This window comes from Centropristis striata, chromosome 16, assembly GCF_030273125.1.
Source record: "Centropristis striata isolate RG_2023a ecotype Rhode Island chromosome 16, C.striata_1.0, whole genome shotgun sequence".
Classification (NCBI taxonomy): domain Eukaryota; kingdom Metazoa; phylum Chordata; class Actinopteri; order Perciformes; family Serranidae; genus Centropristis; species Centropristis striata.
The window spans coordinates 1040909-1112997 of record NC_081532.1 but is presented as its reverse complement, the minus strand read 5'-3'; the positions used below and the strand labels follow the sequence as shown (position 1 = coordinate 1112997).

General features: G+C 38.0%; 1 protein-coding gene across 1 annotated transcript; it reads right to left on the bottom strand.

Annotated features, from left to right (window-relative positions):
- Positions 1 to 27169: 27169 nt before the first annotated feature.
- Positions 27170 to 47793, bottom strand: LOC131988337 (G-protein coupled receptor 4-like). The gene is made up of 4 exons (XM_059353456.1): positions 47584 to 47793; positions 46214 to 46425; positions 44852 to 45362; positions 27170 to 27454 (listed from the first exon to the last, which is right to left on the bottom strand). The coding sequence occupies exons 1-4, from the start codon at positions 47791 to 47793 to the stop codon at positions 27170 to 27172; spliced, it is 1218 nt and encodes a 405-aa protein (XP_059209439.1).
- Positions 47794 to 72089: the final 24296 nt, after the last annotated feature.

Here is a 72089-nt window from a genome sequence, read left to right as displayed (position 1 = left end):
GGGACAAAATGTACAGTTTCTATCTGGTCTGCCCTCAGCGTCTCATCAGTGGTGTTCCTGTTCCTTTATACAGAAAATAATCCTCCTCCAGGTGAAGCAGCAGGTTCATCAGGCCTCATCTGTGTCCAGGTGTGTTTCACTTAATGCCTCGTTGACTTTTCTCTCCCTTTCCCTTCTGTTCTGCATTGAGGAAACCTTTAAAATTAATACCTTAATTAATTAATCAGACTACAACACAAAATCCTCACTTATTTCTCTGCGCAGATCGTTTGATGGGGAATCATGAGCAGGAGACGTCCCAGTTCTCAGTTTAACCCTTAACAGGACCCATTAAAATACTTGCAAATTCCAAATTTCAACCCTAGAGAATATTGGAGGATATTACATACTGCCAGAATGTGTAAAAAAAAACAAAAACATACGGACCCAGGGAGGGGCGTAATAATTTGAGAAAAAAGTTTACGAGATTAAAGTGTCAAATCTACGAGAAAAAAATATGCAGATTGATGAGATTTAAAATGATGAATCTGCAAGAAAAAAGTTTGTTTTCCCCACTTTTTTCTCGTAAATCTGCAATTTTTTTCAAGAAGATTTGCCACTTTACATCTCTTAAATCTGCAACTTTTTTTTCTTGTAGATTTGTCACTTAAATCTAGTAAATTTGCAACTTTTTTCTCGAAATGTTACTCCTGTGTTGTTGTTACCGCAAGAAGTGGAAATGTTATGTCATGTCTTTTTTTGGCAATTCTGTGTCTTTTTTAAATAATTTTTTGGTTGGGTTTTTTTTTTGTAATTTTGTGTCTTTTCAGTAATTTTGTGTCTTTTTAAAGTAATTTAGTTTTTTTTCAGTCATTTCTTTTTTGGTCATTTTGTGTTTGTCTTTTTTAAGTAATTTGTTTTTTTCTGTCATTTTGTGTCTTTTTTTTTTTTTTAAATAGTAATTTTGTGGCCCCCAGGTAATTTGAGTTTAGCAGTAGTTTTGATTTAGCACATCATGTCCATGACCTGACCTGTTAACAAAACTTTCAAAACACAAACTCCTGCCTTGATATAAACAACCTGCAGAGATATTATTGGAGACACAGATTTTGCAACAAAACAATAAAACATAAAATATATATTTTTGTGATGGTAGAATCTCACTCTAAATAGGGCAGAGGAAGTTTAAGCAGATGCAGTAAATGTATTTAGTTTAATCATAGTTTAAAAACAATATTAGCACATGATCATTGTAGCAAACATCCTGCATGATCAATCCACCAATGCACAGAGAACCACGTCCACTGAGACACATAACAGAGACAGAATGACAGATTATTCTAACACTTCACAATACTGAAGAGTGTTCAGGGCTGCAGGATGGAGGATGGAGGATGGAGGATGGAGGATGGATCTAACTCCACAGTGAGTGAGTCCTCTCCTCCAGCTGCTGACCAGCAGCTCATACTGTACTCATAGTTTCTTCTCTCTGAGCCTCGGGGACTTTCTGTTCCTGCAACACAACACACTTCAGTCCATGCAGCTCTGTCTGGAGTGAGGTGTAGATCTGGTTCCTCTGGCTTATGAATACTTATTGGACTCGTGCAATAGCCAAGAGAGCTGGAGACCTTTTTGCTGTGAATGGTGTCATCGAAAAAAGAGCCTAAAAATAGATATGTTGGAACTGGAAAAATAAATTGCGAGCTCAGTGTGTGGATAAAGATCTTCCACAGTTCACCCCTGGGTCCGCCTCGCTCCACAGCTGGTGGACTAGTTCACCACGAGGAAGTTGTGGCTCTGCAACAGGCCACCAGCCACCTTATTAAGCCACCTCAAGGCTCGGCTATTGTAACCTCATCGGGACTCCTGAGCCTGGGTTTACCCATGCTGCCTTGCATGCTCGATTTCATTTCGAACTGCGAAAGGGTCTGGCAACCAGGGCCGTTTCTTAGTCCTGTTTTAGGATCCAATCACAGAACGGGGAGGGACGGCAAGACGATGGCGCGTACTACTGGACAGATGGAAGCTTGTAGTTTTGTAGTTTTAAGGATCCAACATGGCTGCAGCAGACGCCAAGCTCTCTTTAGCTGTAGACGGCGTTTTAAATAGTTTCGAGCGAAAGTTGATGTTAAAAGAAGAACACCGTTTGACTTTAAACTCCTGTTTCACCACCAAAAAGGATGTTTTAGCCTTAATGCTTCCGACAGGATTTGGCCAAAGTCTAATCTACCAACTAGCCCCGCTACCGCTCGCTACCGTAACCATGGTGATCTGGCTACGAGCCCAGAGACCCCCAGCAGCTCGTCTAGTGACCATAAAATCAGTCGATGTGTGGCTGAATGACATGAGGGGGAATAAGGCGTAAAAATAAATTATCTTTTTTAAATAATTTTGTGTCTTTTTTGGTAATTCTGTGTCTTTTTTGTGTCATTTTGTGTCTTTTTAAAATAATTGTGTCTTTATTGGTAAGTATGTGTATTTTTTGTTCATTTTGTGTCTTTCTCTGGGAATTTTTGTGTCTTTTTTAAATAGTTGTCTTTTTTAGTAATTTTGTGTCTTTTTTGGTCATTTTGTGTCTTTTTTTAGTAATTTTGTGTCTTTTTTTAGTAATTTTGTGTCTTTTTTGGTAATTATGTGTCTTTCTTCTGTCATTTTGTGTCTTTTTTGTGTCATTTTGTGTCTTTTTAAAATAATTGTGTCTTTATTGGTAATTATGTGTATTTTTTGGTCATTTTGTGTCTTTTTTTAGTAATTTTGTGTCTTTTTTTGGTAATTTTGTGTCTTTTTTTGTAATTCTGTGTCTTTCTTCTGTCATTTTGTGTCTTTTTTGTGTCATTTTGTGTATTTCTTGTCATTTTGTGTCTTTTTTTGGTACTTTTGTGTCTTTTTTAGTAATTTTGTGTCTTTTGTGGTCATTTTGTGTCTTTTTTTAGTAATTTCGTGTCTTTATTTTGTTCATTTTGATACTGCCTCCAGCGGCCCCCAGGTTATTTGAGTTTGAGACCCCTGGACTAGACTGTGAAGCCCTTTGAGGCAAATCTGTGATTTGTGATTTTGGGCTATATAAAAAATTTGAATTGAATTGAATATTTCAGCTTTCTTTTTTGAGTTTAGGAATGTTTGGCAGACAGACTTGGGACCGGAGCCTTTAGAGAGTCACTAAGGACAGGACAAACTAGATAAACATCAACAGCGTCTGATATTATAATCAGAAAATATACTGTCGGCGCCAGTCTAACCTGACAGCAGGTAAAAATGATATAGTTTAATTTCATTTAGATTATAATTGTATTAATGTTATGGCTCCTTGATGCTTGCTTTCTTTTTTGTGGACTGGCTGGTTAACTTCTGTATTTCACTTCAGGCAACACAGTCTTTCCTTTATTTGAGGCCAGAGTTTTCCTGCAGCCTGAGGCCGTGGTGGGCGTTCAAGTGTTTTACTGGGTTTTTAAGCATGAAATAACCTCCAAAACAACTGGGAAAACTTTTGAGAAAGCCGAATGTCATGCTTTTTTAAAAGTATGTTTATTGTTTTGTTTTTCTCAAATTGATTTTTATCTTTTTCTTTGATGCCAGGGTTTGAAATTCATCTTTAAAAAAAAAAAAAACTATCTGTCAGTCTAAGAAACGAAGAAATTTAACTTTCATTTGTTCAGAAGAATCTCAGCTGAAAATAGTGTCATGGTACAATTTTAAACGAGGACTGAATTAGCTTTGATCCAGCAGCCATCGCTCACAAAAACAAGTCATAGCAGCATTTGTTATATTTATTTATTTATTTGATTTAAATGACTTTTGGAGCCTCGGATACTTTTAGCTTGTTGTGTTTAGAAAAGGTGTGAGAGATCTTCTACTGCCAATCAAGTCCACATAAGGCTACAGATAACAGTAACCATTGATCATTAAATTAAATTTAAAAAATGTTTCATACAGTAATAACTCTTTAAGAAATCATATGAATTATGTGTTCAATTTTGCTCAATTGTCCATTAAAAGGCATAATTATATGTAAAACTTTCCAATCATTTGTCAGGTTGGCTAAACACAGGACTAACATTCCCGTGCTTGTAACATCTTTTAATAAATATTTTTCAGCTTAACAGAGTTTTATAGGTTTCGCTGATGAACATTCACCGATTGGTTTGATGATTTTGTCGAGTAGCTACATGCTAACAGTTGCTAATAGTTCAGAAGTTGAACATATAACACATTTCTTCTGGCTGCGCCTGAGATAATAATATTGCCACCGGTCTTATGTCATAGTTTTAACAACCAAAGTATCGTTTTTTAGTATTCTAATAATTAGCATGCTAATAATCGTTAATAAGCATGCTAATAAAAAAATAATAACTAGCTTCCATGCTAGGCGAACGAAATCTCACCTCGTGTAAAATTGAAACCACTTTGTATTAAAGTAACGTTAGATGCTGAAACCTTAAAGAGCTTGACGAGCTCACACACAAAGAACAAGATTTAATGAAAGGTCTCAACAAATAATAATATAATATAATGACAGCAATGTGTGTAATCACAGACTCTTCATTTGTCAGGTTGGCTAATCCACCAACTATAGATCACATTTTATGTTGGACTTAAGGACTAAAAAAGACACAAAATGACACTAAATGTTAAAAAAGACACAACGAAAGACACAAAATTACCAAAAAAGACGCAAAATTACCAAAAAAGACGCAAAATTACAAAAAAAAGACACAAAATTACAAAAAAAGACACAAAATGACCAAAAAAGACACAAAATTACAAACAAAAGACAAAATGACCAAAAAAAAGACACAAAATGACCAAAAAAAGACACAAAATGACCAAAAAAGACACAAAATTACAAAAAAAAACAAAAAAAACCCAAATAACTAAAAAAAGACACAACAACATACACAAAATGACCAGAAAAGACACAAAAAGGCATGAAAAGGGTTAAAAAAATGAACAAAATAGCCCAAGACTCCATAGAGTTAAACAACTAGAAGTTCTGACCATTCAGTATTGTGTTCAGAGCTTCTGGCAGTGAGATGTGTTGTTAAGAGAGAGAGAGGAGGAAATCTTGACAGCTGTTCTTGGTCACATAAACTCCGACCAGCTCCGCTAACCTGTTAGCGACTCGGCTAACCTGATGTGTGTGTTCCTGCAGCCTCCTCAGTGTTCGCCATGTGTTTTGGGTTTTCTGTATGAAAGGCATCAGTGGTTTTTGTCTCTTCTCCCCCACCTCTTTTATCCCTGCCAGAAAGCGTTTGATTGTGTTCTACCGCTCCGTCTTTAATCTCCCAGTGATGAGATGGAAGACGGGGAAAGTGTGTTTTCCTGCTTAGACTCTGGAGGCAATCTGTCAACGCCAACCTGTGTGTGTGTGTGTGTGTGTGTGTGTGTTCCTACTCACCACGCCTGTCACCATTCAAGTGTGTGAGTCCACCCGTGGTGGTCTCCATCTCCTTTCACGCCTGGGTGGGTTTGTGAGGCTGCTGCAGCATCAGTCGGTACCGTGATAAGAGTCACTACATGAGGTTACAGCTACTATCAGCTGGTTGACAGACCAGGAGGCTCTGCAAAAACTGAACTCTAAGTCTGATTAAATATCTCAGATCAAGGGGATAGCTGCTTATTTTTCTTCCTGATCAGATAGTTCTTCTTAGTCAGCAGTTTTTATTTTAGACTGTTTGACTTGTTTGAAGTGTTTTGGTCCTTAATGATCTAAATCAGATATTACAGCTTGTTACTGAGATTTTATCACCTATACTGAGTAAATACATGCTGGAAACTAGAATATCAACAGTTGTTTCATTTTCCAACAACGGGATGCAAACACTGGTTTCCTGCTTCAAAGTGCTGTTTGTTCCATCCACCCCAACCCCAACCCATCCACCCCAACATATCCACCCTAACCCCAACCCATCCACCCTAACCCATCCACCCTAACCCCAACCCATCCACCCCAACATATCCACCCTAACCCCAACCTATCCACCCTAACCCATCCACCCTAACCCCAACCCATCCACCCCAACATATCCACCCTAACCCCAACCCATCCACCCCAACCCCAACCCATCCACCCTAACCCTAACATATCCACCCCAACCCCAACCCATCCACCCTAACCCTAACATATCCACCCCAACCCATCCACCCCAACCCATCCACCCTAACCCCAACCTATCCACCCTAACCCATCCACCCCAACCCAAACCCATCCACCCCAACCCCAACCCATCCACCCTAACCCTAACATATCCACCCTAACCCATCCACCCTAACCCTAACATATCCACCCTAACCCATCCACCCTAACCCTAACATATCCACCCTAACCCATCCACCCCAACCCATCCACCCCAACCCCAACATATCCACCCTAACCCCAACCCATCCACCCCAACCCCAACATATCCACCCCAACCCCAACCCATCCACCCCAACCCCAAAATATCCACCCCAACCCATCCACCCCAACCCCAACATATCCACCCTAACCCCAAACCTAACCCATCCACCCCAACATATCCACCCCAACCCATCCACCCCAACATATCAACCCCAACCCCAACATATCCACCTCAACCCATCCACCCTAACCCCAACATATCCACCCCAACCCATCCACCCCAACCCCAAAATATCCACCCCAACCCCAACCCATCCACCCCAACCCCAACATATCCACCCCAACCAATCCACCCCAACCCCAACATATCCACCCTAACCCCAACCCTAACCCATCCACCCCAACATATCCACCCCAACCCATCCACCCCAACATATCAACCCCAACATATCAACCCCAACCCTAACATATCCACCCCAACCCCAACATATCCACCTCAACCCATCCACCCTAACCCCAACATATCCACCTCAACCCATCCACCCTAACCCCAACATATCCACCCCAACCCATCCACCCCAACCCCAACATATCCACCCCAACCCATCCACCCCAACCCCAACATATCCACCCCAACCCATCCACCCCAACCCCAACACATCCACCCCAACATATCCACCCCAACCCATCCACCCTAACCCTAACCCATCCACCCCAACTTCTTGGCTAAGTAGTTAGCTATGTAATAATACAAAACTTTGTGATGGTACTCTTTCTAACCCTTGAGGCTTTTGATAGGTTAGATCATGTTACAAGTACTCTTGTTAGTCAAGAGGCTTTCATGTACTTGTTTGTGCTTCCTTGAGTGCAGTTTAAGGATCCACTGATTCTACATCCACATATACTGAATTTCATGCACAACCCAAACACTTCTCTGCATGGAAATGCCAGAAATGATCAAAGCCAGGGTGCTATGGAATAGAAATGGAGAAATTCTATCTAATGTTCTGGTGAGAGTATTTTTCATGAAGGTCAGTTGACCAAGAAGCCACATCTGTTTTTCCCCTGAGATGATCTGTATCTCAACTAACTGTTACTGAGTGTTGGCTTTAGAAGAAGCGATTTTATACGACGAGCTTTCAGCACATTCTGACTTCTACCTGAGAACATTTTACATAAAGCAGTTGCAATTTGATCCACATCAAAGTGTAGCTAACATTTGAGTGATTGAAAAGCTACTGGAGGCTGAAAAATCCAGCAGCAGGAGTTAGTCAGAGTGATGGTAACGGCTTCCTCTTTTACATCTTAACATTTCATGCTATAACAGCTTAAAGCAGGGTCTCAAACTCAAATTACCTGGGGGCCGCTGGAGGCAGTATCAAAATGACCAAAAAAACCCCACAAAATTACTAAAAAAAAGACTCAAAATGACTGAAAAAATACTAAATTACTTAAAAAAGACACAAAATGACAAAAAATACGCAAAAAGACAAAAAAAATACACAGAATTACCTTTTTTTTAAAAAATACAGAAAATGACCCAAAAAAGACAAAATGACAGAAGAAACGAAATTGCTAAAAAAAGAAAGAAAATGGCAGAAAAAAGACCATTACCAAAAAAAGACACAAAATGATTTAAAAAAGACACAAAATGACGAAAAAAGACAGAAAAAGACCAAAAAAAGACACAAAATGACAGAACAAAACTAAATTGCTTAAAAAAGAAAATGGCAGAAAAAAAGACAGAATTACCAAAAAAGACACAAAATCATTAAAAAAAGACACAGAATTATTAAAAAAGACAGTTAAAAAATACACAAAATTATTTTAAAAAATACACAAAATTACCAAAACAAGACTAAAAAAAAGACAAAATTATTTAAAATAGACATAAAATGATTAAAAAAGACACAACATTAAAAAAAAAAAGACACAATTATTAAAAAAAGACAAAATTAACAAAAAAGTAACTAAAGGGACCTTCCACACACAACACAGTAAAGTGCCATTCATATAAAACTCACATTAAACTTTCATATCAAGGTGGGGGCCACAAAATATCGTCACGAGGGCCACAACTGGCCCGCGGGCCGCCAGTTTGAGACTTGTCTTAAAGGGTCTGTTTAAAGAGCTGACAGCTTTGCAAATGAAATGTGAAATAACTACGTATCACTTACAACTATAAAGAGGTTTTTGGGTGAAGAAGCAGAAGGCGACAGTAATCATACCATCAATGAATATTTTCTCTATGATAAAGCAGAACAGCAGAACTTTGTGGATCTTCATGATGTGGTGCAGCAGGAGAACCTTCAACAGTCTGTTAGGAGGAGCGGGGGAAGACTGCAGCTCAGATAACATATTGTATAATTCATGTCGTGTCTGTGCCCTCTCACCCTGCACTGCTTAATAATACATACGCTTTTCCCACCATGAAAAAAAAATACAGTAGCAGAACCTCACAGCTGTCACGTCAAAAGAGATTTGCATACAAGTTGAATGTGAGAATGTGGCAGCAGAGCAGCTTTCTCTCATTCTGTGGTGAAGAGATGATGATCCATGCAACAGAAGAACTGAAAACCTTTAACTTAATCACTTTATATCAGGGAACACATATTCAACATTAATTAGCTGCTTATTAGCATGCAAATCAGTACCATATTGTCTCTTAATGAGTCATTATTCAGTAGTTATTAATGCCTTATTCTGCATGGCCTTATTATACAACCAGTAAGACATTAAGAGTTTTCCCTCAATAACCTCATATTTTGTGGCCCCCACCTTGATATGAAAGTTTAATGTGAGTTTTATATGAATGGCACTTTACTTTCTTTTTTTAGTAATTTGTCTCTTTTTTTTTGTAATTTTGTGTCTTTTTTTGGTCATTTTTAAGTAATTTGTTTTTTTTTTTCAGTCATTTTGTGTCTTTTTTTGGTCATTTTGTGTCTCTTTAAATAATTTTGTGTCTTTTTTTGGTCATTTTGTGTCATTCAAGTAATTTAGTTTTTTTTCTGTATTTGTGTCTTTTTTAGTCATTTTGTGTTTTTTTTTAGTCATTTTTAAGTAATTTAGGGGGTTTTTTTCAGTCATTTTGTGTCTTTTTGTAGTCATTTTGTGTGTTTTTTTAGTCATTTTTAAATAATTTAGGGTTTTTTTCAGTCATTTTGTGTCTTTTTTTGGTCATTTTGTTTCTTTTTTTAAAGTAATTTAGGTCATTTTGTGTCTTTCTTTAAATAATTTTGTGTCTTTTTTAGTCATTTTGTATCTTTTTTTGGTCATTTTGATCCTGCCTTCAGTCCTCCACTGATTATCACATCAAAATTCCTGCTAAACTAATGACACTGCTATGAGTCGAAGCTGTGCTCATCTGAAAATGTTAACAACTCTTAACTGAGATGGAAACATTTAAACATTTAACCATTTAACCATTTACTGCTGCTGACAGGTCGGTTGAGAAGCTCAGTGTGAAACCACAACAAGAGTTATTCATCAAACTGATTTAAGCTCAAGATAAAGATTAAACATTGTGACGTTATCTGAGAGAGGATAGATTATACAATGTAGAAGCTGAAGAATGACCTTGGTTCTCCCACACACAAAGCCTTCATCATCATCACGGCGTTTATTCATGATGCTGAAGGTCTATTACTCACATCTCACTCACATTCAGTCAGCAGGCAGAGACGAACATCTCTTCACCTGCTGCAGCTCACAGGAAGTCATATGATACGGCTGCAAACAGACAATTTAATGCAAAGGTAAAAAACACACCTCGACCAAGTGTAGAAACATGATTTTACTCTGTTTATGTGTGCGTTCAGCATTTATAATGCAATCTTTTGTGTGTGTTTTTGTAAAGTTTTGTGTTTTTTGTAATTTGTGTGTGTGTTTTTATGTTTTTGTGTGTGTTTTTTGTATTTTTTGTATGTTGTGTGTTTTGTGTAAAAAAATGTTCATGCGTTTTATAAAAAACACCTTGACCAAGTGTAGTACCATGGTTTTACTTTTTTTTGTGTGCATTCAATATTTTTAATGCAATCTTGTGTGTTTTTTGTAAAAAAATTTTTATGTTTTTATGTGTTTTTTGTATTTTTGTGTATGTTGTGTGTTTGTCATTTTTTGTGTTTATGTGTTTTATAAAACACCTCTAGCAAGTGTAGTTGCATGATTTTACTTTGTTTATGTGTGCATTCAGCATTTTTAATGCAATCTTTTGTGTCTGTTTTTGTAAATTTTTAGTGTGAGTTTTTTGTTTCAGTGTTTTTTGTTTGTTTTTTGTTTTTTGTTTTCAGTGTTTTTATGTTTTTATGTGTGTTTTTTTATATTTTGTGTGTTTTGTGTCGAAATGTAGTTACATGTTTTACTTTGTTAGCACAGATTTTTTCTAATTTAGCTTTGTGCATTTACCACTTTGTGTTAACTGTTTTTTTTGTAATTTCTTTGTTTTTTGTGCTTTTATGTGTGTTTTTTTTAAATAATTTTTGTGGGTTTTTTTGTATTTTTATTATGTTTTTGGTGTGTTTTGAGTGTGTCTGTATGTATGCATGTGTTTTTGTGTTCAAAATGTTGATCCAGTAAGTCAAAATGAGAATAATAATCAGGTCATATAGGTGAGGTTGTCTTGAAAACATTGATACCAACATGTCATGGTAACGATTTTTAACTGGTTTATACAGAATGAAAAGGAGCCCAAAACCAACAAAACGGCCCCAAACTCCAAAGGGTTAAAGGCTGTTTACTGAACACACATGCTTTTTTAAAACTGATATTTTGCACATTTCTATTTTGTACAACATCCATTCTTATCTTAAAGTTTAAAGCCAGTTAAATATGTAACTCTCAGATGTATCCAGCTGATAGAGAAGATAAAGAAGCTCTTACACTTGCTCTTAAGTGCTGCTTTGTGAAAGAAAAAAACACATTTAAAGAGAGGAAACATTACAGTTGCATACTAACAATACTACTGGATGTCTCCACCTTTTTTCTGATCAATACAGATCAAATATTTCCCATAAAAGAGGTTTTTTTCTAGTGAATTCCCGAAGGTGTTGTTATGATTCTCCGGCTGGTTGAGTTTAATGAGGTGGTGGTTCACCATGAAGACAGCTTCATCAGGTGTTTCCCTCTCATGGATACAGATATTTTCTTCATAAAACACTATTGACATATTCAATTATTTATAGATAACTACAGGCTATACCGAAGGATAAAAAAAGCTTAATTTTTAAAGATATCATATTCAGTGATTCAGTGTCTCTGTGAATTTGAAGACTGTATTTGTTATCTCATAAAAAAAATAGCCTCTAATAATGAGCAGTCCACTGTGGTAATTCTGTGTCTTTTTTTTTGGTAATTCTGTGGGTTTTTTCTGTCATTTTTTTGGTAATTTTGTCTCTTTTTTGCGGTAATTTTGTGTCTTTTTATAGTAATTTTGTGGGTTTTTTTGGTCATTTTGATACAGCCTCCAGCGGCCGCCAGATAATTTAAGTTTGAGACCCCTGATCTCAATTCTCTAGACCATTTTTAAATTGTGAATTTTCTTTCTACAATGAAAACTTACCATTTTTAATTTATATGCAAATAGACTGTTTTGTCGTTTTACTTTTTATTATTTTTTTCTGCTGTTTTTGTGTGTATAAATGGTTTAAAAAATGGTACATTTCCATAGAAACCTGTGTCTTTCGTTTGTATTTTTTGGTTCCTGGCAGCTTTATACTTTGTTAATCAAAATAAAATGTAAAATCTGACTGATAGCTAGTTTGTGTGGAGAAAAAGGAGCCATGCATGTGATGTAAGGACAGACTGAAAGATGCTGAACACAGACAGAAATTAATGCAGAGGAAGTTGACACATTTGAACCAAAATCTCCTGGACTTCAGAGGTTTAATAATGAGTAGTGGACTGTGTGAGTGATAGTAATGTGGTGTTCTGGCAGCAGTGAGGTGTTTGGGCTCCTGAGCTCTCAAGGTTTAATCTCCTGACTCTCCTGTACCGACTGATTTATGGTCACTGTGTAATCTCTGCAGTCTGAGACACCCGAGGAAGAACTTAAAGAAGCGTGTGATCTCCTCTGGATCGCCTTGACAATCCACTAATCCAGTGGGATGAATCCACAAACATGATGACAGCTGAGATTTTCTGTTGGAAGAAGAAGAAAAGGCCAGAAAAGGGAGAAGTTTGGCTGTCAGAAGAAGAGTAACTTTAAAGCTGCATTCAGAGTTTCTGCATTATTAGGGCCTCGGGGGAATCTCCCCAGCACTGGTCCCATACAGCAATATCTGTAGGGACCAGTGCTGCACTACTGTTATACTGTGGATTTCTTCTTCTTCCTCTTCCGGACGCAATTTCGTCCCGCTACTAGTCCTACAACTTGAAGAGTTGGAAGACAAATTAGAAAATGTCCTCTGGGTAAAGAGTGAAAGGGCCACGGGGGCTACTGCCGGTGTGTGTACACTATGATGAGATTCTTCGGAGATTTATAACAATTAATACTAGCAATGTTATAATACTACATAATATACAAGGAGCACACCTACAACAAGCATTCCTTTTCAAGTATTTATTTATACAGCAACCTATGACCTTTAACCTCAAAATGTGTGTGTTTTAAGCATGTGTATCTGGAGGAGTGTGCACGTATATCTGTAATCACAGCCACAATCAATTAATCCAATCAGAGCAGAGCAATCAACAGAATTGACTGCCACCAACTGCCAATGTTCCAGAACAGTGACAGCAGCCAGAGGTGGACAGACTGGAATTTCTGGCCTCGAACAGAAAGCGTGGAGACAGGTCCCCAAAACAGCTTGAGGGCAATGAATCAATCAGAAACAGATACTGATGGAAATGTCGGCAGTTGTCCAAAAGTGCTAAGCCATGGTTGAGAAGCAGTATGTGGACACAGATGTCCCAAAAACAGCTCATGAGCAACACACCAATCACAAATGTGGAGAGACCAATGTAAATGAAAGCAGTTGTCAAAACATAGTTGAGTAGCACTGGTGAAAAAAACAAAACAATAGTAAGATGTGGAGACAGAGGTCCCCAAAAGAGCAGAAGAGCAATGTACCAATTAGAAACAGAGACACTAATGAAAATATCGGCAGATGTCTAATGGTTGAGTAGCACTGGTGAAAAAAAAAAAATAGTATGTGGAGACAGAGGTCCCAGAAACCGGTTTAGCGCAATGCATCAATCAGAAACACTAAAAATGTTAGAAATAGAGTCAGCTGTCTAAAAATGCCAAGTCACGGTAAAGGAAAAGTAGTGATAAGTCAATAGTATGTAGATACAGAGCTCCCAAACAGCTAAAGAGCAAGCAGAAGCAGAGAGATGCTGATGTAAAGGTAGGCATTTGTCAAAAACCGTGTATCATGGTTGAGTAGCACTGGTGATAAAATATGATAGTAGCATGAAGAGACAGATGAGCAACTGATGAAAATGTAGGCAGTTGTCTAAAAGTACTGAGTCATGGTGAAGGAATACTGGGGATATTACAATAGTATGTGGAGACAGAGGTCCCAAAACAGCGTAAGCAATGCATAAATCAACAACAGAGCTGCTGATGGAAATGTAGGCAGTTGTTTAAAAGTGCTGAGTCATGGTTGAGAAATGTTGAAAAAACACATTATTATGTTGAGACAGATGTCCCAAAAACAGCGTAAAGAAATGCATCAATCAGAAACGGATGGAAATATAGGTGTTTGTAGAAAACCTTGCATCATGGTTGAGTACCACTGGTGATTGCATGAAGAGACAGATGAGCAACTGATGAAATGTAGGCAGTTGTCTTAAAGCACTGAGTCATGGTTAAGGAAAACTGGGGATATTACAATAGTATGTGGAGACAGAGGTCCCAAAAACAGCGTAAGCCGTGCATCAATCAGAAACTCATGGAAATAAAGGCATTTGTCGAAAAAACTGAAGATTGAGGCAATAAAACAATAGTATGTAGAGACAGAGGTCCCAAAAACAGCGTAAGCAATCCATCAATCAGAAACTGATGGAAATATAGGCATTTGTCAAAAACCTTGCGTCATGCTTGAATAGAACTTGTGACAAAACACAATAGCAAGATGTGGTATGTAGATAGTAGCATGTAGAGACAGATGTTCCCAGAATAGCTTGAGAGCAGTGCATCAGTCAGAAACAGATACTGATTTAAATGGTGACAGTGGTAAAAAAGTGCTGAGTCATGGTAGAGAACTGGCGATAAAGCACAATAGTAGTATGTGGAGACAGAGGTCCCCAAAGGAGATCGAGAGCAATGCATCAATCAGCAACAGATGCTGATAGAAATATAGCCATTTGTCGTAAAAACGGTGTGTGATGATTGAGGCGATAAAACACAGTAGTATATGTAGACAGAGGTCCCAAAAACAGCGTAAGCAATGCATCAATCAGAAACTGATGGAAATATAGACATTTGTCAAAAACCTTGTGTTGAGAACAATTTGTGATAAAACAATAGCAGTATGTTGAGACAGAGGTCCCAAAAACAGCGTAAGCTATGCGTCAATCAGAAACAGATGGAAATATAGACATTTGTCAAAAACAGTGTGTGATGATTGAGGCGATAAAACATAGTATGTAGATACAGAGGTCCCAAAAACAGCTTATGAGCAATACACCACTCAGAAATGTAGAGAAATGTAGAGCATGTGTATGAGGTAATATATTAGTTACTTACTATGAGATGCTTCACAGGAGAAGGTGAGGTCCTAGGATGGCTGTCCGAAATAGAAGGAGCTCCAGGATTGTATCCAATCAGTCAGAGGACATCAACTGGATCAAAAACTTGGCTTCATGAGTGACTTTCTTGTTCCTCTCCTTCTGGAATACAACAAAAAATTTGCTGCCAAATTTGGCAAAAACAGGTGTATGTTAACCAATTGTACAACATTTATATTAGCTGCTAATTTTATCCCAAACAAGTCTATGTTAACCAGTTGTACAATATTAATATTAGCTGCTAATTTGGCCAGAACAAGTCTATGTTAACCAGTTGTATAATATCAACATTAGCTGCTAACTGGCCCAAACAAGTCTATGTTAACAAGTTGTACAATATCAATATTAGCTGCTAATTTGACCCAAACAAGTCCATGTTAAACAGTTGTACAATAGTAATATTAGCTGCTAATTTGGCCAGAACAAGTATATGTTAACCAGTTGTATAATATCAACATTAGCTGCTAATTTGGCCCAAACAAGTCTATATTAACCAGTTGTACAACATTATAATTTGCTGTCAAGTTGTCCACCACCACCAGAAAAAGAACAAAACATCAGCAAGATTAGCTGCTAACTGCTGGCAACACAAAGGCTAAAATGGAGGGATAATGACTGTCAGCTGTAGTAGCTGCTAATGCTAATCTTCCAGGCCTTATGGCATGCTGGAGGATCCTGACCAGCACAAACAACTTTCCTCTTCAATTCAACACATAAGAGCACTGGAGAAGCTTAAAGTTTCCTATATTGAAGTAAAAGATTTAATCTTACCCATTTAGTTAAAGCAGGAATGAAGGAGTCAGTTCAACTTCAATTAATGATGGTGCAGTCAAAGAGGTGGCACAGGTAGGCAGCACAGGTAGCCACTCCCAGAAACACACCCTTCAGTCATGGTGTTGGAGGGTTTTTTTCATTTTTATTTCAAACTGGTAGTGGTGAACCATATCTGAAAGTATGGATCATAACATTCACTCTGATATATGAGAACTCTATTATATCTCCTTCCAGCAAAGAGTTATTAGGGAAAACTGTAGTACCCATGATGCTTTGCAGCCGCTGGAGCTTCCAATCCCACCAATTAGGAACGTTTTGGGAAATTTACCTGCATGAATCCCCCTTCCACTCTCTATCTATGTCACTACGAGGATAAAGCAGAAAAATGTCTTCAATTACTTGTGAGGATCAGGAACTTTGACTTTCCAAAGCGACTAAAAAGACACACAAGGACCAAAAAAAGACACAATATGACCAAAAAAAACAAAAACATACAAGATGACCAAAAGAAAAAGACATGAAAAGACACGAAATAACCAAAAAAAGACATAAAAAGCTACATATGGAACAAAAAAGACACAATAGGACAAAAAAGCCATAAAAAGACACAAAATGACCAAAAAAGAGACAAAATGACCAAGAAAAGACATGAAAGGACAAAAAAAGGACATAAAAAGCCACATAAGGACCAAAAACGACACAATAGGACAAAAAAGCCATAAGACACAAAATGACCTAAAACGACACAAAATGACCAAAAAAGCCATAAAAAGACACAAAATGACCTAAAACGACACAAAATGACCGAAAAAAGCCATAAAAAGACACAAAATGACCTAAAACGACACAAAATGACCAAAAAAAGCCATAAAAAGCCACACAAGAACCAAAAAAGACACAAAAGGGCACAAAAAAGCCATAAAAAGACACAAAATGACCAAAAAAGACACAAAAGGACAAAGAAAAGACATAAAAGGACTACAAAAAGCCATAAAAAGCCACAAAAAAAAAGAACCAAAAAAGATACAATAGGACAAAAAAGCCATAAAAAGCCATAAAAAGACACAAAAAGACACAAAATGACCAAAAAAGACACAATAAGACAAAAAAAGCCATAAAAAGACACAAAATGACCTAAAAAGACACAAAATGACCAAAAAAAAGACATAAAAAGCCACACAAGGACCAAAAAAGACACAAAAGGGTTTTAGGATCATGAAATTGAATAGCCCACTGAATATGAAATCAATTTTATGAACGTATACTTGTATTTTCCTAAAATATTTATTAAATCAGTATTTTTAAAGGATTTTTGCATGGATCCTACTTTATAAACGTATATTTTACCACCAGCATGCATCATTAGAGCCTGCAGAGCTCCTGGTGCTTTGGGCTCATCTCAGTTGTTAGAGAGTGGAAGCCTGGTTCTGTTGGAACTGTGTGAATGGTAGAAAGCTGCAGCCAGCAGACCTATAGCTGAGACTTAATAAACTGCTGTTTCAAAGGTTAAGGTCACTACTAGAATCCAAAGCAGCATCCAGCCAAGTGTTCATAACTGGGCCATTTTTTTCCACTTTTCCCCAACATGACCGAATTAAATAGTAAATGGAGTGAGTTTGTATAGTGCTTTTCTAACCACAGTGAATACTCAAAGCACTTTTACAGTGTCTATCTATTAATAAAAGCCTGCAGGAACCCTTAACGCCTCCCGCTCCACCCCTCCCTGCCATGGACACATTTTAGCCATTTTTAGTGGGAAACAGGGGAACTTTGTGGGGAGACAGCAGGTAAACATAGAAGTGGTATAAACCTCTGAAAGCTCATAACCTGGAGATTAATTTAAAGTTTTTTTGTATAAATCTGTAATAAACATTCACTCTAAAAAAAGATAAACAATAGCTACTCAATAAAATTGAGGCAACAGATTGCACGCAATATTATTAATTAAATATAAAGTTGAGTTAATAACAACTTCACAGGAAGTGACTGTCAAATAAAATATATTTATTGTGGTCAAAATAAGTAGATTCTATCTCAAACATTTTTCTATTAAAGTTACTTAAACAACCGCCTCAAAATCAAAGACGCATTTATATTTAATACATTTTATCAAATATATTAAGTAAAATGAAATGACTACAGAATAATTTATTACAGTGAATATTTAATATATTTAAATTTATGAGAAAAAAATCTGATATTAACGGTAAAAAAAGTTACAAATTTGTGACCAAAAAATCTAAAAAAATGGTTGACGAGATTAAAGTGGCATATCTACGAGAGAAAAAAATGCACAGATTTATGAGATTTAAAGTTTTTTTGGTAATTTTGTGTCTTTTTTGGTCAATTTGTGTCTTTTTTTGGTCATTTTGTTTCCTTTTTTTGGTGATTTTGTGTCTTTTTTGGTAATTTTGTGTCTTTTTTGGTCATTTTGTGTCTTTTTTGATCATTTTGTGGTCAATTTGTGTCTTTTTGGGTCATTTTGTTTCCTTTTTTTGGTCATTTTGTGTCTTTTTTGATCATTTTGTGGTCAATTTGTGTCTTTTTTGGTCATTTTGTGTATTTTTTTGGTCATTTTGTGTCTTTTTTTGGTCATTTTGACATCTCAAAAAAATGATTGACGAGATTAAAGTGGCAAATCTACGAGAGAGAAAAAATGCGCAGATTTATGAGATTTAAAGTGATGAATAAAGTGAAATAAGTAGATTCTATCTCAAACATTTTTCTATTAAAGTTACTTAAACAACTGCCTAAAAAAATCAAGGACGCATTTATATTTAATACATTTTTATCAAATATATTAAGTAAAATGAAATGACTACAGAATAATTTATTACAGTGTTGTGTTTAGTTAGGCACCTATTCACATATTGAAAGTGTAATAGTGCTGCAACTAATGATTATTTTAATAATCGATGAATCTGTTGATTATTTTTCGATGAATCGGATAAAAAAAAAAGCAAAAAAAATGTGTTTTCCAACCCTTTATTCCAAAAACAGAACTGACAGTGCAAAAAACTAAACAGGATTTGTTTGACTGTAGAAGTTTTTCTCTACACTAACAATATAAAAATGTTCATGTAAAATTAATGGAGAAATACCATAATGTCACAAGAACACAATGACTCTAAAAATAAAGGGATTATTCAGTCAAAATTACAGTTTTTGATAATATTTACATTTAAATTTGCAGTAGAAAACCCACTCACTGTGATTTTTACGGGGATGTTCTGGCGGCCACAGCTGCTGGTATTTTACCGTAAATTAAACAGATTTTTTTTACAGTGTAGACGTAAAACTAAAAATTGAATATCACCATAGTAGATGCTTTTAATTACCGTAAATCAAGGAATAGTAAAAAAAAATTAAACTGTAGAAAACACACAGTTTCTTTCATTTATAATTAAAGGAGAAATACCATATTTTCACAAGGACACAATAACCCTAAAAATAGAGGGAATTTTCAGTCAAAATTACAGTTTTTGATAATATTTACATTTAAATTTACAGTAGAAAAAACCCACTAACTGTAATTTTTACGGTGAAATTCTGGCAAAATCTGCCGGTATTTTACCTTAAATTAAACAGATTTTTTTTACAGTGTAGACGTAAAATTAAAAATTTAATATAATTACTGTAAATCAAGGAATTGTACAAAACGTTTAAACTATAGAAAACACACAGTTTCTTTCATGTATAATTAAAGGAGAAAAAACATATTTTCACTAAGACACAATTACCCTAAAAATAAAGGGAATATTCAGTCAAAATTACAGTTTTTGATAATATTTACATTTAAATTTACAGTAGAAAACCCACTCACTGTGGTTTTTATGGTGAAGTTCTGGCAACCACAGCTGACGGTATTTTACCGTAAATTTAACAGATGTTTTTTTTTACAGTGTAGCATCTGAAAAATTGTAATTCTGGCTGCGTTCGAAGGTCTACTAGTGGGCTTTTAGAGGTTAAAGTCCGTATAATTCTTCTCACAAAGGTGAGGACAAACACTTTAAGACGCCATCAAAATCAAAACCACTTGCAGCAATTCCCCACTAATGACTGTGGCGCTTTGTGAAAGCTACCAATCAGGCTGCTGTCATTGCTGTAATGGAGGTTTTGTTACCTGCAAGTCAGGCGAGCAGGAAGAGGAGATGGTGTTTCGATCCTGGAATCTTAAATCAGATCAGAGGACACTCCGATTAAAGAGGACTCTTTGGAGGGTCCCAGCCTCGCTGGATTAGCTTCTCACATGAAGCACTGACGCTAATTTGCACTTTAATACGGCGATGAAAGCGGCTATTTGCTTCTACAAATCTATTTTCAAAGGTTTGTGTGCATCATGACTTTGATTTGCATAAATTTCACAGTGAGTGACATGACAGCACTTTAGGTTTGAACAACAAACACGTGAAAATTGTCCCTGATGCACAAACGTAGAGTAAGTGCTTTATAATGTACAAGAGGAGGTTTTGAGTGGACTCAAGGACTAAAAAAGACACAAAGTGGCCATAAAAAGACAAAAAAGTAATATGAAAAGACATAAAATGACCAAAAAAAGACGCAAAATTACCAAAAAGACACAAAATTACCAAAAAAGACACAACAAAAGACACAAAATGACCAAAAAAAGACACAAAAGACCAAAAAAGACACAAAAAATACACAAAAAGAAACAAAAGACACAAAATGACCAAAAAAGACCCAAAATAACTAAAAAAAGACACAACAAAAGACACAAAATGACTAAAAAAAGGCACAAAAAAGAAACAAAAGACACAAAATGACCAAAAAAAAGACACAAAATGACCAAAAAAGACACAAAATTATCAAAAAAGACACAAAATGACCAAAAAAGACACAAAATTATCAAAAAAGACACAAAATTACCAAAAAAGACACAAAAGGACCAAAAAAAGACACAAACAGAAACAAAAAAGACAAAAAGAAACAAAAGGACCAAAAAAAGACACAAAAGACCAAAAAAGACACAAAAAAGAAACAAAAGACACAAAAAAGAAACAAAAGACACAAAATGACCAAAAAAAAAGACACAAAATGACCAAAAAAGACACAAAATTATCAAAAAAGACACAAAATGACCAAAAAAGACACCAAAAAAGACACAAAAGGACCAAAAAAAGACACAAAAAGAAACAAAAGACACAAAAGGACCAAAATAAGACACAAAAAGAAACAAAAAAGACAAAAAGGAACAAAAGACACAAAATGACCAAAAAAAAAGACAGAAAATTACCAAAAAAGACACAAAATGACCAAAAAAAGACACAAAATGTTATTTTATGTTGGTTTTTCTTTGTTTCTTTTTGGTTCTAAATGTTGATCCAGTAAGTCAGAATAAAAAATCTATTATTATTATCAAGTCATATAGGTGAAATAAATACACCAACATGGTATTTAAACATGTTTTAAGTGGTGCATACAGGCAGGATGGAAAGGATTTAGAAATGGACTAAATAGCCCGAAACTCCAGAGAGTTAAACAGAACACGGTGAAATTTTATCAGCACACATAATTTGTAGCATGGTCCCTAAATAAACTGGCTGTAATTACAGTGGAATCTAATCAGAGGTTAGCTAATAGCTTCTGACAGACCTACTGTACTCACCAATGATCATTATTAGAGGCCCACTGTAATTGCTGCTCACTCAACTGTTAACATTCAATTACTGCTAATGACTTTTTGCAGTTTCTCTCCCCGTCATCGCTGAAGGAGCCATGTGTGCCGATCGCTAACACAATCAAGCTAACAAAATGCTCATGTTGGTTGTTCTCAGCTACAGACTGACAGGCCGGGCTCAAGTCAGGACTCGGAAAACCTCACAGAGTAAAAAGAAAAGGGCTATGAAACCCCTGACTCAGAGTAGAAATCTAACAAAGAAAACTCCTTCCAAAGAAGGAAAAACACTAAATCTTATCTACACTAATAAACTAAATAAACAATCCTAATCTAAGAATATCTCAAGGGGAAAACAATAGAATAAAAACTCCTACAAACTAAAAGCGCTCCAAAATGAGGAACAAAACCTGGTAGGAACAATAAAAGATTCTACAAAAATGCTATGAAAAACTGGATCAGGACTAAAGGTGGAAAAATAATAAAGAACACAAAATCAGTCCAAAAGGAGGAAAAACAAAACGTCTCTCTCAAAAAACTATGAAACTAAGAACTGCGCTAAACTAATAAATTACAAAGAAAAATCACTCTTGCGAGGAATCCAAAAGGTGAAAACAAGACAAACTGTGGAGGGAAGGGAGCACCAGGTGAACACAGACTATTGGAACACATGGAGGGAAGGGAGCACCAGGTGAACTATTGGAACACATGGAGGGAAGGGAGCACCAGGTGAACTATTGGAACACATGGAGGGAAGGGAGCACCAGGTGAACTATTGGAACACATGGAGGGAAGGGAGCACCAGGTGAACAGACTATTGGAACACATGGAGGGAAGGGAGCACCAGGTGAACACAGACTATTGGAACACATGGAGGGAAGGGAGCACCAGGTGAACACAGACTATTGGAACACATGGAGGGAAGGGAGCACCAGGTGAACAGACTATTGGAACACATGGAGGGAAGGGAGCACCAGGTGAATACAGACTATTGGAACACATGGAGGGAAGGCAGCACCAGGTGAACTATTGGAACACATGGAGGGAAGGGAGCACCAGGTGAACTATTGGAACACATGGAGGGAAGGGAGCACCAGGTGAACTATTGGAACACATGGAGGGAAGGGAGCACCAGGTGAACTATTGGAACACATGGAGGGAAGGGAGCACCAGGTGAACTATTGGAACACATGGAGGGAAGGGAGCACCAGGTGAACTATTGGAACACATGGAGGGAAGGGAGCACCAGGTGAACCCAATCGGTATTTAGGGGAGACAATCAGACAGATGACACACGGGAAAGGGTAAGTGACCAGAGGAGAGTTACTATTTCAAAATAAAACAGGAAATAACAAGACCAGAACACAAAATAAAACACCACCTCACCTGTGACACATACAGTGAAGAACGGAGGATTCACAGATGATCTGTATTCATCGAGTCACATCAGTCTGTTCCCAGAGAGCCGACGAGTGGACAGCCTCTTATCTGATTCAGGGTCAGTCTTCTGATCTTGAAGTGACTCTCCAACACAGCTTACTATTGACATTTTTCTCCGTGGCTCCCATCGGGTTGTTAGACAGCAGAAACCATATTGATGTCTTCATAAGACCGATTGAGGCAGCAGCAGGGTCACGGGGTTACTGTACACATGTGTGAATCCTGCTGAAAGCTGGAAGATTCACAGAAAGATGACTTAACCCTCTGGAGTCCAGAAAGCTCCAGAGAAAGACTTCTTCATGACGTCACCAGGTAAAAACCTTCAGCAGCACGTTTCCCTGCTGGCAGCTGAACTCTAAAGTTTCCATGTCCAATTTAATGCATCAACGCCTTTTTAGCGAAGGAAAAAAAACAAAACACCTTGATTAACATGATTTTACTTTTTTTGCAGAGATTTTTCTAATTTAGCTTTGTGCATTTCGCAATTGTAATGCAATCTTTTGTGTTTACTGTTTTGTTTTTGTTTTTTTTGTAATTTCTTTGTGTTTTTTTAATACATACTCCTTCTTTTGACACTTTATTTTTTATTGTATTTTTATATTTTACTGCTTGAAGTATGCCTAGGTTGTTCTTTTTATTTAATTGTGTTGTTATTGTCTCTGTGTGTAATGCTGCTGCTACACTGTAATTTCCCAGCTTGGGATAAATAAAGTCCGTCCGTCCGTCCGTCCGTCCGTCCGTCCGTCTATCTATCTATCTATCTATCTATCTATCTATCTATCTATCTATCTATCTATCTATCTATCTATCTATCTATCTATTTTTATCTGTGTTTTTTGTAATTTTTGTGTGTTTTTTGTATTTTTATTGTATTTTTGGTGTGTGTTGAGTGTGTTTGTACGTGTTTTTTGTGTGTTTTTGGTTTGTTTTTCATGTTTTATGTGTTTTATGTAAAAAAAAAAATTGTGTTTTGTGTGTGTTTGTTTTGTCCAAAATGTTGATCCAGTAAGTCAAAATGAAAAAAATAATCAGGTCATATAGGTGAGGTTGTGCTGACAACAATGATACCAACATGTCATGGTAAAGATTTTTAAGTGGTTTATACAGGCAGAATGAAAAGGAGTCAAAAACCTACAAAATAGCCCCAAACTCCAAAGGGTTAAGTAATGTGAATGCTTCTAAGGATTAAAAGGAAGCAGTACAACAGAAGTACAACAGAGCTGTATCTGCTGTGTATCCTGGTTCAGAGTCTGGTTCAGAATAAAGATGAGGCTCTGAGTTTTAATGCTGTTGTCACTCCAAAAAATGGCTTACAAAAGACACTGGAAGCTGCAGTTTTATTCCTGTCTTGCACAAACTTTTGCTACTTTGAGACATTGAGTTCTGTTTCCAAGATCAGAAAGCACTACTAGTTGTCCAGGACACTGTTCTACTGTATGTAGAGGCTCTACTGAAGCTGTCAGCCTTATCAAACCATTCAGTACATTAATTATAGATGTATAATTTGTATTTTCTTACATTAGCTGTGTTTCCTTTAGGGGGAAAAGTGGCCACTGCGTGTCTCCACTACCAGTTAGCCCCCAGAGGGGTTTAGAGACTCTGGAGGGGACGTTTGGTTTTCACCGTTGCTAACTGTGGACAACGTCAGCAGTTGATCATAAACAAAGCAGCATGGCTAATTATGCACAGAGTTTCCTTTGATCATGAACATAGTGATGGTGAATTAACCGGCATGGCTAACTGTGCACAGAGTGTCCGGTGCTTGTTGTAAAAAAAACAGAGATCGCTAAGTGAACACCTCCTGCAGCAGCAGCACATACACACTGTACTGCTACAGAGCTAACTGTTAGCCTGTTAGCACATACACACTGTACTGCTACAGAGCTAACTGTTAGCCTGTTAGCACATACACACTGTACTGCTACAGAGCTAACTGTAGAGAGGGGAGAAAAAAGACCCTGCTCTTCCACATGGACTAAAAAAGTCCCAACAAAAGTCCACTCCAGACGGCTCGTATTCAGATTAGGGGCATTTCGGCGAGTGAGACCCGACTCATCCTGGGTATTGGGCTGCAGTGGAAACAGCCCTATTATCTCAAATGTTTCCAACAATTTTCAAACTTCAAAATTTCATTTTTATCTGTTTTGTAAGCCAATACACTGTTAAGATCTTGGTCTTTTAGAAAAAAAAATATTTGTATATAAACCTGATGAATAGACTTTAATCAATGGATCTGGCATTATTAGAGAAACAAGCTGAGCCAACCTGGTAATAGTACTGAAGACAACAACTGATCATGCTACTTCATAACACCACCAAACCCAATCTTTTGCTGTTGTTTTGATTGTGGTAGAAAATTGAATATAGTGTGTTTAAATTTCCATTTTGTCCACTTACTGGCTGGAACTTTAAATGGAGTTGTTGGACAAGATTGTGTGAAACAATCACAATCCCCAGGGTCTAATTTGTGGTGAGATTGTTTTGTCAACTACTATTTTCCAAGAATTAACTTTCAGTCTTTGCAGCATCTTTGTAGAGTTTCTTTTGGAGAGTGCTGAAAAACACAAACAGCCTTTTTTACAGTCTAGTTATACGCCTCAGTATGCTTCAAACAAGGTGCTTTTTGGATCATCGAACAGCATCTGACGCCTCCTTTCCAAAGCCAGAATCGACGATGGGGGCGGCTGTGTCTGGCGATTTTTGTAAGATTTCAAAACAGTCATTAATAACCACTTGCCAAATGAATTGGCCAGGTGGAGGTGTGAAAGTGAGTTGTCTCTCAGGAGTCTTTCACACCGAGACGCTGATGAAATTTCCTGCCTGGCTCAGTCTGTTAAAGCTGCTGTGAAAGCTGTCAATCAAAATCTGGAGCAGACTAAAATAAACTGGACGACTGAAAAGACAAAAGAACATGGCAGGTTCAGTAAAGTGCAGCTGTCAGCCAGTAGGAATGTTTTTACCTGCATGTGTTCAGCTGATGCAGAACGACAGCTGCTCAAAACTGTCCGAGCACGTCCAAAATGTCATGTTTACTTCTTTTGGTTTGTTTATAAAAGGTCAGCAAGAACACGAAAAAACTGATGCATAACTTTCCTTTCTCCAGACCAAATAAACACAACTAGACTTGTTTGGCATGCACATACTTTTTGACACTTTAATTATACTTTTTTTCCTTCTTGACAATACAGAAATTATGCCAATAAATGGCCATAGACAATAAATAGCAGAAATGTACATATTTTTGTAGGCCAACCAGGAAGTAGCATCTCCATTTGGTCTATTGAGAGTTCGTCTATGGGGTTTTGGATTTTGGATTTTGGATCACTGCAGAGAAAAAGCTCTGTGGCCAACATGATTCTGATGCTTACATGTTTTGCTTAGCAGCATAATCTTCACAAATGAACACCACTTTTATTATGGGTTAGGTCTATTTTGACATGGAATTTGGCAGTAGTGGTGGAAAAAGTAACAGACCAGGGAACATAGGACCCTTTTTGGGAAAAGTGGGGAAAAAGGTTCCTATGTTCCCCGATCTCATACAAAGAGGAGAACATAGACACACTCCTGTTGAAATCAGCAATTGTCATATTTCTTGGCTATGATACGGATTGAGCTGCAGAAGTTTTCATAAGGAATCATACGATTCCTCCTTCTGTAAGAATTATTTGCTAAAATGAATGAAGTCTAAAAGCAGTTCAGCAGTAAACCTCCATGAGGGGTATAATGTTCAGTTTTTGTTGAATATAATCAGTTTTGAGGAATAATGTGAAAGAACATGACCAGATGAACGCTGTATATGTAGGCCATACATCTTTACAGGATTTTGCAAAAATATCAGATAAAGAGGTTGGATTTAAAGCACTGAAAAGCTGGAGTAAACCGACAGAAGGCCTGAGGGGAAACCCAAAAAGCCAGAGGACCAAATTAATCAGACAGCTTCAAAAACTCCTATCAGATATCTGCTTATTTATATTTCATTTTTAAGGAATCTTTAGCATGCAACTCCAAATCTCATTTCTAAAGCACATAATCAAGTTCTGCATCGTTGAACTTAATTGTTTCTTGCACAAAGGACTTTTTGAATCAAATCTAATTTATCTTAACATGTTTCCTTAAAACGGAGAATGTCAGGTGTTAAAGCTATTTCCTTGTGGGTTGTGGAGTATCATCCTCCAGCTCTTTTCTGATCAAGTTTCTTTTTTCTAAGGGCTTGTTCTTGTCCTCTCTCATCTCCTTTTTTTCCTTCCTTTTAGTTTCCATTTTCCTCTTCTGTCCCCTCAGGACATGCTGGAGCAGGAGTGTGACGGAGCTTCACAGTTGTGGCTGAGGGCGGTGAAGTCAGTGTGGAGGTTCCCTCCAGAGATCGGGAATACGTGGGAGGTTGGTGTTCCTGCTGGCAGGTTGCAGTGGGAGGCTCCCAATGTCTTGGCTGGAAGTTGACGGAGACCCGGAGCTGAAGCTGAGGGCGGAGAAGACGACTGACAGGAGATGTGACAGGAATACCGCAGGAGGAACAGCTCACAATTCATGTCCTCCGTATTGTCACCAGAGTGAGAATGAAGCTGACAACAGCACAAGTGGTAAAATAATTAAACTAGAGAGAACATTTTGAAAGGGTGAAATATTGATATAACTTCTGGATCAGTTTATTTCACTCGTTGATATATTCAAGCTCCGTTTATTAGATTCAAACCAAGGGGAAATGTATTAGGTTTTGTGAAGAAAAAAAAGGAAAATAGAAATCCCAGTTGGATTTGTTTCTCTTGCGTAATCGAAAACGAATGGGACTTCAAGTCGAAGCGGAGCCTCAATTCTCAGAGCAATGCAAAACAGCTGAGTCTGCAGGGGGATTGTGTAAAAGCAGCTGATACAGTACATCCATTCCTGTTCTTGCTGCTGAGCATGACTCGCAGGGTGTTACACTAGTCAATGAAATCAGCCCTGAGATTTCTCTCGAGCTTTAGAGAGACAATCTTCACCTACTGTGCAAATAAAGTGTTGACTTTTATCCTTCCAGTCACCTGATCAAAGACAATAAGACACTATGGAATCTACATAAAAAGACCATCAGCAAAAGAATTGGCTGATTCTATATAGTTATTCGTAATGCCTATCAGGCAAGGTTTGGCAGTTCAGTTATGTTGACTTTGTCGAACCTCAGATTCAGGAGGAACAATGCGGCTTCCGTCCTGGCCGTGGAACAACGGACCAACTCTTTACCCTCCGAGACTTCTGGAGGGGTCATGGGAGTTTGCTCATCCAGTCTACATGTGTTTTGTGGACTTAGCGAAGGCTTACGACCATGTCCCTCGGGAAGTCTTTTGGGGGGTACTGAGGGAATATGGGGTACCGGGCTCGTTGCTACGAGCTATCTGGTCCCTATATAACCAAAGATAGAGCTGTGTCCGCATACTCGGCACAATGTCAAACACGTTCCCGGTGGGTGTTGGCTTCCGCCAGGGTTGCCCCTTGTCTCCGATTCTGTTGGTGGTCTTCATGGACAGGATCTCAACGAGCAGCTGGGGGGGGGGGGGGGGGGGGGGGGCTCATCGGAACTCACTGGGGCGGTTTGCAGCCTTGTGCGAATCGGTTGGGATGAGAGTCAGCACCTCCAAGTCTGAGGCCATGGTTCTCTGGGTGAAAACGGTGGACTGCCCCCTCTGGGTGGAGACAGGTACCGCCGCCTCTGGGTGGAGACAGGTACTGCCTCCTCTGGGTGGAGACAGGTACCGCCCCCTCTGGGTGGAGACAGGTACCGCCCCCTCTGGCTGGAGACAGGTACTGCCCCCTCTGGGTGGAGAGAGGTACTGCCCCCTCTGGGTGGAGACAGGTACTGCCCCCTCTGGGTGGAGAGAGGTACTGCTCCCTCTGGGTGGAGAGAGGTACTGCCCCCTCTGGGTGGAGACAGGTACTGCCCCCTCTGGGTGGAGAGAGGTACTGCCCCCTCTGGGTGGAGAGAGGTACTGCCCCCTCTGGGTGGAGACAGGTACTGCCCCCTCTGGGTGGAGAGAGGTACTGCTCCCTCTGGGTGGAGAGAGGTACTGCCCCCTCTGGGTGGAGACAGGTACTGCCCCCTCTGGGTGGAGAGAGGTACTGCCCCCTCTGGGTGGAGAGAGGTACTGCCTCAAGAGGAGTTCCAGTATCTGGGGGTCTTGTTCAGCAGTGAGGGTAGAACGGAGCGTGAGATGGACAGGTGGTTTGGTGCAGCGTCAGCAGTGATGTGGTCGTTGTACCGAAGAAGGAGCTGAGCCTGAAGGCAAAGCTCTCCATTTACTGCTCCATCTACGTTCCAACCCTCACCTATGGTCTGTCATTCAAAGGTTTATTCTGGTTTTAAGTGGTTTTATTCTGGTTTTAAATCGTTTTATTCTGGTTTTAAATGGTTTTATCCTGGTTTTAAGTGGTTTTATTCTGGTTTTCAAGCAAAATTCGCTTCAACTTAATTTAAAACACGACTACAGAATAATTAGCTTTATTCATGAGACGTCCCTAAATGTCGATCTTTTGATTAGAATAAAACATTGCTGAGCTTTGGGTAGTGACCAAAATAACAAGATCGTGGATACAAGCGGCTGAAATGAGTTTCCGCCGTAGGGTGGCCCGGGAGTTCCAGGTCCAACTGGTAGGAGGCCCTGGGGAAGACCCAGAACACGGTGAAGAGATAATATCTCTCTCCTGGCCTGGGAACGCCTCGGGGTCCAGGAGGAGCTGGACGTTGTGGCTGGGGAGAGGGACGTCTTAGCCTGCTGCCCCCGCGACCCGGCCCCGGATAAGCGGAGGAAAATGGATGGATGGATGGACATCATCGCTATGCATCCTGCAAACAGCTGTGTTTTAAAAAGCAAAGTAGTTTTTAGTAAAACTTTCTTTTACTCGCTTTTAAAACAAACGATCAAGAACTTTATGAAACAAGGCTGTGGTGCTCGTGGAAACATTTTTTGTCCACAGGGGAAATTAAACAGAAGTTTCTTGTACCTTCTTTAATCAACTTGAATGTGTAATGGCTCATATGACAGAGGAAAAGCAAGTAAAAGCTAAAGTTGAGTGAAGATTCTTTCTCCACATTACTTGCTAAAGTTTGAGATCCTGTCACACCAGATTCAACGTCTTCCCAGCCTCCACTGTTATCAAAGTCTCAGCGTCAACCTAATTGTCCGCTCTGCAGCCTATAAATCCTTTCTGATTGACACCTTTTGAAAGTTGGAGCATCATTATTATCTCTCACTCGAAGATTTTACTGCTGGCGCTTTTAAACTTGCTGAATGACAATAAAATATTAAACTGGAATGAGTTTTCTCTCAGCGTGAAGGCAGAGAAGAGTGAGTGGCTATAAAGCCATGAGCGAACTGTTACAGAAAGCTTTGAGCAGCAAACAATCCATTTAAATACCAACAAAGTGCAAATGTGGGGGGAGAAAAGGAAGTGTGTGTGTTTTCATTTGTACAGTTTGCAGCAGAATGATTAATCTCTTTTCTCTCCCTATAAAACAGGCTGGGTCTTACTCTCCTGCACCAATCACACAATAGAAATACACACTTCTTGTTGTGCTCACAGCTGTTCATTATGACACGCTGACTTGGCGACGACTCGTGTGTGAACAAGAAGGAATGATGCCTCTGTTACTGGTGTGAAGTGGTCGTGGTATGCACAGTATGCTTCATGTTGTAAACATCTTGCTTACCATTTATCATATGGGCTGTTTATTATCAACAATGAGTTTCTTTGAAAATCTGAATGATCCTGTAAAGTGTTTTTATAACCGGTATTAAGGGTTCATGTTCATGTAAAATAGGGCGTCACAGGAATGAGCTAACCCTAACCCGGAAGGAAGTTAGCATGTTTGCGCCCTGGGGTCTTCTGGAGCGTGTCTATGTTCCCTCTTTGTATGAGACCGGGGAACATAAGACCCTTTTTAACCGTTTTTCCCAAAAAGGGTCCTATGTTCCCCAGTCTGTTACTTTTTCCACCATTACTGCCAAATTCCATGGCAAATAGGCCTAACCCTAACCCTAAACCTAAACCTAAGCCTATTTTAAAAGCCAAAAAATGAACTGCAAAGTAACCAGAAAGTACACTGTAAAACACAATGTTGCTTGTTTGTTATCATAACTATTTTTCCCTTTTCAATACAACAAAGATTTGTGCAAAAAGTCGTTTTAACTTAAAATATTGAGTCAAATAGCAAGATACATTTGAGTTAACTCAGTTGGGTTTTACAGTGTAGCTGCTGTGCAAATTTAAGTTTAGTGCTGCTTGAGCTAAGGTGGGCCATGTGACGGTAGGCCTGCTGAAAGATTGATAGATTGCGGGGAACATAGGACCCTTTCCTTTGCTCCCCGGCATGTATCGCTACAGGGGAACATAGGACCCTTTGTTGGGAAAAACGAGGAACATAGGACCCTATTTGGGTAAAAGGGGGAACATGGGACCTTTGTTGGGAAAAACAGGGATCATAGGACCCTTTTTGGAGGAAAAGGGGGAACATGGGACCTTTTTGGGGAAAAACAAGGAACATAGGGCCCTTTTTCTGGGAAAAGAGGGAACATAGGACCTTTTTTCTAAAAAAGGTAAAAATGGGAAACATAGGACCCTTTTTCAGAAAAAGGGTCCTATGTTCCCCGGTATGTATTGCTACAGGGGAACATAGGACCCTTTTTGGGAAAAACGGGGAACACAGGGATGACCCCGATTTTAGCTAGCGGTACCTAATAAACTGACAAAAGTAAAACTGTGTTTACTTTGTGTCCTGAGGGAGTTTTGCTTCCACCGTGATTCAGAAGCTGCTTCACCTGGACACCAACACACCTGCAGTAACACTGTGGTGTGTGCCCAAAGAGCTTTGTTAAACTTACTGTGATTTACAGTGTAGACTATGCTACCTACAGTTGGAATAAATGTGGCTATGAATGATTATCAGGAGGAGTTGACTAGGAGCTGAATTATGGAAGCAAACACAATCTGATCTAAAAACAACAACAAACTCTGTCTGCAAACAGTAATTAGTGATAGTTTCAGGTCTGGGTGATGGGTTGAAACTGTTCGACAGTGACAGGCATCTAACCTGCAGAGCTGCAGGCATACTGAGGCTGTGATTGTTCTAAATGGGATGTGAGTGGATAAACTTTGATCTCACTGAATTAGTGATCAGCTCTCAGTGAGCAGAGGACTCTCTCTGATGACTGGATGCATGGAGTGATGGGGAGGAGGGGGAGAACAGAAGGTGATACATACATTTATATACTGAAAATATAATGAATTGTGTGTTCTACCTTTCTGTGAGGGATTAAAATGTCATCTTTTATATGCTTTTTGGCCTCAGCAGCAGCATGGTTCTCTGGTTGGTCTGCTGATCGGTTCGTCATTTTGGTCCAAACTGAAATATTTCAACAACTACTACATGGATTGCAATAGAATTTAGTGCAGAGATTCATGATCCCCAGTGGATGGATCCTTTGTTGATCCCCTATGAGTTTGTCGAGATTGTCTACCATGAGGTTGACATTTCTGGTTTTGAGGGAAATGTCTTCACTGTTAACTGGCTTGTAGAAATTGTATGTAAGAACAATTAGATGTATGTAGCGCTAGTTAGAAAATTTAAGAATGCTGAAATGTGCCTGATAAACGTGATGTCATGCTAGCTCAAAGCACCATACGCACAAAAAATTTGAAAAAATAAATAAAACACAAAAAAAACCACAAAAGCACACAAAAAGCACATAAAAACACACACAAAAATCACACACAATAAACATTAAACACAAAATATTGCATTAAAAATGCTGAATGCAAACTGCAAAATTGAATAAATCTCTGCAAAAAAAGAATTTAAAAAAGTATTAATTATTACAGCTTGATCAGTTGAAATATATAAAAAAACATAATATCTTATAGGAGCAACACATAAGACGCTCCCCAACAATGATCGTCTATCATCATCTGTTCATTGTTTCACTGTGGACGTTGTCATATATATATATATATATATATATATATATATATATATATAACCTAAAAAAACTTGAAAGTTGAGAAGTGATGCCAAGGTGCCCTGACCAAGTGTATGTTGGTAAGAAATCTTGGGAATACATAATTAGGTTGGCTAAAGATTCTTAGTCTTGTTTAATTCATGAAAAATACAGCAAAAATATGTTTTTCAAATCAAAATGAGGCCTGTCTTTTCAGAAAGTAGGGCGCTGACAGTTTGGCGGCACAGAGCACCAAACCAAATGACTAGTAATGTGTCCCGGAGTCTCTGAGGATTTAAATAAAATAAAAAAAATCCATCACAGCATGCACAGCACCATGAAAGTCACATTGCACATTGCCTGAATAAAACTTGCTGAAATTACCTGCAGTGTGCTGAAACCAGTAATCTCTGTTGTATGGCACCAAATTACAAGTTTTATTACCTTCTGAAGTCGTGTTTGACGGTGAAATTAAACTAATTTACCTGTCATTGTGCTGTGACTCTCTAAAGTCTGAGCTCCAGGACGAATGTTGGAAACACGGAGATCCGTCTTAATCTGCTGTCACTTTCTGCTCTCTGCACCTGTACAACACTCCAAATACTGGAACATTTACTTCACTTCATATGTGAGATGTGTTAATATTAATCGTATTGATATTCTATATATATTTATACAATATTCTTGTCCTTATGCACATTCTACTTATTAGGGCCTCGGGGCAATCGCACCGAGCACTGGGCCCATACAGCAAGTAGGGACCAGTGCTGCACTACTGTTATACTTTGGATTTTTTCTTCTTCGTCTTCCAGACGCAATTTCGTCCCGCTACTAGTCCTACAACTTGAAGAGTTGCAGGACAAATTATATATCAAAACGTGACGTTTGATCGGGATCGGTGTGCTATTACTTTTCTCTACAGAATACGAATTTTTCGCTCAAGTCGCGAAAAACTGCCCAAAATTTTGAATTGAAATTAATGGGACGGCCGACAAAAAATGAGCGAAAAAGAACAATAATTGGAGATTTTTTAAACATCTACTCTTCCGGCATAATTTCACCTAGAGACTCCATTTAAACTTTAAACAGTAGACACAAGTCTTGTGTATCGGTGTATTAATCCACGTTTCGATAGGTCATATAGTTTTTAATCAATCCCTGTTCAATGACCGTGATCATTTTTGGGGAAATTCTGAGATTATAATGGGTGTGTATTGCACGGAATGTTCGTGTCACAGTGTGTGACATCATCGCCAGAGTGTAGAGGGAGAGAAAAAACTGTCAAAAAATAAATTTGAAAACTGCGCTCCAGGCCGCAAATTCCACTCTACAGAAATAATTTATACATAGAAACGTAGGAAAATTTGTCTTCTCCCTCACAATCCTCTGGTAAAGCTGTCAGAGTTATAGTTTGGGCGTAGGACGCACAGATGATCCACCAACACCACCAACAGCCTCATTGGCTCCCATATTAAAAACGCAGGAAGATTTCTGAAAAAGCGAGATGTAACAGTTTTTTTAGATCGCTCAAACAAAGATATTTTTTCATTTTTCTTAAAAAAAAACATATGTAGACGTTCAGGAAGAACTCAGGACGCTCAAAGTGAAGTCGGATCAATGATAGGTATTATGGTTTTGCCAAAAATGCTTTCTGTTCGAGGCTCTATCGAGGATCTATCCATCCATCCATCCATCCATCCATCCATCCAAAGGGTATGTGAGGGCAACAGGAGAAAGACAGTGGAGATCTTTAACTAAACTCTAAGTATTAAAGAGTGTGACAAGAAATAAACGTCCTGATGAAACAAAGCTGTGACCTTTTTTAACGTTTTTCCGTTCTCTTAGTTAAATGTCAGCTGTGACGTTTAAATCCACAGTAATGACACATGAGAAAACAGCACTTTGAACCAGGACTCCTGATGTCAATACACTCTCACATGGTGTTGGTACTTGCCATCATGTTATTGAGAAAAATAGCAGGATGGTTTCCTGCATGTCCCCAGAGTGATCCTGTTGTGACTAAGCTGAGGTACAGACGGAGGCATATGGCGAGGAGGAGACGATGAAACAACTTTCTGCTTCAGCTCTGAGTCCCGACGGAGGCTCACTTCTCCAGAAACCATGTGGAACGAGTCCAGGACTTTTTAATTTGTGCTCCATGGTGCCAGAACACGATTTGGACCTCGCCCGACTGGGACCAGCACCAACAACAGTTTGTAGGATCTGGCACTTCCTCTGTGACAAATAAAATCTATGAATAGATTTTCTAAAAATATAATTCTGCATTCTAATTTCCAAATTAAGCACTGACAGGGACCAGCATTTTGGCAAGCCTGTGTGGTGAGTTTTTACTTTATCTTCTGTGGTTAGTGAATTCAGAACTATTTCCACTTGTTTTCTACAGTATGGAAGAACCAAAGTGAAAATATTGTTAACCCTGTGGAGTGTCCAAAAGCTCCAAATAATCCAGACTTGTTGCCTCCATCAGACTAGAAAACAAAGCAGCGTGGAGCCCTACTGTACATTTACCTCTAAAGTTCTGGCTGTAAACTCCATGAGGCCAGTTTCAGTTTGATGATGATATACCAAGTAAAACTGGAGACAAGCTCAAATAGATTTAGTATCAAATGATAGAACTGGATGGAACCCTCTTATATGTTAGATTTGACACCTTTGGTCACATTTGACACATTTACAATTCTTTATTGACCATGATAGTGTTTAGAAAGTTAAAAAAAGATTTAAAATCACATTTTACGTTGGATTAAAGGACTAAAAAAGACACAAAATGACCAAAAAAGACATAAAATGACCAAAAAAAAGACACAAAATAACTAAAAAAAGACACAACAAAGGATACAAAATGACTAAAACATAAATAAATGACCAAAAAAAGATACAAAATGACCAAACGAAGCAACAAAATAACTAAAAAAGACAACAAAAGACACAAAATGACCAAAAAAGACACAAAATGACAAAAAAAGACACAAAATGACCAAAAAAGACACAAAATGGCAAAAAAAAGACACAAAATAACTAAAAAAAGACACAACTAAGGACACAAAATGACTAAAAAATAAACAAATGACCAAAAAAAGATACAAAATGACCAAACAAAGCAACAAAAAATGACTAAAAAAAGACACAACAAAAGACACAAAATTACCAAAATTGTTCCTCTAAACACACCAGAGCCAAATCAAATGGAGTCCCACTAGAATAAAAACCAGAGTTGATGACAGGATCACACACAATCACAAGATCACATTTATGTTGGTTTTTCTTTGTTTCTTTTTGGTTCTAAATGTTGATCCAGTAAGTCAGAATAATAAATCTATTATTATTATTATCAGGTCATATAGGTGAAAAATATACCAACATGGTATTTAAACATGTTTTAAGTGGTGAATACAGGCAGGATGGAAGGAGTCAGACTCCATGTTGTTAATGTAAATATATGTAAATAACGTCCCTCTCTGCTCTCTAGCGGTACTTGGAGTTGCTGAGGACTCTCTGCTTGGTGAAACAGATGCTCTCGAGTCGAGGCTAAACACTTGTTTCTCCCTGAGTCACAATCTGCATGAAGTCAATAAGTGAAAACTCGCAGCAGGTGTTGGAATACATTAAAAATCATAATATAAAATTGTTCATAATCATAACTGTTGCAGCAGCTGCACGGCTCCCTATCAACCCCACCGTTTTCTGATCGATATACACATGTGGGTTACTTTGTTCTGCTTGACGTGAGCATTAAAAAGATGGAAACTGTCAGGCCGGCTGAAGTCAGGACTCAGAGCAGGTGAACTTAAAATCTCTTTATTAAAAAAATGCAGCAAGGAAAAACCTTACAGAGTAAAAAAAAAGGGCTATAAAACTCCTGACTCTGAGTAGAAATCTAACAAAGAAAAGTCGCTCCAAAGGAGGAAAAACACTGAATCTATCTCCAGTAATAAACTAAATAAATAACCCTAATCTAAGATAAGGGGAAAACCTGATAGGAAAATAAAAGATTCTACAAAAATACTATGAAAAACTGGATCAGGACTAAAGGGGGAAAATAATAAAGAACACAAAATCACTCCAAAAGGAGGAAAAACAAAACGTCTGTCTCAAAAAACTATGAAACTAAGAACTGAGCTAAACTAATAAATTAGAAAGAAAAATCACTATTGGAACACATGGAGGGAAGGGAGCACCAGGTGAACACAGACACAAATATTGAATGTTGTTTGAAAATAAACTGTTTCCATTTCAACCTGTATTCTATTAAAATGTACATAACTTGTGAATAAATCTGATTTGTTGAATTCCCAAGAAGTAAAAAATGATTCACTATTTTTACTATGATTTATTCATTGTTAATAATAATAATAATAACATTACTGCTGGGTTGTTCCTGAGCGTGCCTGAGCACCCCGAGCCGTCCACTCTGCAGGAAGGACTACGTGATGTGAATGCAGCTGATGTCAGGGTCGGTAGCTCGGTGACGTCCTGGAGTCATGCTGGTTGCCTAGCAACCTCCTGGTGAAGACAGGACTCCTGGAGTAACCTCATCATGTAACCCCACTATCTTAAACCACTGTACCAGTTGATGCATGTATTGAAAAGATTTGAGGTATAAAGCCTCAAGAACCTGCTGTCTGTCTTTTTATTATATATTAATTTCACACAAAAGCATTACTGTCACACTGCAGTGAGGTGGTGTTTTATTTTGTGTTCTGGTCTTGTTATTTCCTGTTTTAATTTGAAATAATAACTCTCTTCTTGTTTCAGGTCACTTACCCTTCCCTGTGTGTCATCTGTCTGATTGTCTCCCCTAATTACTGATTGTGTTCACCTGGTGCTCCCTTCCCTCCATGTGTTCCAATAGTCTGTTCACCTGGTGCTCCCTTCCCTCCATGTGTTCAATAGTCTGTGTTCACCTGGTGCTCCCTTCCCTCCATGTGTTCCAATAGTTCACCTGGTGCTCCCTTCCCTCCATGTGTTCCAATAGTTCACCTGGTGCTCCCTTCCCTCCATGTGTTCCAATAGTTCACCTGGTGCTCCCTTCCCTCCATGTGTTCCAATAGTTCACCTGGTGCTCCCTTCCCTCCATGTGTTCCAATAGTTCACCTGGTGCTCCCTTCCCTCCATGTGTTCCAATAGTTCACCTGGTGCTCCCTTCCCTCCATGTGTTCCAATAGTTCACCTGGTGCTCCCTTCCCTCCATGTGTTCAATAGTTCACCTGGTGCTCCCTTCCCTCCATGTGTTCCAATAGTCTGTGTTCACCTGGTGCTCCCTTCCCTCCATGTGTTCAATAGTCTGTGTTCACCTGGTGCTCCCTTCCCTCCATGTGTTCAATAGTGATTTTTCTTTCTAATTTATTAGTTAAGCACGGTTCTTAGTTTCATAGCTTTTTGAGTCAGTTGTTTTGTTTTTCCTCCTTTTGTAGTGATTTTGAGTTCTTTTTTATTTTCCCCCCTTTAGTCCTGATCCAGGTTTTCATAGTGTTTTGTAGAATCTTTTATTTTCCCTATCAAGTTTGGTCCGTCCTGTTTGGAGGGCTTTTTGTTTGTAGGAGTTTTTAGTTAAGTTTCAGTGTTTTTTCCTCCTTTGGAGCGACTTTTCTTTGTTTAGTTTCTACTCAGAGTCAGGAGTTTCATAGCCCTTTTCTTTCACTCTGTGAGGATTATCTCTGCTGCATCTTTGAAAAAAGAAACTTTAAGTTCACCGGTTCTACACCTGAGTCCTGACTTGAGCCTTGTCTGACAGCTAGCTGTTTCCACCTGTCTACAGTCTTTGTGCTAAGCTAATTAGCTGCTGGTGTTACCGCCTCATCTACCGCAGACACAGAAGTGTTAATTCTCTCGTCCAACTCTTGGCAAGAAAGTGAGTCAGCTATATTTTGTTAAAGTTTATCCTTTATGTTTTGTGCCTCACTTTAGACACTTGACACAAAATGTTATTACTGTCATAATTACCAGGTAAATTATGTTGCTAGGATTTTAATTAAAATATTTTTCCTTTTTTTATATTTCAGTTTCTGACTTTTAGCTGCTAGTCTCTGGTGTATGGAGCTGCCAGATGAAAGATGCTGTTTGCTATTACCTCATCCATCAATCTCTCACTGAGTGTATTTTATCTCTCTCTCTCTCTCTCTCTCTCTCTCTCTCTCTCTCTCCAATGATTGTAAGATCAGATAGAATAAACTCGGGGAGCGTATGCTGATTTATTCTCCCACCCCTGCTGTTAGCATCATGCTGTGCCAACACCACATTAGCAGGGAATTACCATTCACGGTAATTACTCATTCACATTCATAAAATCAAAAACCTGTTTCTCTCTGTTCCACTTTACATCCATGACCCTGAGTGTGGATTTCTGACTGGAACGTCTTAATAACCAGATTATTTTCCCATAAATAAGATGCGTAATAATGGTTCCAACATGCAACATATCATCTAAACCAGGGGTCTCAAACTCAAATTAGCTGGGGGCCGCTGGAGGCAGTATCAAAATGACCAAAAAAAGACACAAAATGAAAAAACTAAATTACTTGAAAAAGACACAAAATGACCAAAAAATTAACAGAATTACCAAAAAATAATTATTAAGAAAAGACACAAAATGACCCAAAAAAGACACAAAATTATTAAAAAAAGACACAAAATGACCAAGAAACACACACAATTATTTTTTAAAAGACACAAAATTACCAAAAAAGACAAAGTTATTTAAAAAGACCCCAAATTGTTAAAAAAAATACACAAAATTACCAAAAAACGACACAAAATGTCATGTCACAACATGAGTGATGGTGATTATTTTATTATATGTGGGTTCTGATCATTAGAGCTGATTAAAAATGCTCCTTTAATATGGCGATAAAAAAGCTTATTGCATTTTTTTTTTTTTTTTGAAGGTGTGGGGGATTTTTTGGTTCTGTCTTCATCAATGAATGAGAACAACATGATGAACTAAAGTTGTAAAGCCATGAACATGGACTATATATCTGCTACTTTACCTGCCCCTGAACCTGAATAAAGTAAGAACACCTCCACCACCTTTTATAAATATAGTCTGTGTCTGGTTGAGGGTTAATGCTCCGCTTGTGTTCATTCACTTCATCACCTCCAGACGACACCTTTACATGTTCATATTCCACCTGTCTTCATCCATCTCTCGTCTCCTTGAACTTAAAGCCACATGGCCGACTACCAACCTGACATGTAACGCCACAATGATGCAACCCCCTCCCTGTTCATGAAGCTCAGAACAAAGAAATTATTGGATTATTAACATATCCAAAAGACAAATACACATCACTGAAGGCTTCGAACACGGTACAGAAAAAAATAGGGTTTTTAAGCCCATAACTAAAAACTATGAAACCTGCAGGTCATACAGATCAGTGCAAAAGCATTTTAACTGCACTGACAATTAATTTATATTAAACCTTAATTCTGTTTTTGAGCATGATAGTGTTTTGAAAAAAAAAAGATTCAAAATCACATTTTATGTTGGACTAAAGGACTAAAAAAGACACAAAATGACCAAAAAAAGACAAAAAGACACAAAATGACCAAAAAAAGACACAAAATGACCAAAAAAAAAAATACACAAAATAACTAAAAAAGACACAACACAAGACAAAAAAAGACAAAAAAAGACACAAAATGAACAAGACACAAATAAAATAGAGTCCATATTCCCCCCTTACCTAAATGTTCATTTTTCAGTCTTTCCTCTTCTCTTTGTGCTGTAAACTATTTGTGCAATCAACATTGACTTCATAATATTAAAAAAACAAACCTGTCCGTTGCCACTTTCTTATTGAAAAGCTTGCTGTAATATTTTATTTGTGTTTACTGTATCTCTGCAGGAGAACCCTTGGAATGAATCATTGATGAGCTAAAATGAGGACTAGAAGTCCTAGAAATTACTGAATAAATTCACAAACAGAAAAACTTTCATTGGCGGCACCGTGTCCCTTTTTGTTGCCCAAGTGAAAATATTGTACTTAATTCTATGGGGTCTTGGACTACTTGATCCTTTTTTGAATCCTTTTCATGTCTTTTTGTGTGTTTATAAGTCTTTTTTGAGCATTTTGTGTCTGTTGTGTCTTTTTTTTTTGTTATTTTGTGTCTTTTTTTGTCATTTTGTGTCTGTTGTGTCTTTTTTTTTGTTATTTTGTGTATTTTTGGGTCATTTTTTTGTCATGTTGTATATGTTGTTGTGTCTTTTTTTGTCATTTTGTGTATTTTTTTGTCATTTTGTGTCTGTTGTTGTGTCTTTTTTTTTAGTTATTTTGTGTCTTTTTTTGTCACTTTGTGTCTTTTTTGGTCATTTTGTGTCTGTTGTGGTGTCTTTTTTGGTTATTTTGTCTCTTTTTTGTCATTTCGTGTCTTCTGTGACTTTTTTTGGTCATTTTGTCTCTTTTTTTTAGACATTTTGTGTCTTTTAGTGTCTTTTTTGACGTCATGAAGAAGTCGTGCTCCAGGGCTTTCTTGGACTCCAGACGGGTTAAAGCAGCGATGTGATGAAACACACACACAGATTATCTAACAGCTCTTGTGACTGGTTTTATTTGCCCTCTGAGTGGAGTTTAGCTCTTATTGCAGCTTTCTTTTATGGACTCACTGAAACCACAGCGAGGAGGGAAAGTGTTCCGGACCAGTAACGTCAAGACGGATCTGTAATTTCACCTTGATGAGATTTAATGGAAAAACCAGAAAAGGACCAATCATCAGAAAAGTGCTTGTGTATCACATTTAGCAGAGAAAGTCATGTGACGCTTCCCTCAAATTGGATCCAAACTGGCCATGACAGGAGGTTACAGACCAGCAGGCTGGCTACCGGAGCGTGGACCTGTGTGTGTGTGTGTGTGTGTGTGTGTGTGTGTGTGTGTGTGTGTGTGTGTGCTCTGATACATCTATCTTCATGAGAGCCAGTTTAACCCTTAAAGCATTGGGAGCGAGGATGTTTTTGCTGGTCTTTCCTTTTTTACAAAGGCTGTTTGATCGTCAATATTTGGTTTTTCCTCTTAAAAGATTATATTCAACATTAATTAGCTGCTTATTAACATGCAAATCAGTAACATATTGGCTCTTAATGAGTCATTATTCAGTAGTTATTAATGCCTTATTCTGCATGGCCTTATTATACAACCAGTAAGACATTAACTAAGAGTTTTCCCTCAATAACCTCAGAATTATAAAAAAAAAACAAAAAAAACAAAAAAAAAACACATGAAAACACAAAAAAACACAAAAACACACACAAAAACATTCAACTTTTTTTTTTTTTTTTTTTTTTTTACAAAAAACGCACAAAAAGCACATAAAAACACACAAAGAAATTACAAAGAAGACAGAAAAAAAACCCAAAATGAATGCACACTGCAAAATTAGAAAAATCTCTACAATCATGTTGAACACTTTGCTGAAAAAGGGCTGATGAATTAAATTAGACATGGAAACTTCTGGAAAAGCCAAAACTTTAGAGAAAAGCTGATTTTATGCTTAATGAGTCATTATTCAGTAGTTATTAATGCCTTATTCTGCATGGCCTTATTATACAACCAGTAAGACATTAACTAAGAGTTTTCCCTCAATAACCTCAGAATTATTGATTATTAGTAGTAAGTAAGGAAGTTGTTGTATATGAGTTATGATCTTAATATGATTTACTTTGTATGGACTTTATAATCTCTACATAGCGGTGAAGGAAACCATGGAAACGGCAAATAGCAAACACCTTCTCCAGACCTTTGACGTGACGGTTAATGCGTCAAGTCTTTTTTAGCAAAGGTAAAAAAATCACGAAAACCAAATGTAACATGATTTTTGTGGCCATTAGAGGAAAGTGAAATGAAGTGAAGTGGGTTAGGGGTGACGATATGTATTATGTCAAGGAGGTCCTCACATATATAGGAACACAAACGTGTGTGTGTGTGTGTGTGTGTGTGTGTGTGTGTGTTTTGACTTAGCCCACAATTCGGGTCCTGTTTAAGAATACACACCAGTTTATAGAGGACGGCTTTTCAAGTGGGGACAAAAATCACCGTCCCCATTAAGATTTCAGGGAACTTTTTTAGATACTGTGAGTGTGTGTGCCCCCCCCCCAAAAAAAATCTGTGTGTAATCCTGTACACTGCCCCTAGTGGACGTGGATGGAACTACACCTGCACATGTTTCCAATTTTACTTTACATTTGTGTAAAGTTTTTGTAAATAAATTTGTGTATCTCCCCTCCTTGTTCAATATAACAAAGCCTACATAGTAACTTATTGGCTAAGTAACTTACTGTAATTATTATTTACAGTAGAACTACTGTATTTTTATTTCCAGTACTGTTTTTTATACTGTGAAATATAACACAAACACTGATTTTTGTTTTATTTCCAGTACTGATTTGTTTACTGTAAGAATAAAAAACAGTTAAACATTAATGGTCCTGTATATGGCAATATGGCACAGTAAACAATTCACAATGTATATATATATATATATATATATATATATATATATATATATATATATAATAGTATATTTCTATTATTTACTATTATTAGGACCTGAGCACTGAGGTTGAAATTGCTCCATTTATTATTATTTATGCAAATTAATCACCTTTTTGTGGGCTTCATCTTATTCAAAAACTCTCCAAACTTGGAATTTACGTCAATCCTGGTGAAAATTTTGAAATGGGCGTGGCAAAATAACTGACTAGCGCCCTATAATTGAGCCCCTGGTAGAGGTTTGTTGTAGAGACATGACATTTGGTACAATTTAACATTTAACACAATCAATAATCGTGTGTTCCCTTGTAATTTGCGGGGGGGTTTATAATAATAAAAAAATCGGGCTTTAGTGTGTAATTACCCGCCGCAATTAGCCTTCACAAACACAATCCACATTTCTGTCAAGAAACAGATTCTTTATTAAATGTCAAAAAAATGTACCTTACCCTAACCCAATTTCATATAAAATGACACACTCTGATTACATTTTATCCACATGGCCAACAGAAAACAGCTGAAAAACATCCTGACACACGAGTTATATGAAAAATAATATATAGAAATCATATGAAAAAGAAAAAACAAAATGTTAAAGAGACCAAAAACTGTCGAACAAAGAGTTCAATGAGCTCAGTGAACCAAATATAATATCTGATATTTCTATGTGATTAAAAGATGAACAACAGAGATCTAATTATATCTAACACACCAAGGTTATTATAGTCAACGAAAACTAACAAAATAACGAAAACTAGAATTGAAAAATAAAACGATAAGGAACTGAAACTGTATTTTGTGGTTACAAAAAATAATATATATATATATTTATATATATATATATATATATATATATATATATATATATATATATATATATATTATAATATATATATATATATTTATTTATTTATTATTATTTTTTTTTTCATAGATTTCAAGATTTCTGAAAACGGGAGATGTAACAGTTTTTTTTTAGATCGCTCTAACAAAGCTATTTTTTCCATTTTTCTTAAAAAAAAACCATATGTAGACGTTCAGGAAGAACTCAGGACGCTCAAAGTGAAGTCGGATCAATGATAGGTATTATGGTTTTGCCAAAAATGCTTTCTGTTCGAGGTCAGAAATTCCAGTCTGTCCACCTCTGGCTGCTGTCACAGTGCCGGACCAGGTGGCAGTTAATTCTGTTGATTGCTTTGATCTGATTGCCTTTGATCTTTGATGTGATTACAGTTACAGATGCACACACATGCGCGTAAGCGCGCACACTCTGAAATCTCTGAAGAATCTCATCATTGTGTACACACACCGGCAGTAGCCCCCGTGGCCCTTTCAGAATTTCCCCAGAGGAAATTTTCTAGTTTTATTTTAATTAAATTAGTAGATGACAGGATCCGTCTCTGTCTGTTTTCTTTCTATTTTTCTATAGTTCTTCTGTTCTCTCTCCTCCTCTCTCTTCATCTTTCTCTGCAGACATGTTGAAACAATTCACAGTTAGTCTGTTCTGCAGCGACACACAGGACACAAACTGGCGTAAGGTCCCTTTCCTCATCAACATATACAGAACTAAATCTGCCAGAGGACTCAACTTAGCAAACATGGGCGCTACGTAAGAGAGGAGGGCTAGATGTTGGATGGAACCTGCGTTTGAATTGATGTTTAAAGTGAAGCCGTACAGATACAGAGCGATGGTGGGCAGGAACAGCAGCGTGTAGATCAGCAGCACCAGGATCAACATTCCTGCTATTCGTCGTTTTTCGTCGGTCGGGACGGAGATGGAAGCGTACAGAGCTCTGAGGGTCGCAGTCATGAAGAATGTGATCAGCGGGAGAGGAAGGAGGAAAAAGATGCTGAAAATGACATAAAAGTCCAGGTAAATTTTAGAGAATAACTCAGTGAGGAAGCTGACAACAGGGAGGATCCAGACCAGGACACAGATCAGCACGGAGGACTTGATAGTTCGTCTGCAGCGGTACCACAGTGGGTGGACCACCACCAGATACCTGGAACACAAGACAGAACGCTTCAGGGATTAAAGTTAAAAAAATCTTCTGACTTAAATGTTATTTGCGCTACAGTCAAGTCACGTCAGTGTGTGAAACATGTTCCAGGTTACTGGACACCTGCTGAAGAAATACTAATGCAGAAGAATTCAGCACCAAAAGCAGCCGTCACATTAAAATGCTCAAATAAAACTGTTTAACAGGAGGCTTTTTAAACAGCTCTTCTATTGCGTCTTGCTTTTTTTTTGTCTTTTCAATTATTTTTTTTTAACAAAGCTTGTCTTTACTCTCTAAAATAATCAAGCATCTACGTAACTTTTCATAACTGTTTTTTTATTTTCTTTATTAGGAAATTTCCAGGCCACACCTGAGACTTTAGAGAGGGCGTGGCCTGAGACTTTAGAGAGGGCGTGGCCTGAGACTTTAGAGAGGGCGTGGCCTGAGACTTTAGAGAGGGCGTGGCCTGATACTTCAGAGAGGGCGTGGCCTGATACTTTAGAGAGGGTGTGGCCTGAGACTTTAGAGAGGGCGTGGCCTGAGGCTTTAGAGAGGGCGTGGCCTGAGACTTTAAAGAGGGCGTGGCCTGAGACTTTAGAGAGGGCGTGGCCTGAGACTTTAGAGAGGGCGTGGCCTGAGACTTTAGAGAGGGCGTGGCCTGAGACTTTCCAAGCAGCAACTCTTTCACCTAAAGGAAACACGGCTAATGATCTCATAAGTGGTCTCTGTGAACTCCAAATGACGGTAATCCATCGTAGCAACGGAAAACTTTAATCCATGCAGTTTCAGAGTTCTACAGTGATACAACGGTCAGACACTGAAGCTTCACACACATTGGATAGACAGGTAGCTACCTTTCCAGAGCGATGCACACCATGAAGCCAATGCTGGCCAACAGACTGTAGGAGTAAATATGGTGGAAGACATAAAATATCTCCCCGTACTCAGACGCAAACTTGTTCAGGTCCTGAGGCTGAGCCACCTCAACCATCATACAGCAGAACTGAACGATGTCGGAGACGAGGAGGTTGATGACGTAGATCGGAGCAACTTCACCGTTTCTCACCTGCAGGAAAACAAGAAAACAAGCAGCTGAAACATGTTCTGAACCTCCAAATATGTCATCCTTCATTTAAATATCCATTTCAACTTTTTTTTTTGCAATAAAAATCCCAAATAATCCTGTTCAAATATCTGACGAACCTCAAAATGATTTGTTTTTCTTTACGTTAAATGGAGTAATTAATCTTTAGATTTAACCCTCTTGAGTCTCTAAAAGCTCCAAATAATCCAGACTTGTTGACTCCATCAGACTAGAAAACAAAGCAGCGTGGAGCCCTACTGTACATTTACCTCTAAAGTTCTGGCTGTAAACTCCATCAGGCCAGTTTCAGTTTGATGATGATATACCAAGTAAAACTGGAGACAAGCTCAAATAGATTTAGTATCAAATGATAGAACTGGATGGAACCCTCTGATATGGTAGATTTGACACCTTTGGTCACATTTGATACATTTACAATTCTTTACTGAGCATGATAGTGTTTTGAAAGTTAAAAAAAGATTCAAAATCACATTTTATGTTGGACTAAAAAAGACACACAATGACGAAAAAAAGACAGAAAATGACTGAAAAAAGACAGAAAATGACCAAAAAAAGACAGAAAATGACCAAAAAAAGACAGAAAATGACCAAAAAAATACACAAAATGACTAAAAAAATACACAAAATGACTAAAAAAAGACACAAAATGACAAAAAAAGACAAAAATTGTTGGTCTAAACCCACCGGAGCCAAATCAAACGGAGTCCCACTAGAATAAAAACCAGAGTTGATGACAGGATCACACACAATCACAAGATCACATTTATGTTGGTTTTTCTTTGTTTATTTTTGGTTCTAAATGTTGATCCAGTAAGTCAGAATAAAAAATCTATTATTATTATTATCAGGTCATATAGGTGAAAAATATACCAACATGGTATTTAAACATGTTTTAAGGTGAATACAGGCAGGATGGAAGGAGTCAGACATGGAGGAAACAGAACTAAACTACAGAGAGTTAAGAGGAGGCTGGATGGAGTCACTGCCTGTTTAGGGTCCAATCAGGTTTGTGTACATGTTAAATATAGAGTGAATTATTCCTGTGAAACACTTGGTCCCAACCAGATAAAGACATGACACACACAGTAAATGAATCCCTGTCAGTTGTAATGTTCCTACCAGAGAGACCAGGCCGTAGACGGCCCCGAGGGTCAGAGGAAGGCCGACACAAACCAGAAGACACGTCACCACAAACAGGACCAACGCTACTTCACCAGAACTGACGAAGTAAAAGAGGGAGAAGTAGTAGACAGGAGAGGAAGAGGAGGAGGAGGAGGAGGAGGAGGAGCTGGTGATGTTGAGGCTGTTCTCCTGTGAAGAGTTCTCCATCGTTCAGAGTCAAACCTGCAGGTCAGAGGTCAGCTTATAGAAAGGCTGCATGTTGTTTCATGTCAACATACACTGTAAAATATTTAGCTTAATTTACCGTAAAATACCGGCAGCTGTGGTTGCCAGAACTTCACCGTAAAAATTACAGTGAGTGGGTTTTCTACTGTAAATTTAAATGTAAATATCAGCAAAATCTGTAATTTTGACTGAATATTCCCATTATTTTTAGGGTAATTGTGTCATTGTGACATTATGGTATTTCTCCATAAATTTTACATAAACATTTTTATATTTTTACAGTAAAACTGTGTGTTTTGAAAAGTTTTTCAAAAGTTTTGTACTATTGCTTGTTTTTTGTTGTTTGACTGAATATTCCCATTATTTTTAGGGTAATTGTGTCCTATAAATATGGTATTTCTCCTTTAATTTGACATGAAAGAAACTGTGTTTTCTACCGTTCAAAAGTTTTGTACTATTCCTCGATTTACTGTTATTACTACGGTGATATTCAATTTTTAATTTTACGTCTACGCTGTAAAAAAAAATCTGTAATTTTACAGTAAAATACCGGCAGCTGTGGTTGCCAGAACTTCACCATAAAAAATACAGTGAGTGGGTTTTCTACTGTAAATTTAAATGTAAATATCAGCAAAAACTGTAATTAATACAATTTAGTAATTGTGTCACTGTGACATTATGGTATTTCTCCATTAATTTTACATAAACATTTTTATATTTTTACAGTAAAACTGTTTGTTTTGAAAAGTTTTTCAAAAGTTTTGTACTATTGCTTGTTTTACGGTAATTCAAAGTGTCTATTATGGCGATATTCAATTTTTTATTTTATGGCCTATTTCTCATGCTGTTTGACAGTGTTTTACTGGAATTTCTACAAATATTTTTTACAGTGTATGTTGTCTTTTATGTGTTTTTATCAGTATCTATATTACACTCTCTGTAAGCTAAACTAATAATATTAAGTAAATAATACAGCTCCATATAGTTGTTATTCTAATTAAATCATGTCAAGAGCTTAGTTTGAATATTGTCTTTTTCAGAATAAGGGCAAAAAACTCAATATTTTGTGTGTTTAATCCTACTTACATACATAACTTACATATACAGCATATCTTCATTTATCATATTGTAACAACACACAGAACTAGTTTGCATATCTCAGCTGTTATCACATCCTGGAAAAATGCAAATTAAGCTACAAACACCTGTCAGTGTTTTAATGTTGGCTCAGAACAAAAGACAACAATAATAATAAAAATAATAACAAATAGGCTTAAATGTAAACATACTGTTATTTTTGCTTGTTTGAAGTTATATAAATATGTATATTTCCTTTCATAAGCATGTTTTAGTTAAATGGACTCTTTAATTCATCCTTTTTTCGTCTTTGTTATATAATCAGAAACTTACAATCCTAACAATTTAATATAAAAGTTCTAAAAAAAATGTGAGTTAATCCTCTGGAGTCTCCAAAAGCTCCAAATCATGACTTCTTCATGACAATTTGCAACCTTTGTTCACATTTGCAACATTTCAAATCCTTTATTGAGCATGATAGTGTTTTGAAAGTAAAAAAAGATTCAAAATTACATTTTATGTTGGACTAAAGGACTAAAAAAGACACAAAATGACTAAAAAATAACCAAAAAAGACAGAAAATGACCAAAAAAGACATAACATTACTAAAAAAAGACACAAAATGACTAAAAAAAGACACAAAAAGACACAAAATGACTAAAAAAATAAACAAAAAAGACACAACATGACTAAAAAAAGACACAGAGAGTTAAATAAAAATAGCTGCTTGTTTAATTCTCTTTAAGGTAATATATATGTAATATATATTTCTATGAAAATGCATTAATGATCTCTGTGTTAAATGAAAAAAGTAACGTTGTAAAACGTACCTGTGAAAGCTGCAGGACGAGTTGTCTGAAGTTTGTCTCTGCATCCAAACAGTGAGAGTAAATATGAGAGCGATGCTGCAGCAGGTTGATGTTAATCTACTTCCTGTTCTCAGGTAAAGTGGGCGGGGCCACAGCAGTCCAGAGGAGCGCTGCACACCTGCAGCTAAGAATAGATGGATGATGGGTCGACTGGGTTCAGACCTGTAAAAGGCCCCTGACGGCTCTTGGTGGTGGTCCTTATGGTCCTTTTGTGTCTCTTTGTGGGTTTTTTTGCATCTCGTTGTAGTCATTCTGCATAACTTTGTAGTTTTTGCCGACAAAAATAGCCCCAAATTCCAAAGTGTTAAATAAATTAAACTACAGAGTTTGGCCCTGCAGGAAGATGTGGGTTTGCCAATGTGGGGCCTACAACATTATGTGCACTTTGTGTTTTTTTCTGTAGGTTTGGTCCAGTTTGGTTCATCTCAGACCTGCTACCAGTCAGACCAGAACCACCTCTGACTCAGTTCTGGACCCAAACCGACCCTTTTACTTCCAGACCAGAGACTCCATCGTTACCTGTAAAGAAACAAGAAACAGGCTCAGAGCTGGCTGCAGCTTTCTGGGTTAGAAATATGTCTGACTGTGTGTGTTTGTTTGTGTGTGCTTGTTTGTATGTCAGTTTTAAGTATTTGAAATGGTATGCCAGACCATTACTACTAATTTACCTTTCTACACACACACACACACACACACACACACACAGCCTCACCTCTGCCCTCTCTAACAGCCTGCAGTGAATATTATATATATATTATAATATTATTATTATTATATTATAGCTCCTGCTGAATAATTACAGCTCTGCAGAAGGAAAGTGTGCTGTGTTTTTTCACGGATTACACAAATACGTCAAACTCATTAAAACATTTTTCTATCTGAAGAGGAAGAGGAGAAGAAACGCTATTAATGGTTTTAATTTGGGGTTGTGAGGTTCCGTCTGTTAATGGAAACTGGAGGGGAAACCTTTTTAATTCAGCTAATCTCATTCTGCTGACAAGAGTATTTGCACATGCTGTTAATTAAACGTGAAAAACACAAGGACGAAGCATAAAAACATCACCAAATACTCATATATATATTTATATATATAAATACATGTTAAATCAGCTGTATGTTGAGCTTACTGTAACTAACAGCTTTGCTTCCCTCCGTGTGGGTTTCTGTCTTGTTATATCATCTGATCTTGGCTGTAAAGGATAACGATGACTTTTTCGCCCAACTTAATCAGACATTTTGTTGGCAGCAGCGTCCTGAGGGAGATTATCGGCTTTTCCAACTACAGTAAGTGGTGAAACGCTTTTAAGAGCACAAAGGTTGATTTATGGAGGGAGTTAAACTTCTCCATTAGAAACTGTCACATATTAGTGTTTATGAGGAAAGCTGGAGCAGATTCTAAAAGTGTCATCGGACTGGATGTTGGCAGTAGAGATTACTCAGATATGTTAATTTATACTGAAACAGTAGAGTTAAACTAGAAAATGTCCTCTGGGTAAATTGTGAAAGGGCCACGGGGGCTACTGCCGGTGTGTGTACACTATGATGAGATTCTTCAGAGATTTCAAACTATGCCCTTTGACCTCAAAGTGTGTGTGTGTGTATCTGTAACTGAAATCACATCAAAGATCAAAGGCAATCAGATCAAAGCAATCAACAGAATTAACTGCCGCTGTAGAATGTTCCTGAACAGTGACAGCAGAGGTGGACAGACTGGAATTTCTGGCCTCAAATTATTTGGCAAAACCATAATACCTATCATTGATCCAACTTCACTTTGTTTTTATGTTTTTATTGTAATTTTTTGGTGTGTTTTTGTGTGTGTTTGTAACGGGTATTGTGCGAACCCAAACGCAGTACAAACAAGGCCCAGAAACGAAGGTCAGTTAATGGTTTTATTAACTGCAATCCGGCAAACACACAGTTCAATGGCTTGGCAGGTGGCTTGGTCAGGACGGGCAAAAGTTCGTAAACCAGAAGGCAGGCAGTCCAGGCAAACAATCCGAAGGGGGGCAGGCAGAGCTCGTAGTCAGGAACAAAGGGTAGAGGTAATTTACCAGGCGGCAGGCAGAACAGGCAGGTCGAAGTCAGGCAGGGTCGGAACCGGGAAGACAGGCAGATGAACGCTGGAAAGTCTCGCATGGCAAAGAACATTCTGGCACTGAGTGAGTGTGAGGCTGGAGAATATATACTGAGCAGGCAGGAGGGGCTGATTGGTGAGTGAGGGCAGGTGTGTGTGATCAGTGACTGAGAGTGGGTGTGGTAATCAGTCAATGGGTGTGGTGAGAGTAGAGCAGTGGAAAATTACTGAGTCCATGGGGAAAGGCTGGAGCAGACTATGACAGTGTTTCTGTGTGTTTTTTGCAATTTTGTGTGCAGTTTTTTTTGTAACGTGTTTTATGTATTTTTTGTGTGTTTTTTGTGTTTCAAAATGTTGATCCAGTAAGTCAAAGTGGCAAAATAATAATGAGGTGAGGTTGTGCTGAAAAAGACGATACCAGCATGACATGGTGATCATTATTTGAGTTGCATATACAGGCAGAATGAAAAAAATAGTCAAAAACCAACAAAATAGCCCCAAACTCCAAAGGGTTAACATTTGACTTTGCCGTCACAGCTGACTTCTTCATGCTCTTCTCCTGTAATGGGGATTCTGGCTGTTTTCCTTGCTGGCTGCTGCTGGTGTGTGTGTGTGTGTGTGTGTGTGTGTGTGTCAGCTGAGTGGTGTCTGCAGGACATTAACAGAAACAATCTGCTCCAGTAAACACTCTCCTGTCGCCGTTTTGTGCTTCTCCAAACATCCAGATGAAGCGGAGTTAGTAGCTGTTTACTCTGTTTCTCCATCAGAACAGTTGGATGGATCCTGGAGAACGTTCTGGTCCACATGCTAATGTTTGTTGATGTCCACAGTGACACTGTTTGGCATGAAAGGTTCAGGTTGTGTGGACAATCTACAAAATGTAAATGCCAAATGTCATGGAACTCTGTGACCCTCGAGGATAAACCAGTGTTTGTTTTGGCCGTGATTACAAAGACAGTGGCCCGCATTTATCAAACGAGAGAAAAAAAACGACAGAAAGTGAGCGTAAAGCGGGCATACGATCATTTCTACAAGGCTGAACATTTATCAGTCTCGAGGTGAGTGGAGGATCAGATCTCAGTTTACTCTCAGCTCATCTACACAAACCTGAGTCAGCTGATAAAACTCTTTAGTGTTTTGATTTTTAATGGTGACAAACCAAAACATGTTTAGGCTACATCATTTATCATTAAAACATGATTGAAAATAAATACACCCTGCGAACGTGAAATTCTTTAAACAGAATACTAGCCAAGGATATTAAATGTTGCTGTCTTCTGTTTACCGCAAATTCCACTCTACAGAAATAATTTATACATAGAAACGCAGGAAAATTAGTCTTCTCACTCACAATCCTCTGGTAAAGCTGTCAGAGTTATAGTTTGGGCGTAGGACGCACAGATGATCCACCAAAACCACCAACAGCTTCATTGGCTCCCATATTAAAAACGCAGGAAGATTTCTGAAAAAGGGAGATGTAACAGTTTTTTAAGATCGCTCTAACAAAGATATTTCTTCATTTTTCTTTACAAAAAACATATGTAGACGTTCAGGAAGAACTCAGGATGCTCAAAGTGAAGTCGGATCAATGATAGGTATTATGGTTTTGCCAAAAATGCTTTCTGTTCGAGGCCAGAAATTCCAGTCTGTCCACCTCTGGCTGCTGTCACTCTTCCAGGACATTCTACAGCTGCAGTTAATTCTGTTGACGTCTGCTCTGATTGGTCGACCACAAAGCCTTTGATCCTTTGATGTATCTCTCACAGAAAGAGAGACCCAGACTTCAGGGGTAGGTAAAAGGTCATCAGTAGATGCCAAGAGAAGCGGTGTACACCATAGATATCTATGGTGTACACCATAGATATCTATGGTGTACAGCATGTGAAAGATGGGAGCCTGAAGATTTTTTTTGAGATGCAGCTCAATCCTGTGTGTCAAGTTCTTTATAAATAATAAATTATAAGTGTGGAGTTTGCATGTTCTCCCCGTGTCAGCAGGAGAGACTAAAAAGAAACTAAATATGATGGACCGATATCTACAAGACTAACTATACTTTAAACAAAATAGACACATAAAAACACACAAAAAACACATGAAAATAACACATAAAAAAAACACTTTTTTGTTAACGAAATAGACACATAAAAAAAACACACTCAAAACATATACTTTAAAAAAAACCCACACAAAATAATTACAAAAAAAACACATAAAACACAAAAAAATGTGCATAAAAACATACATAAAAACACATGAAAAAACACATGAAAAAAACACAAAAACATTTTAAATGGAGCCTAAATATGATGGACCGATATGAGGCCTAATATACTTTAAAGACACTGAGAGGAAACTGTTGACTGTGTGAGATGATGTTGAAGCTGTTTTTATCGACGACGGTTGAAGAAGCAGCTTTGTGTTTCCTCTCAGATAACAACTGTGTTAACATCTGCAGCTCAGACACAAAGACACAAAGACAATCCCTGCAGCTCTCCGCCTCTCAATCCCTCTCAGCGTTTTCCTGCTGCACATTCCACCAGGACGGATCTTAACAGGAAGTCCTCGTCTCGTCAGCGTTTAGACGCCGCTCTGCTCGCTGGGATTTGACCTGACAGACTTTGGGTGAAGAGCCAAATTCTTCCCGGAGATTTCAGTGGCAGCTGGCGGACGGATTAATGAGCTGATCCTGATTCCATCATTTCCACTAGACAACACCAGTGTAAGGAGCAGGAGCTTAGCTGGACTTAGTGCCTGTCTGAGTGGTGGGGGGAGCAGGTGGGTCTATGACTGATCGGCCTCAGCAGCTCTAACTGCAGCCGACAGGTGAGTCATGTGGAAACAACATTATCCTGGGGCAGAAGAAGCCCACTGGATGGACTCATGCATAAGTTAGAGAGGAAAGTTTCCACTTTCTCCAGGTGTCCATCTCTCTGTGTGACCCAAAATACAATCTGAGTAGTTTTTGTTACAATTATCTCTTATTCTGTCTCTTATTCTGTCTCTGTGGATGGGGGTCACTATCTGATAGGTCACTATCTAAGCGTGCCTAATTCACTAACTCAGTGTTTTGGCTGGGAAAGTCCTGTATTTTACCCTTCTTTCTCGCCGTCCTCTCGTATTAGTATTTTCTTGTAAATCTCCCATATTTTAACCATAAACTGTATATAACCGGGCCCGGGCGGAGTAAAAAAAACAAAAATACATTCCCAGTCTGAGCTCTGTCACTAGCCTCGAACTGACACCCGCAGTAGCTACTACAGGTATATATATATATATATATAAAATTTTGAGCCAAGTGGGAGGTTTCCCCTGCCTCAGTGGAAAGCCGTGCCGGGCAGGGCCAGCTCTAGGTATAGGCAACATAGGCAGTCGCCTAGAGCACCATCTGCTGGAGGGGCGCCGCCAGTCACCCTCGAGGGAGAAAAAAACACAATAATAATTTCCGATGCCCATTGTCGCCCTCGCTTCGTGTTGAAAATAATAAATATTAACAAAATAAAGAAACAGATAAACAATGACATTTTGTCATGCTGAGTCACGTGACGTGTGGTCATTGCCTTGCCCCCCTTTAGACGGTCAGATCGGCCCCCTTTAGACGGTCAGATCGCCCCCCTTTAGACGGTCAGATCCGCCCCCCTTTAGACGGTCAGATCGCCATTTGTATTAGCTTGCTAGCTAGGTTGAAATAAAGTTAACACAGTGAAGAACATTTTTCGCAGGGTTTGCACTTTCATTGTCTCTCTTGTCTCTAACTTTGTTAGATATATATGATTATATATATAGACAGACAGTTGTATTATATAGTCTGGTTGGCACCACGTAACTAAAACGGGAGTTCCACCTACTGTGAAACAGCAAGCGGAGCTGTTCAACAGGGATGGATCTCGCCGAGGGCACCAAATGGGCTAGCACATCTACCGGGAGGACCCCGACAGAAAAATATACCACCCGCACAAGATGATAGTTCAGCCAAGGTAGGCTGAATTTGACTAAAAACTTTTATTAAACCTCTGTTAGGATATAAAAAGGGTTCAGGGAAAGTAGACTGGTCCAGATTCATGAACTGACCAGCCTTTGTTATGTCAGGGACGTATAGTTTGAACCCAGAGACTCTGTTTAATTTAATTTTAAAGGTTTCCTCCATGTATTTCTCAACACTTTGTGATGCTTTAATTTTCCACAATAGGTCCAACAAACAATTGACACAAACTGAAAATGTGCTTAAAGGACACGAGGGACCTGCAGCTTTTTATCTGCTTCAAATCAGAGCAATGAGACCCAATAATCTGCTCTGGCTGCCTCCCAGATCTATAAAAATATCATGCCTTCAGAGGGTTTAGCTAATGGAACACTGTTATAGTTATTTATAATCCATTTGGTGAAAGAATCCTCATTAGCTCCCTCCATGCAGCCTGCAGCTCCATTTACTTCAGATGTATCGATGCTGCACAGTTTGCTCCTGATTACTCTGATTGCACAACAATTCAGGAAATGTGGTAACAAGACATTTTTATTATTATATCCTAAAAATGATCATTGATTGGTGGTCTACCACTGAGAGGCTGATTCTGTAAAAGAGGACTGATAAAGTGTTTGCATATTGTATTATTGTACCAGAACATGGTGCAATGGACTGATGGGACTCAACATTAGCTTGATTCATCTCCTTATTTCCTCCATGTCTCCTTATTTCCTCTCCTGGATTCTCTGCAGCCTGACCTGCAGTAACCTCCTCTCCTCCTCACCTGAAGCCCCGCCCCCTCTCAGCTGTCCCCACTTCCCTCATCAGCCGTCAGGATAAATACTGGTTCACTTCACCTGTTCTCCTTCAGACTCACTTGTGTATTCTTCTGTAAGCAGGACTCCGTGTGACATAAAATAACTAAAGAAGACACAACAAAAGAAAGAAAATGATCAAAAAAGACATCAAAAGAAAGAAAATGACCAAAAAATGACCAAAAAAAGACACAAAATAACTAAAAAAGACACAACAAAAGAAACAAAATGACCAAAAAAGACAGAAAATGACCAGAAAAAGACAGAAAAAAAGACAGAAAATGACCAAAATAAGACATAAAATGACTAAAAAATATATATATCATATTTTATATCATATAAAAGGGCCACAATTGCAGCAATTGCAATCTGTGTTTTTGTAATTTTGTGTCTTTTTTTTTGGTAATTTTATCTTCTTTTGGTCATTTTATGTCTTTTTTTAGTAATTTTGTGTCTTTTTTTTGGTCATGTTGATACTGCCTCCAGTGGCCCCCAGGTGATTTGAGTTTGAGACCCCTGAACTAGAATAAAAGGACATTTGTTCATTGATCTCCTGAGGTCATGTTAATGACTCGAGCCACAATTCCTCTTATTGGCAACATACAGTTAATCTCCATTGTCTGCTCCTGCCTCCATATATTTTATATATATATACATATATATATTTGACAAAGCTTGTCAGAAGTGAGCTCATTTCTCGATGCGGTGCAGATATCTTGTCTTATAGCTGGAGGTTAGTTCTGAAGTTGGTAGTATTGAGCCTTTGGCAGCAGCTGATTCTTTGCATATTCAGCAGATTTTTGCTCACTGTCTGACTTTTAAAACCAAACCTTGTCAAAGAACGGATGAAGGATGATTTTTATTCAACAACTTCGTCTCATTTATGACTTTGTAGCAGCGTCTGTTCCTCTCTCGGCTGTCAGGACGAAGAAATGTGACGATTTAAGACACAAGCTTTTATTTCTGAGGCCTGGAAGAGAAGCTCAGCTCTTTAACCCTGTGGAGTGTCCAAAAGCTCCAAATAATCCAGACTTGTTGCCTCCATCAGAGTATAAAACAAAGCAGCGTGGAGCCCTACTGTACATTTACCTCTAAAGTTCTGGCTGTAAACTCCATGAGGCCAGTTTCAGTTTGATGATGATATACCAAGTAAAACTGGAGACAAGCTCAAATAGATTTAGTATCAAATGATAGAACTGGATGGAACCCTCTTATATGGTAGATTTGACACCTTTGGTCACATTTGACACATTTAACATTCTTTATTGAGCATGATAGTGTTTTGAAAGTTAAAAAAAAGATTCAAAATCACATTTTATGTTGGAATAAAGGACTAAAAAAGACACAAAATGACCAAAAAAGACACAAAATGACTAAAAAAAGACACAAAATGACCAACAAAAGACACAAAATGACTTAAAAAGACACAAAATGACCAAAAAAAGACACAAAATAACTAAAAAAGACACAACAAAAGACACAAAGTGACCAAAAAAGACACAAAATGACCAAAAAAAGACACAAAATGACCAAAAAAAGACACAAAATGACTAAAAATAGACACAAAATGACTAAAAAAAGACACAAAATCACAAAAAAAGACACAAAATGACCAAAAAAAGACACAAAAGGACTCAAAATGACTAATAAAGACACAAAATAACTAAAAAAGACACAAAATGGCTAAAAAAAAACCCCACAAAATTACCAAAATTGTTGATGACAGGATCACACACAATCACAAGATCACATTTATGTTGGTTTTTCTTTGTTTCTTTTTGGTTCTAAATGTTGATCCAGTAAGTCAGAATAAAAAATGTATTATTATTATTATCAGGTCATATAGGAGAAAAATATACCAACATGGTATTTAAACGTGTTTTAAGGTGAATACAGGCAGGATGGAAGGAGTCAGACTCAGAGTTAAATCAGATCTGTGGTTCTACCAACATGATATTTATTAAAACTGATCTCAGAAGCCTGATTATTTGGTCTTTCTGGGTGTTTTGATGTATCTTTTATCACCTTGACAGGTTTGATCACTGTTGATGTAAATGTGTGTAGATTCTTGTATTCCTTATTGGAAGCATGAATAAATCATCAATCATCATCATCATCATCATTAATGTAAACTCACAGCTTGATGCTCGTTAAGCGAACTGTGCTCTTTTAATGTGAAGTGATGATTAAGATCCATTCGATGCTGGAATAAATGGAACAGTCGTGTCCATATAATCGTGCATATATATATATGTATATATATTTCTACCAGTGCAGAGTTTATAAATTACCACCTTTGAATGTTGAAGACATTTCTAAACTTTGTGTTTTAATGAGTCATTTATTCTCACGTTCAACCTCCAAAATGTGCTTTTATTCAACCAAGAAAAGGAAAACACCGCTAGGAGGAGAACATTAATCTTGCAGAAAATACTTCACAATGTCAAGCCGGGCTAAAGTCAGAGCAGGTGAACTTAAAAGTTTCTTTATTTAAATCAGGGGTCTCAAACTCAAATTACCTGGGGGCTGCTGGAGGCAGTATGAAAATTACTTAAAAAAGACACAAAATGACCAAAAAGAAGACACAAAATGACAAAAAAAGACACAAAATGACCAAAAAAGATACAAAATGACCAAAAAAAGACACAAGATGACTAAAAAAAGATACAAAATGACCAAAAAGAAGACACACAATGACCAAAAAAGATACAAAATGACCAAAAAAGACACAAGATGACTAAAAAAAGACATAAAATTACAAAAAGAGACACAAAATGACTGAAAAACAGTAGATTACTTAAAAAAAGAAACAAAATGACCAAAAAAGACAAAAAAATATTTTAAAAAGACACAAAATTAATTGAAAAAGGCACAAGTTGACCAACAGTACTAAAAAAGACAATCATTTAAAAAAGACACAAAATGAGGAGACAGTATAACAATAACAAAAGACACAGAATGACTAAAAAAAGATGTTTCGTTTTTTTTTTTTTTTTAATTAATTTTGAGAAATTAGTTTCAATATGAAAAAATAAAAACTTCACAATGCGTTTGTATAAAATAAAGACCTTCTGGCTCTTGAAATGATTTGATCTGTAGAACACAAGACGTGAATGGCAGCTCATTATTTTTGCAGATATAACATTGTAGTATAACTGAAAGCAGCATGGAGTCTCCTGAGGTTCCACTGTATGTACACAGAGCACCATGCTGCATGTTAATATTTCATGTCCAGGCGAGTATCAAGGGGTATAATTACCATTAACATCCTAACAACCCCCAGGCCATGGCCAGAATACAGGCTAACATCCAGCGTGTGAATATATTATATTATATTGTTGCAGGATTAGAAATATTGACCTTCAATCTGGATCAATAAAACCTGAACGAGGACATCGTGTTTGTGTGTTTCTAGCAGAGTAAAGAGGATCAGATCTGCAGGTTACAGTAGCTGTATAAACTACTACTGGACAGACATTTGAAGATGTTCATACAACACATTAGACAATAATAAATCATACTTATTAGTCAAATAAAATCTGAGAAATCCCTTTAACCCTTCTAATGCACAACATGGGTCCAAAATGACCCGCATTAATTTCCCATGTTATTTAATGCTTGTTGTGTGTTTCTATCTTTTGATGTCAACTTATTTTATGATTAAATATTCCAAGTATTATTTAAATATCTTGTTTTTGATAACCACTGATCATTATTTCCATTTTGCCTCTCATACTTTATGAAGAAACAAAGGTTTTGTGTTATTACATAGCTAACTACTTGGCTAAGTAACTTGCTAAGCTAACTACTCAGCCAAGAAGTTAGCTAAGTGGTTAGCTTAACAAGCTACTAAACTAAGTACTTAGCCAATAAGTTAGCTCAGTAGTTAGCGAACTTCTTGGCTAAGTAGCTTACTAAGCTAAGTATTTAGCTTAGTAAGCTATTTAGCCAAGAAATTAGCTAAGAAGTTAGCTTAGTAAGCTACTTAGCTAAAAAATGGATACGGGTCATTTTTGACCCATGTTGTGCATTAGAAGAGTAGTGACACAAAAAGGGATTTTATTAAAAAATGAATAAAGGAAAACATAAAATTAGGATGTATGATGATCAAAAACAAACTAATTGATGAAAACCTGGAATACTGAATGATGAAATTAATTTATTGCAAAGATATAGAACATAAAAACTCATATGTATCAGGTCACTTTAGACCATGTTGAGCATCAAAGGGTTAATAGATTAATGCATGGAGCAGCGCTGTGTTGACCTTTCATTCAACCTGCAGCTGTCAATCAATAACAGCACATGAAGAGATTCATTTTCTGCTTTTTTATAGCATTTGACAGCAGAGTGTGTGTGTTTATTGGCATACTGATATACTGATATATTAATGAGGCAGGCGGTTTAATAGTTAATATCCTTCTACTCCACCATTCAACTCGAGTAGAAAGATATATTTTCTCATATTCATTTTGTTAACAATCAGCTATTTTCTGTTACAAAAATGACAATTTTCAACACATTTCATATTGAAAATATCTGAAAATCTTCACCTTTTTTTTTTTTTGGAATTTTATTTTATTAATTACTGTGGGTCGTCATAATTAACCCTTTGATGTACAACATGAGTCTAAAGTGACCCGACTACGTTTTTATGTTCTATATCTTTGCAATAAATTCATTTCATCATTCAGGTTTTCCTCAATTAACTTTTTTTTGATCATCATACATCCTAATTTTTTGTTTTCATTTCTTACTTTTTGGATAAAAAGCCTTTTTTTAACACCACGTAAACTTGATGCAATAATGCAAAAAATAGTTTTCTTCATAAAGTATGAAAGGAAAAATGGATATCATTTGTTGTAATAAAAAAATCATTTTCTGTCTTTTTGTCTTTTTTGGTCATTTTGTGTCTTTTTTTTGGTCATTTCATAAAAATAAAAATAAAAATTCAAACACACAGCAGCATGAAATAACATGGGGAATGAATGTGGGTCATTTTTGACCCATGTTGCATTAGAAGGTGTTTATATGTTGTGCATCAAAGGGTTAGGTACCAGGAAGTACATCAAAACAGAAATTAAAAAATGGCAATTTCAGAATTTCATCAATATCAGAGTTACATCAGAATTTAATCTGTCTTATTACATTCAGTGCTTCCCTCAATACTAATAATTGGTTATACAGACGGGTATGGGGAGGGATGGAGAGGAGGGGAAGAGAGGATACAGACCCTGGTTCGGGTAGGGGGAGGGGGGGTCGGGCGTTGGCTCGAGTCCTGAGACCTGGGTTGGAGAAAGAATAGGGGAATGAGGGGGAACAGAGGGGGAGGGAGGAGAGGAAGAGGGGGAGCGAATAGGAGCGAGAGAGGCCATGGTGGAGGATTTAACGTACCGGAGGAAACGTTTGGAGTATCCTCTGGTACGCAAGCTATTGAAGAGGGTACTGGTGGCTGTGTGAAAGTCCTGGGTATTGGAACAGAAAGCGGATGAGTTGGGACTTGATTATTGCCTTGAATGTGTGTTTTGGATGGTATCTGGATTTATGTAGCAGAGCGTGGGTATCTGTGGGTTTGAAATAAACTTTGGTGAGTAGTGTTTTATGTTGGGTGGTGGATGGACTAAAGAAAACAGTGGTGTCCAGGAAGTTGATGTGTGTGGTACTTATTGTGTGTTTAACTTTAATGGATGGGTGATGGCTATTGAGGATGTTGATGAATTCTGGAAATGTGGATGGGTCGTGTGGCCAGATCCCGAAGATGTCATCTAGGTATCGGAGGAAAATTGTGGGTTGAAGTGGGCATTTGGTGAGGGCTTCTCGCTCCCATTCGCTCATATAGAGGTTGGCATAGGAGGGGGCAAATCTCTGACCCATGGCTGTCCCGTGTGTCTGTAAATAAAATTTGTTATTGAAGAGGAAATCATTGTTGGAGAGACATAACTGAATGAGTTTGAGAAGTTGTTCATCTGGCCGTTTGGGGTCTGGGTGTCTATTGAAAATGGTGCGTAAGGTTTGAAGTCCAAGGTCTGTATTGATGTTTGTATATAGGCTGTCGATGTCAATGGTGAAGAGGAGAGAGTGAGGGGGGACAGTCATGGGTCGAGTTAGTGAGATGAAATGATATGTGTCCTTGATGTAACTGGGGTGTTGTGTGGAGAGGGGGCCAAGAAAATGGTCAATATATTGGGAGATGTGGTAGGTGGAGCTGTTGCAGTCTGAAACTATGGGTCGACCGGGAGGAACCTCAAAGGGGATGGTCCAGGAGTCAGGTGGTTTATGTATTTTAGGGAGGAGGTAAAAAAAACGAGGTCGAGGGTCAGTGGGTCCTGATAGGTAGTTTTTTTGTTTGGTAGAAATGAATTTATTGTCGTATAGTGTCTGTAGAATGTCATGAAGTTGTTTTTGGGTCTGGGGTTGAATACTATTGTCAAGAGGTTGGTAGTAGGTGCGGTTATTGAGTTGTCTGTTGGCCTCTGAGAGGTATTGTTGTCGGTCCATTATTACTATTTTGGAGCCTTTGTCGGCAGGTTTGAAAATGATGTTGGGGTTAGAGGTCAGTTCGGTCAGGGCCCTGCGTTCCTTCCCCCGAAAGATTATCTGGGATATCTCTCGGGGGCCAAAAGCGTTGCAGGGCCCTTCTGTTTTGTTGGATGAGTTGTTGTGTCAGGGGATGGAGTGTTGAGTCCGGTGGTTCCCAGTTGGATGGGTGAGTGAATGGGGTGCGCTGTCTGTCCGGTCTGTAGTTGAAATGGTCAATGATTTTAAGTCGTCTATTGAAGTTATGTAGGTCCCTTTGAAGTTCCTCACGGTCTAGTTTTGAAGGGCGTGGGATGAAGGATAACCCCCTCTCCAGAAGATGGCGCTGTGGTGAAGAGGGAAAGAAGAGGGTGGAAAGGTTAAGGATGTTGGAGGTGGAGTTCCAGCCCAGGTCTCGGGTTGGGTGTACAGTGGGTGTGTGTTGTTGTGTTCTTACCGGGTTGGTTTTGGAGGTTACGGTAAATTTAATTGTCTAAGCCAGTTTTCAAAGATGCGGCTGGCTGTGAATGGTGTCCAGTGGATATTGTCTTTTTCGGTGGTGAAGGTGTCGTGGGGTATTTCCAGGAGGATGGGGAAGTGTGTGGCCATAACATTGTTGATGAGGGTGAGGTTGCTTTTCTGGGTGGTGGTGAGCTGTGGGGAGAAGTTCATTATGGGAAAGTAGATGTCTGCATTGGGAAAGGTCGACCCAGCCAGTCGGAAGACGGTTTTAAGTTGTTTAATGGAGGTTTGACGTGCGTCTTGGTCCTTGTTATTGATGCCGATGGAGATGATGAGGATTTTGACGTGGTGGTTGACCGGGGTTTTTTCCATGACTTTTGTGAAGTGGTAGGTGTTGGCTCCGGGGTAGCTGTCCAGTTGGATGTTGGGGTAGGGGTGGGCTGGGATCCGGTTAATGTTGGAGTCTCCGAGGATGAGTATGTCTTTGCGTGGCTTGAAGGACCAGTCTTGTATTTTACGGGAGGGACGTGCAATGTGGTAGTTGGGCCTGTATAGGGTGAAGTCAGGAGGGGGGGGGGGCGAATACTGGCAGCTGGTTCTGATGTTGTCGGAGCGTCTTGTGGAGAGTGGGGAGGAGGAGAGGGAGGATGAGGGGGTGAGGGGGAAGAGGATGAGGTAGGGGAGGGAAGAGGAGAGGGGGGGAGGGAGGGGGGTTGGGTAGGTGTGGTTAGGTTGGAAGGGAGAGAGGGTATGGGTGAGGGGGTCTGACAGGGTGGAGACAGGTGGTTGTTGTTGGGGTAGTGGGAGATGTCGGGGTGGGTCCGGCTCCCGAGGAGGGCAGGTCAGACAGCACCGTTTCCCTTGATGGGGCAGGAGAGGACTCAGAAGGGGTTGGATGTTGGTCAGAATCGACCTTATTTGACCCTGTCATCATGTCTCTGCCTGCCAGGGTGTTGTTTTTGGGGTCTGGTGTCTGCTGCCTGACCTGTTCCGCCCGGGAGCCTTCGGGTTCTGTGAGGGGAGAGGAAGTCAAAATGGAGTCAGTGATATGAACGGAAACATTGGAACGGGTGTTGAGGGTGACTGTCTGAAGTTCTGAGTTCCTGTAGAAGTGGCGGGTGGGGTGATGAACCTGGGCTGCTGTCTGGGAGGTAGTTGGGGGTTGGCGGGGTTTGAGCATGGGAGGAGTGGGGGGAGAGATGGGGGAAATGGGGGTGTGTGGGGTGCCGGGATAGGTGTCTTCTGATGTTGGTAGTGGTCCCCAGGTTACTCTGCGGGTCCTCTGGGGATGTGGGGTGGAGGTGGCTGGAGCTGGTGGGGTGATATCCGGATCTGGGTTTCTGGATGCGGAGGTTGGTGTTGTTGTCGGTGGGGGTCGGATGGGGCCTGTGCGGATGGGTTTGCGGGTAGTGGGATTGGTGGTGTTGGCTGGTTTGTAGACTGGGTAGGGTGAGGGGGTGTAGCTTGATTGCGGTGTGTTGTTCTTGGTTGGGGGTGTCGTCTGAGTTCCTGCTGTGACCTGATGGGGTTGGGTGGGTGTGAGAGTTTGTGGTGTCATCTGTATAATCTCTTCTGTGATGGTTGGTCGGGGGCCTAGGTAAAGGGACAGTGTGCTGGAGTTGACAGGTTTGGGTAGAGGGGGGTATTGTTCTTCAGGGATGGTGGGTAGAATGTTGGTTCGTTGTCCTCTGGGTTGATGGATGTGTTGCTGTGATGGTGGCTTGTCCATGGTTGATTGTAGATGTTCCTGGGTGACTTGTAGGGTTCTGGTGGTGAGTCTGTCTCCATATCGTTTTCTGGCCCAACCGGTGGCTATTTGGAATGCTATTGGGTTGTAGGTGGAGGTGTCTATGGCAGCTAAGGTGTTACTGTAGTGTTCTGACAAAATGGAGATGGTGTTTTGCATCCATAGCGTGGTGTTATTGTGTATTTTGGTGCGGGTTTCTGGGGTGGGTGTGGAGGGTTTGATGAAATCAGTGAGCCGGGTAACTTGTCTTAACATGCCAGGTGGGAATTTGCCAGTGACTTTTGCTGTGTCCATAATCTGTTTGTGGTGTGTGGCCTGTATGAATTTGAAGTAGAGCTTGCTTGTTTCCCTGGTTTCCGGATCTGGTGCCTGGTTGAGTACTGGTGTCGATGTGTATTGCTGTTGTGGAGTGAACCTAGTGGGCCTATTTGTGATTGGTTGTGTGATTAGGGACATGAGTGGTTGTGGTGTGGTGGAGTTACGTGTATGTCTATGTGTGGTTGTAGGTGTGTGTGTGTGTGTGTGGATGAGTGTGTGGAGGGGGAGCCATCTTGGGCTCCGCTCCTGTGTGTAGCAGGGACTCTGAGGTAGTTAAACATGAAACACTTTTTAGAGAAGGAATGGAGGGCTCTTACCTTATTGGTGGATGAGGTGGGGGCCAAGAGAAAGATGGTGGTTGCTGTAGATGATGTTGACCTGATGGCTTCCTCTGGAGGTGGTGGAGATGAAGGCCGGAGTGGATTGTTATTGTTGGTTGGGGTGGGGAATGAACCCTGGTCTCCTGGGTGAAGGTCCGATGTTGTTGTTGGACACCACGGATGTGGTTTGTAGCTGGCAGCGTGTGCTAGTGGTATAGTCTCTTGAAATTTTGTTAGTGGCAGGCAAAAGAGTCTTTGGTGTATGGGCTGGCAGAGCCCTCCACCCAGTGTTTAAAAACCAATTCTTTATTAGTGTTTCGTTTAAAACCAGTAGATTTTAAAACAATGGCCAATTGTGATAAAACCTCTAATGAGAGGATCTAAAACAAAAGGTTTAAAAGAGTATACATACGCACAAGAGCGGGGTCCCGACGTTTCGCAATGTTCTTGCTTCCTCAGGGGATTAGGTTTAGGGTTAGGGTTAGCTTTAGGTTTAGGTTAGGGTTAGGTTAGGGTTAGGTTTAGGGTTAGGGTTAGGTTTAGGTTTAGGTTTAGGGTTAGGGTTAGGTCATAGTCAAAACGCAGCACTCTTGGAGAGTGCTTCGGGAGGCACGGACTCTCTTTTGCTTCCTTAATGCGGGGATTTTCTTTAATAAAAGCTGATAAAATGAGTTTCTGTTTGCCATAAAAACGGTTATAAGAATAGTTTTAAAAGCTGGGGGCCGGAGATCAGGACGGAGGTTGAGGGAGAAGTTTTTTACGGACCGCTCTGATTATTTCCCCGGAGGAGATCAAATATATATATATATTTTATATATATATAAAATATATAAAGAGATCGAGTAAAATCACAACCAAAGAACCATGTAACAAATCAAAAAGTATATATAAAAAAGTATAATTAAATCAATAAATCAAAAAATCGAGTAGGTATAAAAAGTATAAAGGTTAAAATAGATTTTTAATAAATATACATAAAAAGATAATAATATAAATATATAAATAATTTAAGACATGTACTTCCAGAATAAGTGCTAATGGATTTAATATAAATGAGTGAGCGATCAGGGATTGTATAAAATATGCAAGATAAATATAAGTACTTTAAAACGGTGAGTAGAGAAGGATAAGTAAAAAATAAGTTAGAGTTAGGTTATTTGCCATGGAATTTGGCACTAATGGTGGAAAAAGTAACAGAAAAGTGGGGAAAAAGTGTCCTATATTCCCCGGTCTCATACAAAGAGGGAACATAGACACACTCTCCTACCTGGTAGCTCAAGGTTTGAGCCTTATTTATTCATTTTAAATGTGTTTATTGCAGGCAAAATAAATGTAAACTGTAGAGATGCAGCCTGGTCATTAAATTATTATAAATGGGATTTTTTTCTTTGGCGGCCCTCAGTCCAATGTTGGGTTCCTAAATTGGCCTTCAGCTATTCAAACCTTTAGAACCCACTAATCTATAATATTCTGCACTAACCCTAAGCCATTTATATCAAACTACGTTCATTCTTATCAAAGTTGAAACTCTTTAACTGTCTGTTTGTGATTTTGGTATCACTTTATATTATGGAACACATATTCAACATGAATTAGTTGCTTATTATCCTGCAATTAAGTTACATATTGTCTCTTAATGAGTCATTATTAATTATTAATTAAGTTATTATTAATGCCTTATTCTGCATGGCCTTATTATACAACCAGTAGACATTAACTAAGAGTTTTCCCTCAATAACCTCAGAATTATTGATTATTAGTAGTAAGTAAGGAAGTTGTTGGGTAACACTTTACAATAACCATAATTTATAAATGGTAAACAGATAGTTTATTAATGTTTAATCATCATTTATAAATGCCAAATAGATTACTTTACCATAAACAAACATAATTATTAGTTTATTAATAGCTTTAAACTCATAACATTTTTAACACCATATTAAGTATGTAAATTATTTCAAAATGATTCTTATACCTTTAAGAAATTGCTTGAAAACATTTAAAGATTAAATATGCATAGAATTTTGTAAATGGTTAATAATAATTGGTTTATAAACCATCTATAAACATCACTTAGATGGTTATTGTAAAGTGTTACCAGTTGTTGTATATGAGTTATGATCTTAATATGATTTACTTTGTATACTTTGTATTTAACTGCAACATTTTACATGTAGGACACATTTTGGGACAAATTAAAATATGTAATTCTAAAGTGTTTCTGCTGTAATCCTTTCATTCTTCCTCCCTGCTGTGAGTCTAGTTCTGCTGCTACTGTGTTCCTTCTTCTCTTCTTTAGTTTTACCAGCAGCTTCTCTGTGTTTGCTGTGATTTCTATCTTTGTATCTCGTCTCTTTGGCCTTTGGACCTCAGAAATGCTGCAAAGAGTTTTTCATGGTGAATGATCAGGAAATAAAACAGCTCTGGAGCCAAATTGCCTTCAGGTTATCTTTGAACAAAAAACAACTTGTTCTTTGTCTTTTTTTCTTTTCTTTTTTTTTTTTTAAATCTCTGTTGTGTTGTTTTGCAGTCTAGTGTAGTGAGCATTAAACTACTAAAATTCATAATTAATAAGTTCTGAAGTTCTTAATTATGTTTTCTCCTCGTTAACAGTCGCAGTTTGAAACGGTCGCAGTTAGGGCAACAAAACTACATGGTTAGTATTAGTAAAAGATTGTCGTTAGAGTTCAAATTAATGTGTCACACTGTGGTGAGGTGGTGTTTTATTTTGTGTTCTGGTCTGGTTATTTCCTGTTTTATTTTGAAATAGTAACTCTCCTCTCGTTTCAGGTTACTTGCCCTTCCCCGTGTGTCATTGATCATTGTTTTCAGCACAACCTCACCTATATGACCTGATTATTATTTTCATTTTTGACTTACTGGATCAACATTTTGAAGACACACAAAAAATACAAAAAATTAAAGAAAACACACATAATAACACATTAAAACACACAAAAAATCACCAAAAAAACACACACAAAATTACAAAAAACAGACAAAAACACACCAAAAACGCAATTTTTTTATTAAAATAAAAACACAAAAAAATGACGAAAATCACACACACAAAAACAGACATAGTAACACATAAAAACACACACAAAAAATACAAAAACACATAAACACAAAAATTTCAAAAAACACAAATAAGAAACACACAAAAACACAAAGAAATTACATAAAAACACACAAAAAACAGTTAACACTTAAGATTGCATTAAAAATGCTGAATGCAAACTGCAAAATTAGAAAAATCTTTAACTACAAAATCATGTTTCTACACTTGGTCGAGGTGTTTTTTTTACCTTTGCTGAAAAAGAATTGATGCATTAAATTGGACATGGAAACTTGTGGAAAAGCCAAAACTTTATAGAAAAGCTGGACTTCATGAAGAAGTTCTGCTCCGGAGCTTTCGTGGACTCCAGAGGGTTGACAGAAATGTTTTCTCAATTCTAGTTTTCGTTATTTTACTATAATAACCTTTTTTCAAACATGTGGAGAGAAAGATTTAATGGGTCATATCAGATACGTCTTAAAAAATCTCCTTTTCTCTCACGCTGCATGTCCTGATCCTCTATATTTTCTATTTTCATTCACACGTTTCCATCATCCATCATCAGTATCCATCGTACATTCGGCATCTGAGCCGAAGAGATTCAATCAATCCACTGTGTAATGAGAGTAATGATGGATGGTGATGGATCAGTGAGAGTCTGAGGCTCTCTGAGGTTCTTCATTAAGGTTCATCAGTGATTCAGCCTGTCAATGATTAAAAATATTCCTTCTTGTTATGATGACATTTTAACTCACTGCCCAACGATCAGACACTCTGACTGAAGACATTCATCTTTAAACACATAACATGAGTTTAAACATATACTCACATATTAAAAATAGTTACCCACCTGCAATAATCTGCTAAAAACTGTGTTAAAGTAGAAATAGCCACCGTGGCGTCAACCATTAGTTCATGATTCTGATTTAACCGTCTGGAGTCCACGAAAGCTCCGGAGCAGAACTTCTTTCTCTAAAGTTTTGGCTTTTCCACAAGTTTCCATGTCCAATTTAATGCATCAACTCTTTTTCAGCAAAGGTAAAAAACACCTCGACCAAGTGTAGAAACATGATTTTGTAGTTAAAGATTTTTCTAATTTTGCAGTGTGCATTCAGCATTTCTAAAGCAATCTTTTGTGTTTACTGTTTTTTGTGTTGTTGTTTTTTGTAATTTCTTTGTGTGTTTTTATGTGTTATTATGTCTGTTTTTTGTGTGTTTTCTGTAATTTCTTTTGTGTTTTTATTGTAATAAAAAAATATGTTTTTGATATGTTTTGTCTGTGTTTTTGTAATTTTGTGTGTGTGGGGTTTTTTTTTTTGGTGTTTTTTTGTGTGTTCAAAATGTTGATCCAGTAAGTCAAAATAAAAATAAACATCTTTACCATGACGTGTTGGTATCATTGTTTTCAGCACAACCTCACCTATATGACCTGATTATTAAGTGGTTTGTATACAAGCAGAAGGAAAAGGAGTCAAAAACCCACAAAATAGCCCCAAACTCCAAAGGGTTAAAGTCTTGAGTTTGGCATTTTGGCCGTCACCATTTTAGTTTTTTTGGAGCCAAAGTTAAACCTCATGTCTCTAGCTAATGCTAATATTACCTAGCTGACGTAAATTCATCTTAACTGTGATGCTAATTGGGATGTTAATTTTGGATACAGCAAAAAACTTTAACTCTTAAAACAAACTATACTAAACAGGAAAATTAACAATCAAATCCTTAGATCAGGGGTCTCAAACTCAAATTATCTGGGGACCGCTGGAGGCAGTATCAAAATGACCAAAAAAAGGACACAAAATAAAAAAAAAAAGACACAAAATTACCAAAAGACACAAAATGACCAAAAAAAGACACAAAATTATTTTAAAAAGACACAAAATTACCAAAAAATAAACTATATAAAAGTATTTAAATATTTAAAAAAAGACACAAATCATTAAAAAAAGACACACAAGTTTGAGACCCATGCTGTACAGTGATTGTCTTATACATGCTTTGTCATCAATAATATTAATATTAATTAATTATCAGTGCAGTTAAAATGTTTTTTCATTGATCTATATGAACTGCAGGTTTCATAGTTTTCAGTTGTGGGCTTAAAAAACCCTCTGTTTTATGTCCAGTGTTTGAGAATACAGGGTTAATAATAAAAAGCATCAAGCCTTCAGTGATGTGTTTCTGCCTCGTGGATATGATAATAATACAATAATGCCTTTGTTCTGAGCTTCATAAACAGGGAGGGGCTGCCAGTCTGCTCTTCTAAGTGTTTAGATTGGAGAGGCAATAAAGATATCTGGTTCCTTCTTGGTAAATCTCCAGGAGACTGTAAAACGCTCACTCATCCTGCTTCACCTCCCACTAAACCATATAATAATAATATAACTGTGTCAAATAAAGACGTGACAGGATTTATTGGTCCTGCTGCTACTGAAACCGCTCACAAGTTACTGAGAAGAACATTTTATCAGTTAATTTAGAAGAGAATCATAAACGGAGACAGTGAGGTGTTTGTTCTTATTTATGCTATTTGAGTCTGCATGTTTGGTTTCTACACTGTAAAAAATGTCTGTAGATTTTACAGTGGAAAAACTACTAAACCATGACAGTAAAAGATAAATGATAAATGATGAATGAGTTAATTCAGTTTCAGTACTGAAACAACGGAAATGTATATATCAGCCAAAACAGTATTTTTTTTTTTTTTTTTTTTAACAAATTACTCCACTGTAAAATACTCCATGCACCATGTTTGTAGCAAATATATACTGTAATACAGGGCTCTCTAACTCAAATTACTGAATAAAAGACACAAAATTACAAAAAAAAGACACAAAATTACTAAAAAAAGACACAAAATAACAGAAAAAACACTAAATTACTTAAAAAACACACAAAATGACAAAAAAGAGAGACACAAAATTACCAAAAAAAGACACAAAATGACGAAAAAAAGACACAAATTGACCAAAAATGACACAAAATTACAAAAAAAAGACAAAATTACAAAAAAGACACAAAATTACCCAAAAAAGTAATTTACGGACTAAAATGTCCATCT

Bases quoted from the DNA above. Each gene is read 5' to 3' on its own strand.
- LOC131988337 (XM_059353456.1), bottom strand. From the start codon at position 47,793: ATGGAGAACTCTTCACAGGAGAACAGCCTCAACATCACCAGCTCCTCC. The intron at 45,363-46,213 runs GTAGCTACCTGT...CTTGTGTTCCAG, and splicing joins GTGTGCATCGCTCTGGAAAG to GTATCTGGTGGTGGTCCACC. The intron at 27,455-44,851 runs GTGAATTGTTTC...TGCTGTTGTCAG, and splicing joins CGCTGCAGAACAGACTAACT to CTTCATTCTCACTCTGGTGA.